Source organism: Amblyomma mixtum, chromosome 4, assembly GCF_055824585.1.
Source record: "Amblyomma mixtum isolate Tamu chromosome 4, ASM5582458v1, whole genome shotgun sequence".
NCBI classification, from domain to species: Eukaryota; Metazoa; Arthropoda; class Arachnida; order Ixodida; family Ixodidae; genus Amblyomma; species Amblyomma mixtum.
In genome coordinates, this window is record NC_143015.1 from 74128066 (window position 1) to 74191886 (window position 63821).

The 63821-nt window shown below is 47.2% G+C and overlaps 2 protein-coding genes and 2 pseudogenes across 2 annotated transcripts; 2 read left to right on the forward strand and 2 right to left on the reverse strand.

Annotated features, from left to right (window-relative positions):
• Positions 1 to 172, reverse strand: part of LOC149347030 (uncharacterized) — a 15441-nt pseudogene extending 15269 nt beyond the window's left edge.
• A 24747-nt stretch (positions 173 to 24919) lies between these two features.
• LOC149347031 (uncharacterized) lies at positions 24920 to 27616 on the forward strand. Its single transcript, XM_089541466.1, has 4 exons — positions 24920 to 25057; positions 25776 to 25941; positions 26177 to 26285; positions 27548 to 27616. The coding sequence occupies exons 1-4, from the start codon at positions 25012 to 25014 to the stop codon at positions 27614 to 27616; spliced, it is 390 nt and encodes a 129-aa protein (XP_089397592.1). The 5' UTR covers positions 24920 to 25011.
• A 477-nt stretch (positions 27617 to 28093) lies between these two features.
• On the forward strand, positions 28094 to 31813 carry LOC149347032 (uncharacterized; annotated as a pseudogene).
• Positions 31814 to 38623: 6810 nt separating this feature from the next.
• LOC149347033 (uncharacterized) lies at positions 38624 to 50065 on the reverse strand. Its single transcript, XM_089541467.1, has 4 exons — positions 49938 to 50065; positions 41888 to 41961; positions 39706 to 39789; positions 38624 to 38745 (listed from the first exon to the last, which is right to left on the reverse strand). Exons 1-4 carry the CDS (start codon positions 50063 to 50065, stop codon positions 38624 to 38626), a joined length of 408 nt encoding a protein of 135 aa, XP_089397593.1.
• Positions 50066 to 63821: the final 13756 nt, after the last annotated feature.

Here is a 63821-nt window from a genome sequence, read left to right on the forward strand (position 1 = left end):
ACAGCAACGTACGCACCTGAGACTCTTCAGTTCGTTCTTTAAGTCCTGAGGTGAATCGGTAGTCATCGAATTCTTGTATCCACCCAGGCCACTCGAACGTCTTGTCGAAGTTGAAGCTCGCTGGTGGCTGCACCAAAAAAGGCTGAGACGAAACCTTCGTTTCTTCCGACATTTTCTGGGCTGTTATCTGGCTGGTATACGATGCTGCTGGCGGGCGGCCACAGGCGGTAACCTTACGTCTGCCGTGGGTCCCGTATAACCTGGACAACCACTTCTGACACCATGTGGTGTTTCGCAGTACGACACATCGATGAATACTAGTGCGTGGCCCCCAGGCCCACGCCCAAAGGAAAAAGCCCCGTTTATTGCAACCTGACAAGTATATATACAGCCACTGAGTACGTCACGCATGCGCCGAGCATCACAAGAGTACACGTGCACTTGCTACGATAGATACTATCACACGAGGATAGATAACGCCACAGGGGGCGCTTCACTGTAAAATTAGGTTGTATCTGACCATACAGCTCGTATCGGTCTGACCGTGTCCTCCTCCTTTAAACCTCGTCTTCTCTCCGGAACTCTCTGCTCCTAAATGCAGTCTGCTCTGACTGGTCAATGCGCATGGAAAATAAGCGTAGCTCTACGATTTCTTGATTTGGTGAAGCTAAACTGTTTGGAATGAGAAGAATAATCTTTTTAACAGAAATGTAATTGAGTAATTTGCTGCCGCAGACTGCACGGCCCCTGGTTACATTGAAAATATGGGAGAAGCTTTTCTCCTACAGTTGGCCTAGACACAAATAATACGAACATGAGGTACCGTTGAAGCTGTTTGCCGTCCGGTGTTTTCTTTTCAATTTTATATTTCATATTATTCTCATTGGGGAGTATAAACTTCACATGTACAATGCTCAGCGGATCCGAACCCGAAGTCTCGTGAGACCCATGCAGATAAACATGATCGAGTGGGGCAGAAGACTGCGCGCTCGACGCAAGAGTTCTTGCACACTTCATGGAATCACACCTAAATAGAAGTAAAAGGACGCACTCCTCATACCGTAGGCCCGATTGCGAAAATAGCGCTGATATGCATTCAGAGCAGATATACTATTATACAGAATCAAACATAATACACTTTGATCAACAACGCCTACAACAAAACACACCAAACAATCTCCATGTGCTTTTGGGTAAGCCCGCCATGAGCTTTTAAAGATCTGCTCTTTGTGGCAAAAAAAAAAAAACCTTCCGGCAAGGAATTAAGTTCCATGGCAGGCGTCAGAGAACAGGAGAAGCGTGTTAACTAGTACGCTCGTTAACTAACTTCCAATACCAGGGTTACCTTCTATTACAATAGACACAATCATCATTAACCTGACTTCGGCCGCTTTAGTGCGAAAGCATCTACCATATGTCAATAATTAACGTTGTTCTGTGCCAATGCGCCCTTGATAGGGATGATGCTTCCCTAATTACCTCAATGGCCGCGGCTATGGTGGCTGCGTGATTTCTGAAGAGTTTGCGCTGCAAATCAATGATAACCCCCGACTACTGTCGTCACTTCCTCCGCTGGTCGCCGGGATGTACAAAATCGGGAATTATAAAAATGTAAATTTCTTTCTCGCTCATGAGGTCTCGCACGTGGCATGGATGCTCGGGGGCGTGAACCCTGCATAGTGCAAACGTTTTGTAACCAGGATCAAACACCCTTTCCATGGACCCTATAAGGACCATCGGTTATCGTGCCTTCCCGTTACATGCCCTGCCCAAGCCCATTTCTTCCTCTTGGTTTCGACCAGTATGCATTTAACTCGCGTTTGTTCCCTGGCCGACTCTGCCCGTATTCTGTATCTTAACTTGAAACCTATCATTTTCTTATTCATAGCTCGCTGGGTTGTCCATAACTCAAGTTTAACCCTTTTCGTTATCCCGCAAGTTTATGCCCGATGGGTTATTACCGACGAGATACAGCTGTTAGATACTTCTGCCTTTAGGGATAATGATGAACTGCCATTCATGGTCTGAGAGAACGTGTAAAGTACGCTGCACCACATTATTATCCTTATATTTATTTTACTCTTGTGGTCGAAATCTGTGGTCACTACGTGCCGTAGAATGACGTATTCCCTTGCCACTTCCAGCACCTCGCTACCAATTGAAAAGTGCTGTTCTCTTCCGAGACTTGCAAATTAATTTTTAGACCCACCATTCCGTTCTTCTTGTATAACTCACTGACCATGCTTTGCAGTTCTTCGCGTGACTCACTTAAGAAGGCGATGTCATCAGCACGTATCAGATTCTAAGGTATTCTCCTTTACCTTCGATCCCCAACAATTTGCAAACAACGCCTTTGAATATGTCGTGTAAACAAGAGTTTATAGCTTTTTCGAGATCATGTATCCCTGCCGGAGACCATTTCTTATTGGAAATTTACAGCCGGCTTTATGAAGGACTATGGTAGCCGTGTTGCCATTATAGATACCTTCAAGCATTTTTACATCTGCCTATTTTACAACCTGATTGCGCAATGCCTGCATGACAGCGGAGGTTTCGGATTAAGTAAATGCATTCTCGTAATTTATGAAGGTTATATATAGGACAGGTTTATATTCTGCCCATTTGTCTATCACATGACTGATAGTGTGAATATGGTCACTTGTCGAGTATCCTTTACGAAAGCGTGCCTGAATATATTGATACAGCTCAGAAGTGGACGAAGAAGAAGTGCTTCGCCATCTCGCTTGTGACGAGGAAGAAGAAGTGGTTCGTCTTCTTGCTGGTGACCGCTCGGCAGACTGCAGCAGTTCTTGTGTCTCTGTGTACTGTGTAATATTCGTGACAAATCTGGTGGAGGTGCTGGGTACGCTTCCAGCCCCGCGTAGGCTACCGACCAATACGGATCTCACCCCAGTTCACCAGCGCCGCGGCCGCCGCCTCCGTGGAGCGTCCCCTGAATTTGGACTCCTTCCGGCTGCAACCAGGGCGACGCAACCCCGGCCTTCGGAGGCACCAGCTGCCATGGCAACTGAGACCACGCTCCCGGCGCACATCCTCTGTCATCAGCCACGAACACCCCCGTCGTTTCATGGCGACGTGTTCGAGGACGCCGAGGATTGGCTCGAGATATTCGACCGGGTTGCCCGTTACAACGGCTGGAGTGACAACCGTAAGCTCCACAATGTCTATTTTGCACTTGAAGAGTCGGCTCGGACATGGTTCGAAAATCATGAAGCTTCGTTTACGTCCTGGGAAGCTTTCTGCCGCAATCTTAAAGCCACTTTTCCGAATGCAGACCGTCGAGAGCGAGCAGAAGCTGCGTTACACTCGCGCAACCAGCGCCACAACGAGAGTGTACGCATGTACTACGAGGACATGACTCGCCTTTTTTAAGCGCGCGGATCCCAACATGACAGAAGACAAGAAGCTTCGCCACCTCATGCGGGGTGTCAAGCAAGAGCTCTTCGCAGGACTCGTGCGCAGCCCACCAAGCACTGTGGCAGAGTTCCTCACCGAGGCGGCAACTATGGAGAAGACGCTGGAACAGCGAGCCCGCCAGTACAATCGCGACGTCAACACCTTCGGTCCTGATCCCATCTCCATGCCTCCCGGTATCGACGCGGCCTTTCTACGCGAGCTGGTCCGATCCGTCGTCAGAGAGGAACTGCAGGCCTTCCGTACGCCGTCCGAGACGCCATCTTTCACGCCACTGAGCGAAGTCATCCGGGACGAGGTGCGCCTGGCAGCACAACAGCACCAGATTTCTGAGGTTCCTCGCCAGCATGATGCAAGGCCCACTATGCGTCCGTCCTGCGCCAGGCCCCTGGGTACGACGTCACTGCCGCGACTCCAGCAGTGCTCTCGTCGAGCTCCCCTCGTGGTGACGCTCCGCCAGCCTACCAGCGGCCGCGAAAAAGTGAAGTGTGGCGTGCCCCGGATCGTCGGCCCCTCTGCTATCACTGTGGCGAGGCGGGTCACCTCTACAGGGCGTGCCCATACCGCCGCGTGGGCCTGCGTGGTTTCGCGCCGGACGACCCGTGCCCTCAGAACGGGGAACGACCGCAGGAGATAGCATTCCATCTGTCGTCGCGCCAGAACCACATCACTTCAGGCCACCAGGAGGCTCGATCACCGTCGCCGCGACGCTACCGTTCTCCAAGCCCCCGTCAAGCCGCAGGCTACTCCGGACGCCGTTCTCCCAGTCCACGCCGGGAAAACTGATTCCAGCGGCCTCTGGAGGCAAGGCCGCTGATGCCGGGACTTGTGAAGATCCTCCTGCGCCACTATCACGCGACGATGTTTCTCCGGGAGCGAGTAGCGACAGCATCCGACGCGCTACCTCCGATTTGTGCGTCAAAATTGACGGAATCGACGTGACCGCTTTCCTGGATACTGGTGCCGACTATTCTGTCATGTGCCTGGCCCTTGCCGTACAACTGAAGAAAGTATTGACGGGGTGGTCGGGGCCTAGCATTCGCACTGCTGGGGGTCACCTGATTATCCCTGCCGGCAGGTGCACAGCTCGTGTCGATATCCGTGGTTTTGTGTACGTCGGCGAGTTTGTAGTCCTCCGTGAGTGTTCGAGGGACTTGATCCTCGGTCTTGACTTTCTCCACACGAACGGTGCTGTCATTGACCTCCACGAATCACGGGTCACGTTCTCGACGAAACGGGCCGTGGCACGCACTGACACAGACGATTCACGCTTCACTGCTCTGCGACTTGTTGACGACGACGTAATGGTGCCACCCCGGTCCAGTGTGCTAGTTCTCGTGAGGAATGATTTATTCCACGACTACGAAGGTGTCGCTGATAGCCACGTACCCCTGCTGCTCGAGAAAGGAGTAGCCATCGCTCGCGGGCTCGTCCAACTACAAGACGGTTGTGCTAGTGTGCTCCTTACAAATTTTGCCAACGAGTTGCAGCACCTCGCCAAGGGCACGGCTGTCGCCTTCCTGCATGACTTCGCTGTGGTGCCTCAAGTGTGCGCCCTGGAGACAAGCCCTGAAGACCAGGCCCCACCATGCCCTGTCCTTCCGTCCGTCAGAATCAATCCCGATTTGGCGCCTGAGCAGAAGGCTCTTCTCTCGGCGCTTCTAACCGACTTCGCGGGTTGTTTTGCCACAAGCTCCAGGGTCGGTCGTACGCCTGTCGCAAAGCATCGCATTATCACCAACGAGACTACACCACCCGTATGCCAGCGCCCATACCGCGTTTCTTCGACGGAACGCGAAGCCATTAAAAGGCAAGTGGACGAAATGCTCGCCGACGATGTCATTCAACCGTCGACAAGTCCATGGGCGTCACCGGTAGTCCTCGTGAAAAAGAAAGACAACACCCTGAGATTTTGTGTCGATTACCGCAAACTGAACAACGTGACGAAAAAGGACGTTTACCCGCTCCCCAAGATTGACGATGCACTCGACAGACTACTTGATGCCAGGTTCTTTTCCTCCTTGGATCTCAAAAGCGGCTACTGGCAGATAGAGGTGGACGAGCGAGACCGCGAGAAAACTGCTTTTGTGACGCCTGATGGTCTATACGAATTTAAGGTGCTCCCGTTTGGACTATGCTCAGCGCCGGCCACTTTCCAACGCATGATGGACACTGTCTTGTCTGGGCTCAAGTGGCAGACGTGCCTCGTATACCTGGACGATGTCGTCATTTTCTCGCCCACCTTCGAGCAACACTTGGAGCGGCTGCGCACAGTGCTCCGGGCGCTCCAATGTGTGCAACTTACGATCAAGCCCGAGAAATGCTATTTCGGTTTTGAGGAGCTTCGTTTCCTCGGCCATGTTGTCAGCGCGCGCGGTGTTCTCCCAGATCCCGACAAGACCGCTGCTGTCTCCAGTTTCCCGCGTCCCACTGACAAAAAGACCCTTCGACGTTTTTTGGGACTGTGCTCTTACTATCGACGATTCGTCCAAGATTTTTCCAAAATAGCTGAACCCTTAACAGCGCTGACCAGAGACGACACACCCTTCTTGTGGGGAAGCGACCAAGAGGATGCTTTCGTGGAGCTCCGCCACCGCCTGCAACGTCCACCGATACTCGCCCATTTCGATGACGCCGCAGCAACTGACATACACACTGATGCTAGCAACGTAGGCCTTGGGGCGGTCCTGGTACAGTGGCAGGATGGCGCCGAACGAGTCATCGCATACGCAAGCCGTACACTTTCGCGCTCGGAATGCAACTATTCAACGACTGAGAAAGAATGTCTTGCGGTAGTCTGGGCCATCAGTAAGTTCCGCCCATACCTATACGGAAGACCATTTCGCGTTGTCAGTGATCACCACTCGTTATGCTGGCTGGCCAGCCTCAAAGATCCATCTGGGCGGTTGGCGAGGTGGAGCCTCCGTTTGCAGGAGTACGACGTAACGGTCGTGTACAAGTCGGGGCGGAAGCACCAAGATGCGGATTGTTTATCACGCGCGCCAGTGGACCTTGCTTCCCCGGAAATCACTGAAGACTTCTCTTTCCTTGGTGCTGTTAGCGCAACCGATATGGCGCAGCTTCAAAGGGAAGACCCAGAGTTAGCGCCGCTCATCGCGTACCTGGAAGGCTGCGACGGTCCCCGCATTCCTCGTGTTTTTCTTCGTGGACTCAAATCCTTCACTCTGCAGAACGGCGTCCTCTACAAGCGCAACTTTGAGAGCAACACTGCAACATTTCTGCTCGTAGTCCCGTCCGAGTTGCGACCTGATATCTTGAGCGCTTGCCACGACGAACCATCTGCCGGCCACCTGGGGGTCAGTCGTACCTTAGCGAGGATTCGGCAGAGGTACTACTGGCCAAGATTACTTCCATCAGTGCGGACATACGTCAAAACCTGTCGTGACTGCCAGCGCCGTAAGTCTCCTCCCTTCAAACCCGCAGGATTTCTTCATCCCATAGCGCCTCCGAAGACGCCTTTCCAACAAGTGGGAATGGACCTACTCGGCCCTTTCCCGAAGTCATCCACTGGAAAACGTTGGATTGCTGTCGCGACGGATTATTTGACGCGGTACGCTGAGACAACGGCGCTTGCAAACGGAACTGCTGTCGAAGTGGCTACGTTTTTTGTACACAACATCGTGCTGCGTCATGGCGCTCCTGCGGTTATAATTACTGACCGTGGAGCTGCTTTCACAGCCCGCTTGACTCAGGCAGTCCTAGATCTGACCCACACCAGCCATAGGCGTACAACAGCGTACCACCCACAGACAAATGGTTTGGTAGAGCGCCTTAACAGAACCCTGGCCGACATGCTCTCCATGTATGTGGATGTGGAGCATAAAACATGGGACCAAATTCTCCCATACGTAACGTTCGCTTACAATACGGCCCTGCAAGAGACAACGCGGCTCACGCCCTTCCAGCTTGTCTTCGGTCGTCCAGTTGTTACTTCTTTGGATGCCATGTTGCCCGTCGACCCTCAGTGTGACCTAGAGCCAGATCTTGACGTCGCCACTTTCGTTCAGCGGGCTGAAGAAGCACGTCAACTGGCCAGGCAGCGAATACACCGTCAACAGCACGCCGACGCTGACCGCTACAATCTCGGACGGCGATTTGTTACGTACGAACCAGGCGACCACGTGTGGGTTTGGACACCAGTTCGTCGCCGTGGGTTGTCTGAAAAATTACTGCGCCGATACTTCGGACCTTACCGAGTTCTCCGCCGCATTAGCGACGTGACGTACGAAGTTTCACCGGCAACCCCAGGCCGCCCTTCGCGCAGACCACCGCATCCGGATGTTGTGCACGTCGTTCGTATGAAGCCGTACCACGACCGTCCTGCTGATTGTACTTGACGCTGAGTGCCGCCGGGTGTGTGTCGTGATAGCTGTGTCTCACTTTCCGTGTCTCACCCATTTTCCCCTCTGTGAAAGCGGCCCGCATCGAGGCGATGCTGCAGGGGAGGGAGCAATGATACAGCTCAGAAGTGGACGAAGAAGAAGTGCTTCGCCATCTCGCTTGTGACGAGGAAGAAGAAGTGGTTCGTCTTCTTGCTGGTGACCGCTCGGCAGACTGCAGCAGTTCTTGTGTCTCTGTGTACTGTGTAATATTCGTGACAATATTACATTATATAATGTGCCTGCCTTATTATAGGCGCCACGGAATATATTTCACTGGTGGGCGTCTCTTTACGCGCCTCGCGACCAAGCGAATTTCGAATTACCCGAGAAATGGCCAAAATTTCTTGAGCTACATCCCCGAGGGTAACTAAGTTGAGGAAGGCAGCGAAAGAAGGCTTCGAAATGAATCTCTTTATTGGGCTGATCTCCGACCACAGTGAACTGACTCGGCGGCGGCGAAAGCAATAAGCGTGCTCGGCGGTCGTGGAACAGAATGCCTGCCGCCCTCAGCTGCACTGAACTTAAAGCTGATAGCTAACTTTCCAGATACGCGCGCAACGTTAGCACAACAGTCTGGAACAACCTAGAACGGGCTGAGGCTGGATCCGACCAGTCGAGATAAATTTGGTTGCGTCTTGCAACAAATAAAGCAATAAACCGGCTTCGCGGAAGCCGGTTTATTGACCACTGACCAAACAAAGACTAAGACTTGTCGCAATATTCTGAATGCCTGATTACAGGCGCCACGGAATGTCGTTCATCGGTGGGCGTCCGTTTGCGCGCATTACGACAACTCGACTTTCAAATTACCCGAGGAATCATCAAAACTTGTTGAGCCACATCCCCGAGGGGAACTACCTTTTTGAAATTTCAAAAACTGATATTGCCGTCATCACGTCATTTTTATTTATTTTTTAATTATTGACACTAATCCAAGGACGGCAATATCCGGAAGTGAGTTACAGAGTAGTAAATAAGTAATATATTCCGAGAACAAAACCAAGGCCCTAAATTACTAATAAAAAAATTAGGACACATAAAGTAACAAAATGACGGGATAAGAAATCAAACAATGACTAAGTGAAGTAATAGTAATCACAAAAAGCGTCAACTCAAAAAATCTGACTGAATTCGAAGCAAGGTATGAGTCAAGAACGCAATACGACAAAAGAGAAGTAATTAATGAGCACTGAGACTTCCGATCAATGGTGCCACAAATTGCTGTTGAACATCATTCATAGTAAGCCAATTCCAACTTCGCAGCAATTATTACCCTCCAGAAGAGTAGTGACGTTTACTTCTAGTGCAGCAATTTCTCCCTCCCAACGTCAAAGACTACGTCTACAACACCGACATTTCTGCAGAACGGGTGGATTAAAGCTACCACGTACCACCGCGCTACTTAGAATGCGCTCATTTTTAGTTCTGTTTTGGTTCATCATAGCCTGAAGTATGTGAATCAAAACAGGGAACAACGCAAAAGAACAAAAGTACAGTAGGCTCTAAAAATGGCAAACAGACTGGACACTACCTTCTGTTTTTAAACATTGATTCACCTACTTGTGGCTAGTGTAGAGTAACGTTTTATTTTTTTAGCAACTTTTGCCTTATATTCTATGTCCGCGAAGGTAGAGCGCTAACCTTTTATTCAAAATCAACTCGTATTACCAGAGACAATCACATTCTTCTTATAAGTCTACTACATTTTGAATATTATTTGATTTTTGCAAATATTCTATCTCATTTTTTCAAACTTCGTTTTAAAAAGCTTATCAACTTCATCATCAGCCTGACTACGCTCACTGCAGGGCAGAGGCTTCTCCCATGTCTCTCCAATTAACCCTGTCCTTTGCCAGTTGCGGCCACCATATCCCCGCAAACTTCTTAATCTCATCCCCCCCCCCCCCCAACTTTCTGCCGCCCCCTCCTACGCTTTCCTTCTCTTGGAATCCACTCCGTTACCCTTAAGGACCAGCGGTTAGCTTGCCTTCGCATTACATGCCCTGCCCAAGCCCACTTCTACCTCTTGATTTGGACTAGGATGTCATTAACCCTCGTTTGTTCCGTCACCCACTCCGCCCGCTCCCGGTTACCAGACACCAGAGGGGACAGGGTTAATTGGAGAGACATGGAATAGGCATTTGCCTTGCACTGTGCGTATGGAGGCTGATGATTTTTACGTTACCAGAATATGTCCTAGCTGCCATTGCCATACTGACTGCTGAGCCCTTCAGCACGAGTGCACTGAGCTACTATGGCCACCCTAGATGTGTCCACTACGCGGTCTGAAGTACTTGTTCAACGAATGTACAGCTGCACAAAGGGAAAAAGTTTTCCTTCTCGCAACCATAGCCGTAGAAGGTTTGCATTTCTATACTTCTTGAAAATGCGTTATGCAGATTCTGTAGTCTTCTCTTCTCCTAGCTACCCACAGTGCAAGGATACCCGAGAAGCGGTACATTCATAGCTGTCTAATGTGCTGTGTACATTCAACCAGACTAAGCGTACTGCTGAGAGCAGCTCGGCTTGGATGGGAGGTGGCGCAACCAATCCGCTACCGATGGTTGTGGCTAGCCCAGGTCGGCCATATATAGTATGGCAAATGTGCCATCGGTCGGGGCAGGGCTTCTTTACGAGCAACGTGCTGTTTCGACGCAAATCCCAGCAGGCTTAACATTTGGGTGTTACGTCACAGGATATGTGCCCCATCGCAAGATTTCCCATCGTGTGCCTCGATGCTATAAAAGTATCTCCGGGTAACTGTTGGTTGCCATGGGGCCCCTACGCGTGTGCTTAGGGGAGGAACAATACACGTTCTCCCTCCAGAAGGCCCAAAACGATTCTCTGGGTGGCAAGAAAGGCCCAAGGCCACACCAATAAAGTTTTGCCAGTGCATTTCTTTAATATCTCATGCAGCTACCGAACAACCGAGGAAAAGTAAAGAATATTTTATCTCGTACGGGCATATCATCGTTAAAATCATTGGTGAACTAACATAAACGTCATGGTATTTACGGTGAATATACCATAAAAAATGGCAAAAAATGTTTTTTTTAAACAACCATGGACGTCCAACTTTTGGGTGCACGTTTTCGTGTTTTTAATGATCATTATTATACGTGGATTATGAACTTCTATTCTACTACGGCTAAAAATCTATTGCCGAATTTCTCATGGTGTTTCGTTCTAGTTGCAGCGGCCTAATGAGGACTGTGACGCCAAAGATAGGTTTTATGTTGTACCACCACCGTTTCAGCACGCGCAAGGAAGACGAAGCAGTGAGCATGCGCGGGAGAGAACGCTCTGGACCTCGGCCTCTGTCGGACGCTCCCGCCGCCGCTCTGAAGCTATCATCTCTTCGGCAGCCTTCGGATAAACGTGTCCGCCGGCGCCTCCTGGGCGTCCTCTAAACCTTTTTGTGAGGCATGAAAAATCTGCAAAATAATTGCTTTTTCCTCAGTCTTTACCATGCTGGCTCATGAGGAAGGCTGCCTTCAGCACTGTTGTGAATTAAAACGATAAAGCAGCGTTTATATCGTCTTTTTGCATGCCTCACGTGACATAGAATCCCCAGAACCTGCCAATAACCAGAGCGCAAATCTAGTGACGAAAGGAGCTTCTCGCCTTGTAGACAGTCCAGAGCGTCATCAATACGGGGCAAAACGGTGGACGCCTTTGCGGTCGTCTGAATAGTGCGGCGGTAATCGGCGCAAAATCGAACGGAGCCATCCTTCTTGACGAGGAGAACCGGGGAGGTCCATGGGCTGATGGAAGCATGGATAACGCCGCTTTTCAGCATGGTGTCCGCCTGTTCAATAATTCGTCGTTCAGTGGCGGAATAGGCACCGGTGTCAATGCGGTGCTCGACAGTCGACATACGCCCCAAAACGCGTTGTTGGGAATCGAAGCAGGAGCGAATTTCCTTAAGAAACTCAAGAAGCTAGGTTTACTGAGTTGGAGGAAGAGCGGCATCATTAGAGCGAAGGAATAACGTAGGTGGACAACGGGGAGGGCGCAGGAGCAGGTGAGCTGAGGGCGTCGATGGCGACCAGCGGCGATTCTGCGGCGGCGTCGTGGTGGTGGTCGAGAACGGAAGTGCTGCACGGTGCCAACGTATACCATACGGCGAAAATCGAATGGGCTTAACAACGGGCTAAAGACCAACGATGCGGTGTGGCCGGCAGATATAGTGTGCAGTGCATAAGGCATCGACAGACCATGGCGGCGCAGAAAAGTAGGAGACGGCGTGAAGAAGACACTGGCATCGCGACCATAGTCACAGGAGAGATGCAGATTCTCGGAAGAGCACGCAGGAATATCAGTATTGCCGGCGACAAAAGCTTTGGCAGAAACAGACACACCACAAATTTCAGCTTCTGGCACGCGATTCGGCACCTTAGACAGCGCTACTTAAGCCCGAGCGCAGTCGATGACAGCGTTGAGGAGCGATAGGAAATTCAAGCCCAAGTGAATCGAATGCGAACATGACAGCAGAACGAAGATTTCGATCAAATATAAAATGCCTTGAATGACTACACGAGCAGTGCAACGGCTGTAGGAGCTGCGCGCTTGGAGTTCGTAACGACAGACCAGAAAGGAGCGTCTGCACTTTCCTCAAAGAGCCGCAAAGCGCTGCATCCATGACAGAAACCGCAGCACGCCGTCCCATCGGAGGGATGCTGCGCCGACGTGGCGAAGGCGAACGTTGTGCGGAGAAGGCGGTGCGCTCAGGATACAGAGAAAGGCTTAGGGGCGGCTCAGCAGGAGGTGAGTGCTGACGCTGGAGCGAGTAACCGGAAGCTTCAGGACGTGGTCGTGAAGCGTTCATGCGTCGACAGCAAAGCCGCGCCACAAGACCGGGCAAGCCGCAGAAGTTGCAGATCGGGCGGTTGTCAGGCGTGTTCCAGGAGTTTACCATTTCAGCAGGCGGTCGAATATTGTCAGATGTGCCCCAGTAGTTTCGGAGATGAGCAGGCGGTAGACAAACATGCGGGCTGTAGAACGGGATCAGTAGGCGGAGCATAGGTAGGTGGTCGAGGTCGTGCAACAAGGTCCGCATATGTCAGCGGGGCACGAGAGGCCGGGGCTAAGGGGCTTGCGGGGGAACCTCATTGACCTCTTCTTGAATGCTGTGCCGCAGATTCGGAGTTGTGTGGCGATGGTTCTTGATGGCGTGAAGTAAGTGAGAGCTGACGAGCAACATCTTCACCGATGAAGCTCTTAGGAACGATGACTGGTTTCTTGGATCGCCCAGCCCAGCGAACGATTCAACGTTCGAGGTGTGTTCGCGATTGAGAACCTTCTCCGTGCGTAGTTGGTCGAAGCTCTGACATAGGGTGACGATTTCTGCGTCGGTGCTCCGGTCTCGTACAAACATCTTAAATGCGTCGTTATCTAAGCCCTTCAGAATATTCACGACCGTATCGGTTTCGGACATCTGTGCTTTCTCCCTCTGCCACTGGTCAACGACATCCTCGATGTAACTCGTGAAGTTCTCGCCTACCTGCTGCGACCGCTCAAGCAAGCGTTATATGGCGCGGAGTTTTCTATCTGCCGGACGGCGGAATACTTCTGTTGAAACTGGACCAAGGTGTATTTTCCGACTCGTGCCGATACTACAGATTCGCCACGCCCGTCAGATAGAAAATCACATTGTTCAGTTTGGTTTCTTGTCCCATTTGTTGTGTGCGCTCGCCTGCTCATAGGATGTGAGCCAATGCCCAGCATCGTCGTGGTCGGTGCCACTGAAGATCACTGAAGGCAGCAGCAGGTAGCAAGCACCAAGCAGCAGCAGCAGCAGCAGCAGCAGCAGCAGCAGCAGCGTCTTCGTTGCTGTCGGCTGTGATTTCTAAGGAGAAGAAACATTTGCCTTCGACTACTCTTCCAGCCTACCGGAGGACATCCTTAAGGCTCCTGTATCTAAGCATTTTAACTCCCCGGGGAGAGAGACAAAAAACTTTATACACTGCCCATAGCGTCTTGGGAGTCTTCACGGGTAGAGTGCCTAGACCAGGACTCCTGGGGCGGCTGTGGCAGCTTGGGCCCGTTCGACCAGTGAAAGCTGGTCGCCGGGTTCCCAGCTGGACGTCGCTGTCTTCCACTGTTCCGGCGTGGCATTCAGTATGATTGGGACTGCAGGGTTATGCTGGAATCTTCATGTGGTGTTGTATAGTGTGGCTGTCTCTCCCCACCATGACCATGCGGGTCTGTATGTAGTGGGGTGCACCTTGTTTAAAGTAAGATAAGCATGGAAATGTGTTTGTTTGGAGCTGTCTCCAACTTACAGTCTGCTCTTTAGTGAGTTGGCTATGGGGCGAGGATAGATGCTGCTTAGAACCCTAAGGTGCTCCAGTATGTCGCCGTACGTCTGGGCAACTGGCTGCAGTCGCACCCCATCAGCCGTCACTCGGTTAGAATGTCCTCGAGCGATGGCGTCCGCTCAGTGGTTCCCGGCCTTGCCGGCGTGTCCCGGTGCCCAATGATGGAGTATTTTTCTTCGCTTGAGGCGCGTGGACTTAGAACGCGTGGACACTTATGCCAATTCTGCATCGCTGGAATCTCTGACAAGCAATATGCGAGTCCGAGATGATTACCAGGGATTGGCCTCTTGTCTTGCTTTCGGTGACTGCGAGAGCAATCGCAGTCTCCTCCCCTTCATAGAGGTACGACGCTTTATGGTGATGTTGGCTAGCTCCTTGTGAGCGTAGTCAATTGCCGCAGCCACCATGGCTCTGTGTCTTGTGTAGCTGGCTGCTCTACAAATGCGGATTCTTTTTTGCCAGCGATGTTCCGCTCTTTTCCCTGAGCCCTTACTTCCCTCCTGCCTTTGCGTAATTGTGGCGGCATGTGTTAAGAGATGGGTAGGTCTGTATAGGTCGATTTGATGTCGTCTGGAATGTCCTCCATCTCTTGATTTGTATTGTGGCTGTCAGAGTAGCCTAGTCGTCTCAGCGAGGTTTTGCCCATGGTCGTATGTAGAAGTCCTTTTTCAGCGAAGAGAAGTACATCCTGGTTCTGTAGGTATCTCTTCGAGACTCCGAGGCCCATTAATTTATGCGCCGATACTCTAAGAGATCGACCGAGCTCCGTCTTGTATGCCTTCCGAAGCATAGCCTCTACCTGCTCGACCTCTTAGGATGGTAGGGCTTGTACGGTAGGCTGCAGGTGGCTCCACTACAGAAAATGGCAATTGTTAACACTGGACCACGGTCCGTGGCGTCCTGTATCACTCCGATAGCCAGCCACAAAAGTGAACGAAGTCAGCTTTTTAGCGTTCGATTTCATTTAACAAGCTGGTGTCAAAATTCTAGAGCTTCTAAATTTTTTCTTGTGTTTCGCTTCTTGTTCAGCTTACAAGATAAGTTTTAACCACGGGCTACCTTCTCTCTAGGAGGAATTCTGTCTTCCGTTCCTGAATGTGGGCGGTGTGGTGTTTCGCAGGACGAAACATCGATGAAGACTAGTGCGTGGCCCCCAGGCCCACGCCCAAAGGAAAAAATTACCGACGATTACGTTACTTCCTAATGCGAAATTTGAGCGCAGCAAATAAGCTGTTTCACCTTTTCGATAGATTGAGGCAAAGAAATCGAGCAACACATGTATGCGCTATCACAGAATTTTTTTTTATTTTTCACACGTATTCCTTTAACAAAGACTCCACTAACAACACGATAAAGGGAGGAGGGAAGAGATAGCAGCGACTGACTGATGCCGCTGACGCCGATAGTGAGTCAACCCCAGCTGCGGAGTTGGTTTCAGGGACAACGCCGCCGATGCCGACACAAACAATATGATACCCTCGCTTCCGCAGCGCTAAGAACCAGGTCTAGCCGTGGGAAGGTGGTCACGTATTCGTCGACGTGCCGGGGCCTACGTGAAATAACCGGCGCGTCGGCAACTGAAGAGCACCCTATCCGCCACACAAGAACAGGGGGGGGGGGACCCTTTCCTCCTCTTTCTGCATGGCGGCGACGGTGTTCTATGCAGTCACGTTATCTTGACTCTCTAGCGGCGTCAGCGGCATCCAGCGGTATCAGTCGGTCGCTGCTAGCGCTGGGGGGATGAAAGGGGGGCGGAGCTGGTTACGAGGCCGACGACAACGCCGACGACGACGCGAAACCCAGGAACGGACGCCAAAGAGCTGCGCTTTAAGCCCCACTTATTGCAACCTTACAAGTATATATACAGCCACTGAGTACGTCACGCATGCGCCGAGCATCACAAGAGTACACGTGCACTTGCTACGATAGATACTGTCACACGAGGATCGATAACGCCACATCTTCCCTTTCCCTTTGAGAAAACTAAAGCAGCAACTTGCAAAACAAAATACAACAACTATTCAATGGAAGCGGTTCCATGAGTGGCATTCACAAATACCGTACCGTTCCGGCTTTCTTACTTTTCGACCAAAGCGTGTGACATGTTCACCCTGTACCGCAGGCGAAAAGGTTTCCGGCGGCGGCTGCAACGGATCACTTGGGAGAGCTTCCGTTCCGTTCTCCTCGGGACCGTCTGGGACAGTTTGTGCAATAGAATCAGAGTTTCCGTTCTCCTCTGTACCGTCTAAGCTAGACAGAAGTTCATACTCCCTGTCCTTGGAATCCGAGCCTCTGTTTGGCGCCTGCTTGATTAGCGCTCGCCGGTTTCGTTCAATCTGGCACGGCGGCAAGTGGGCACGGCGGAGGCGTTGGAACCATGCGGCTAACAAATCCGTTCCTGTTTTTTGTCCAGGCCGTGTTTTTCGTGAACGTGGAACCCGCATCACAGGGGGCGTACCACGACAGCACTGGAAATTGGACCGACCATCGTGTTTCCGGCATGATTTCTTCATCGGAATGCATCGCGAAGACCAAACTGATAGGACTGCGCAACTGGACACCACTACTGCATGCACATCGCACGCCACCATCGACTACGTCACCAGTCACAGCACATAAAAGAGAAGCTTCTGCCCGGTTCGCGACCAGTGGGCACGGTGGAGGCGTTGGAACCATGCGGCTAACAAATCCGTTCCTGTTTTTTGTCCAGGTAAGAGACAAACAGCCTGTTTACTCTTACCGCAGTGACAATGTGTGCCTGCTGCTTCTGCCGTGCCCACGACCGTTAGTTACGCTCCTTAAAGCAATGTATCATTGTTTTGTTGACGTGCTTGCTATGAGTGGTGGCGTAGAACCAAGCCCAGGTCCTTCGACACAAGAAATGCTGCAAACAATAATGGAAGATCTTAAACAGCTGAAACAAAATACAAGCTCTACTAACACGAGACTGTCTGTTATCGAAAAGAAGCTAGACGATATTTCCTCAACGGTTACTGACTACACCTCTAAAGTAGAATCACTGGAAAAAACTGTCGACAGTCTACTTATGAAAGTAGACGACCTAGAGAATAGAAGCAGGCGGAACAACCTAATTGTGTTTGGCGTTAAGGAAACCGAGGACGAAACGCCCCAAGACCTTGAGAACACGGTCTGCAAGGATGTTCTTCTGGACCGGTTGAAAATTTCGGATGTGGCTATTGAGCGTATCCACAGAATAGGGAAGCCAGCTAAGGACAAATGCAGACCAGTTATCTTTAGTAGTAGTAGTAGTAAAGACTTTTAATGGGCCAGCTCATTGCCGTCAATCCCTGAATGCTCAGGGACCCAGCGGAGGAAAACGATGGAAGGCTGCAGTGCGAGAAGAGAAGGAGAGAAGGGGTCAAGGAGAAGAAGGGGGAAGAGTTGGAGAGAAGGGGTCAGGGTGCGTTTCTGTATGTGGTGTATAGCGGCTTGTGAGTCCGAATAGACTGTGTACTCTTGGATAGAGGGAAGGAGGGAAAATGACTGGAGGGCATGCGCAATGGCGAGCACCTCGAGGGACAATGCGTCTGGAGGGTGTAGATACGGCCCGCTGGTGTGGGTTTCAGGAGCAGGGAGGTGTGGATGGTACAGGGCGTAGCCGCAGGAACCTCGAGGAGCCACGAAGGAGGCATCCGTGTAAGCTAAACCCTGGGTATAAAAGAGAGGGGAATGGTGCTGTGCGGCCGCATGACGACGTCCGGCGTGCAGGACGGGGGACATGTTGGTCGGGAGGGGAAGGATACGAAGATTGGGGGCGGGGGTGGGAATAGGGGAGGTAAACGGGGAGATTGGAATGGGCGAGATACCCGCTTGAGTCAATAACCACTGACCCTGACGGGTAAGGGAAAGCCGGGCAAGCTGCGAGTCATGATGGAAACTGAGAAGAGAACGAAGAGGATGGAAGAGGCCTGTGGCAAAGAGCTTAGTGGTAGAGGTAGTGATAGGGAGGTTGAGAGCTGCCTTGTAGAGGCCCACAAGGGCAGTCTCGAGAGCGTTAAGTTGAGTCTGAGTGAAGGAAGCGTAGGGTGCAAAGTACAAGACCTTGTTGAGGGCCAGCGCGTGGGCAACTCGGCACGCGTGAGCCTCGTGGAGACCTGAGCGTCGAGTGACCACGCGCCGCAGGAGGTGAGTTACAGAGTGGCAGGTGGTGACAGCGCGGTGAAGGGATTGCACATTCTTAGCCGCATGCAAAGGGAAGCCAAGAACTTTGCACTGTGTGCCGACAGGAATGGGAGAGCCAGAAAGGTGGAGAGCGACGAAGTGGTTGTGTGAGCGCTGGTAGGAGGAGTGGTTGAGAAGGAGAAGCTCGGATTTCTCAGGAGCAGGAGAGAGGCCAGCGGTGGTGAGAAAGGAGTCGATGAGATCTAGGCCACGTTGCAGGGTGTCCTGTACGTGACCGGGAGAGCCAGATGAACACCAGAGAGTGATGTCATCGGCGTAAAATATATGATGCAGGTCGGGAATTTCAGCTAGCTGGGAGGCGAGAGGGGCCATAGCGAGATTGAAAAGGGTAGGAGAGAGAACAGCACCTTGAGGAGTGCCACGGGTGAGGTGGTGTGGGTTAGACAAGTGGGTATCTACTCGAAAGCGAGCCACACGTTTAGAGAGGAATGAGCGGATATAGGAGTACATGCGGGAGCCACAATCCAAAGAGGCGAGTTGAGAAAGGATGTGATCGTGGCAAACACCGTCAAAGGCCTTGCGAACATCGACGGTCACAAGTGCGTAAATTTGAGTAGGTGTAGGGGACAGGAACGTTTGCTGGAGAATCAGAAACATGTCCTGTGCACAGACGCGGCGTCGGAAGCCAATGAGAGAATGGGGGAAGAACTCCCGTGCCTCAAGAAAATCAGAGAGGCGAGTCAGAGCCATGCGCTCAAGGGTCTTACCAACGCACGACGTCAGGGAGATTGGGCGGAGGTTAGAGAGAGAGGGAGGTTTGCCCGGTTTTGGAATCATAGAAATAAGGGAGGATGTCCAGGAGCTCGGCAAGCAGCCGCTCTCCCAGGCATCATTGTGGGTTTGGAGGAGGAATTCTTTGGCGCAGTCAGGAAGGTTGCGAAGTGTGGTGTATGTAATGGCATCCTCACCGGGAGCCGAGCGTGTAGAATTAGCAGCCAGAGCAGATTCGAGCTCCCGGAGAGTGAAGCATTGGTCCAGATCGGGGTTAGGTCCACCCGAGTACACCGGGTAGGAGGGTGCCAGAGGGGGCGGGAGGTAGAGAGAGGCGAGTTGATCAAAAACTTCGGAGGGAGTCCCTTGAGTGAGGGCTTTAGCTAGAGTGGGAGCAAGGGCAGGCTTAGTGCCAAGGAGGGATTTAAAGAGAGACCATGCGGATCGCGAGTGCAATGCAGAATCAAGGCCATCACAAAGAGCACTCCAACGAGAGTGCTCGAGGGAGGCGCAGTGGGCGACGATCTCAGCCCGCAAAGCAGTGATCCGGGAGGAAAGTTGGGCATTGTGTGGTTGGGAGCGAAAGGAGCGTTGAAGACGTTTACGGCGACGCCATAAACGGAGAAGGTGAGGATCTGGGTCTTGGATTGGGTAACGAGAGCGAACGCGACGGCTACTGGACGTGAGCGCTGCAGAGATGCGCGACGTCCAGTCATCGTAGGATTGAAAGGAGTCGGAGGCGAGATTAGTGCGAAAAGCATGCCAGTCAGTGTGAATAATCGGATGACAGCGAGGGATGTGGGAGAGAGAGGTGGTGATATGGATGAGAAAGTGCTCACTTAGAAGAGTTTCGGCTGTCACCTGCCAGTGAAAGGAAAGTGAACCCCGAGAGAAAGTGAGGTCGGGTGTCGTAGGGCGTTGTGAGGCAGTGCCCGCTCGAGTAGGAGAGCCAGGAGTATTAAGAAGTGTGAGGTGGCGTTCCTGGGCCAGACAATGGACGAGGCGGCCGGGTTTGAGGGTTTGTGGGTAGCCCCAGAGTGTGTGAGGGGCATTAAAGTCACCACCAAAGAGGAGATGGGAGGTAGAAGAAAGAGAGTGAAGGAATTTGCCCACAGCAGAGAATAAAGAGGAAGTGACAGGGGGGTTGTAAAAAGACAAAAGGACGAGTGAGATGCGGGAAGAAGGGTGGTAATAAACCACACCAACTAAATATTTAAGGAGGGTAGAGGGGATGTCAATTTGCTCTACGAGCACGTCACTGCGTACATAAATAGACGCAAGTGGTGTGGCCGTAGTGGCATGGTAGGCGCGGTAGCCTGGGACACTGCGGGCCGTCCGGGTCTCCTGGAGAAGGAGAAAATGAGGTAGGGAGGGGCGGGTGAGTAGATACTGGTGGAGGGGGGTCTTATTGTGGCAAAGATTTCGGCAGTTCCACTGCACAATCTCGAGGTCCTCGCCAAATGCCATTATGATAGTGGAGAGGAACGCGATGGTACGCGTTCCTTCTTTTTTGCCGGAGGCAGTGACTCATGGACGGATTAAAGCATAGATGCGAAGGATTCCAATTGCTTTGATTGTGCTTGGAGGGTGGTAAGGATCTGGAGAACCGAAGTTTCCAGCTGAACCAAGCGAGTGTGATGTGCCTGTGTGGTGGGTTCTACAAGGTCAGCCAAAGGGGCGACCTGGGCGCTGGATGAAGGAGTGGTGAACGTGGCAAGGTGCTCATTTAGCTTGCTAAGCTGTGAGGTAAGAGAGGAGGTGGTTGTCTGGAGGGTTTGAGTCAAGGCATGTATCTGCTGTTGTAGATCGTGGGAAATGCGCTGCTGCTCTCGCTGCTGGCGTTCCAGCATTGCGAGCCGGAGGTCGGAGGGGCGGCTCTCGTCAGTCAAGGATGGAGAGGGTGGTGTAGTGGAAGAGAGGGACGCTGGCACCGAGGATCCTTTAACTATGGCTGCGTAGGAGCCTGGTGGTGACGTGATCGGAGATGATGGAGATTCATGATTAGAGGAGGAGGAGGAGGAGGCGGGGGAGGAGGAAGGGGTGGTGTGTTGAGTGGTCCGGCGCACAGCTAGGCGTCGGAGGTATACAGCTTTAGCACACTCGCGTTGCTTAGCAAGGATGAAGGGGCAAGTGGGGTCGAGGGAGGGGTGGGTGTTCACCTGGCAATGAACGCACCAGGGCTGGGCACACACATGAGCGGAAGGGTCAGCGGGTAGAGGAGCAGCACAGCGACGGCACTTGGCCGGAACGCTGTGCTGGGGGCATTGGTGGGCGCGATGGCCTAGAGTGAGACAACGGGTGCAGGTGGGAGGCTTAGGTTTATGAGGTGTAAAAAAGCATGATGATTGGTGATCAGCACGTGGGATGGGGGAGAAGCCAGTGCTAGGTTTATGAGGACGGCACCGGAAGGCAACGGCACCGGAAGGCAACGCGTTTGAAATAAACAAAGTGGGGGATGATGGTACCAGCGAACGTTATGAGCACTGATTGAGTGGATCCCATCATGCGAGCAGCGAGAATATCTGTTTTGAAAGATTCCAGGTCATGCATGAGGTCATCAGGAGTGAAGTGGCCCCCGACGTTATGGATGACGCCGAGGCATGAGATGGGAGGATGGGGGGTGTAAGTTTTGATGGTGACAGGCTTACCATGAAGCTGAAGATGCGTGACAGAGAGTAGGAGGTGGGCGGTGAGAGGAGAATGAGTCTTTAGAAACACAAGGCTTTGGGCTGGCCTGGCCTGAAGGGTGATGTCGGCACTGGTCTTCGAGGAAAGTTGTGCAGCGGAGGCGTCCGCGGCGAGTACGTCGTAGAGAGGTAGCTGGGGGGTGAGGGTTCCAGGGGGAAGCTGGATGGCAACTGTGATGAGCTCGGCGCGGGGTCGGGCTGCGGTGGCAGGCTTACGGTTGGCACCAATGGTGGTCCAGCCGATTTCCTGGGAAGGAGTGTCGTCTGCCGGGGACGTCGTAAGGTCCATGTTTGAGTCCTCAGCCGGAGTCTCAATGTGCGACGCGGGTGCCGGGCTGGAGGTCTTGGTGTCAGTGGGACCTTTGGCTGGAGTAGGTGCAACGGCTCCAGCGGCGGCGACGAACGCAGCCGGCTGCGACGGGTCTATGGCCCCGAAGCTCTTGGCGTCCCTTAGAGCGTGGAGTTGGCTAGGTGTGGACGCTGCGCCGACGACGAACGCTGCCGGCTGCGCCGCGGCCGTCGATCCGGTGCTCCCAGCGTCGCTCAAGGCGTGAAGTGCGGCAGGAATGTGCTCGGTTGCGTGGGCGGCGTTGAACGTACCCGTTTGAGAGACGGCTGTCGACGTGGTTGGAACAGGCCCCGCGGTGGCGGCATCGGTGGGCCTGGGCTGCAGGGGCTTGGTCAGACGCTGCATTGCGGCGGTGGAGGCGCGGCGCGTTAGGTTTAGCGAGGCGCCGCGCCGCTTCACAGTTTTGGAGACGCTTGGAGGGCCAGTTCGGCAGCGGACCGTGATGCCGATGGTTTCCACGTGCTTCGGGAGCCTTCCTGAAGCGGTGGAGTGTAAATCCAGGGGCGGGCGAGGCCCTGGACCAGGCCAGGGGCAGGTTAAAGCAGAGCGCGGTAGGCAGCCAGCTAACCAGGGCGGCGCCACCTAGCGGATCCAGTTATCTTTAAAGGGGTGGAGACACCAAATTTTGAGGCTATAAAAAGCCTGTTATTGGATTCCTCTGTACACAAGGGCACTCACAGCCAGATATTGGACACAACAAACGTTTAAAAGATATTTTAATTCGGTTCCAAAGATTACTTAAATGCTCACTCTCACAATCTATGCCCATCGCTAGCGCAATCAACGCTGACGTCACAACAGGGGAAATATAACAGAAGTTTTAGTGACGTCACATCAATATACTGTGACGTAGATGAGCGGGACACAGCTAGCACAGCCGCAGCCATGAGGCACGAGTGACGAGCCGCGTGAGCGCAGCTGACGCACCAGCGAGCTTCATTTGCTGCGAGCCGCCATTCGTTCGGTTATTTTTCTGAACTTATTCCCGAACTAGCCAGGCTTACTGGAATTTCGCAAAGTGCTTCGCATCCTCACGCGAACCCGCGAAGGCGATATTAGCGTGCGATCGTGCTCGTGTTGGGACAACCGGACGATTGCTCGCGCAACGACCGTCATGCCTTTGAATTACTGTGCGGTGGACTTCTGCTCCAGCAAATCCGGAGACCCTGTGAGTTTTCACAAGTTCCCCCGGGACGATGCGGAAAGAAACGCCTGGATAGACTTTGTTCGGGCTACTGGGCGGCACTATTGGACGCCGGGGAGATCGAGCCTGCTTTGCTCTCTGCACTTCTGCTCGGACTCGTACGAGCACAAGTATGCGGCCAATTTCGGAATTCCGAAGAAGCGTTGTCTCATGCCCGGTGCCGTGCCGATGGTGTATCCCACTGCTGCGCAACGTCTCCTACCGCCTGTAAGCGGAGCAACAGCGCCAAAGCGTCAGGTTTGTATTACATCCGATTGTCTGCGGGCACCTTCATTGAGAGCGGCGGTAATGCTGGCGTATTGATGTTTTGCGCAGTGTGTAGCTGAGGTTGGCAGCGATGATGGTGGTCTCTGCGAGGAAGCGGCCATGGAAGAGCAATCTTCGAGCGCAGGTATTACTTTTCCGCAGATCAGTTTCGTTGTAAGCGTCAATCGCACTGTTATGTTCACTGTCGAAAAATGGAACTCAAAATCATAGAGAAGGTCGTTGTTAACAAGTACGATTACCGATTCACCTACGTCGGCTAGACCACTTACAGAATAGTGCTGTGTCATTAATCTTAAAACTTATTGGCATGTTCAATGTGGCTCATGTGTGATTTGGTGGGAAATATGGATGGAATTATCTGTACTAATGGAAATGAGTGAACAGTGCGCCTGATGGACCAATCACTAACGTGATAGTTGGAGGCATGTCACATACGGTGTGTGCTTTGTGTGTAAAACTTGCCTTCAAGACTTTTCTGATAATCATATTTTGGTCCAGCACTTGGTCATCATCTGGACATATTGATACAGCTCAGAAGTGGACGAAGAAGAAGTGCTTCGCCATCTCGCTGGTGACGAGGAAGAAGAAGTGGTTCGTCTTCTGTCATGTTGGGATCCGCGCGCTTAAAAAGGCGAGTCATGTCCTCGTAGTACATGCGTACACTCTCGTTGTGGCGCTGGTTGCGCGAGTGTAACGCAGCTTCTGCTCGCTCTCGGCGGTCTGCATTCGAAAAAGTGGCTTTAAGATTGCGGCAGAAAGCTTCCCAGGACGTAAACGAAGCTTCATGATTTTCGAACCATGTCCGAGCCGACTCTTCAAGTGCAAAATAGACATTGTGGAGCTTACGGTTGTCACTCCAGCCGTTGTAACGGGCAACCCGTTAGAATATCTCGAGCCAATCCTCGGCGTCCTCGAACACGTCGCCATGAAACGACGGGGGTGTTCGTGGCTGATGACAGAGGATGTGCGCCGGGAGCGTGGTCTCAGTTGCCATGGCAGCTGGTGCCTCCGAAGGCCGGGGTTGCGTCGCCCTGGTTGCAGCCGGAAGGAGTCCAAATTCAGGGGACGCTCCACGGAGGCGGCGGCCGCGGCGCTGGTGAACTGGGGTGAGATCCGTATTGGTCGGTAGCCTACGCGGGTCTGGAAGCGTACCCCGCACCTCCACCAGATTTGTCACGAATATTACACAGCACACAGAGACACAAGAACTGCTCCAGTCTGCCGAGCGGTCACCAGCAAGAAGACGAACCACTTCTTCTTCCTCGTCACCAGCGAGATGGCGAAGCACTTCTTCTTCGTCCACTTCTGAGCTGTATCAATATCACCACCACGCGGAGCCACAGCGGGCATTGAGTGCAGTACACGCGATGCCCAGACTGAGTGCACTGTGCAAGTGTCAGTGAAGGCGACACAAGCTACAGTGCGTCCAGAAATGAAAAGTATTGGTGTGCAGACAGACAGTGCAACCCGGACTGTGGGTGAGTATGAAATCTCTCCGGGAAAATCTGGCGGTGGCTGTGTGTTGTATACTACTTTTGCTCCTGACAGTACACATCTTCTTGTTTCTACTTTAATTCCATAATGTGTGCAAGAGAAGTATCAAGGGATGTGGACAATTTATTTCTGAATAGCTTTGGCCAGGGAGTGTGATTTAGTCGATTGTTTGAACAATCTGTGAACTGATGACTTTGATGGTAGGTTTTTTTATTGTAATGTGACCATAGAGAGTACTGTTTTAGTGTGCAGTTCTCTCAAGCAACAGGCTTAGTGCAGATGTTTCTTTTCGCTGTGGAAAACTTTTTTTATAAGCAAGTGTTAAACAAGTAGCACCACAACTGTAAAGTCATAAAATTTATTACCGTGAACTCTCCAGTATGTGGCAAGTAGCCTTGAGAGCTACTTGTGGCGATATGCGACGGCTGCTTTCTGCAACTTGGTGGAAAGGGTAATGCCGCCTCGCCTGCTTCTGGCGAGCTGTGAGACACACCTCCCTTTCCACTCTGTTTATGAAAGCGGCTGCCACATATCACCACAAGTAGGGTTCGAGGCTATCTGTCACGCACTCCCATGTTCACGCTCATAAATTTCATGACTGTACTTGTTGCAAAATGCACGCTTTTCACAGAGCTGTTGTGCTCCTGCATTCTTCAGTATCAACATGTGCACATCCATAGCCCGCCTAACCTTCGATTCCAGAATGTGAAACCGAGTGTGATTTTGCGGACATTGTGCTCTCGGAGGACCAGCAGCCGAGGTGCTCAACCCCACAGCCACCAACACCAGAGCCACCGGAGTTGTCACTGACTTTTGAGGATGACCCAATGGACATTACGTATGAGCCATCTTTGGAGAATTCGGCAGCGTAAGTGTGCCTCATGGCTCGAAGCTGATTTTTCTTTCCATGCATGGCTTACAGAATGCAAAATGTTTGGTCAAAATAGGTAGTTTAACTGTAAAAGTTTCTCGAGATATTCACTTCAGAAAGTTAATTTTCAAGTAGTACCTCTTAAAAACCTTGACATCTGAAGGAAAGGTGTGAAAGATGCTGCATGGAAACAAAGCAATTGTGTTAAATGGAACATACATTTGCTTTACAGTTCTCTTGTTGAACCACGTCCTCGCAAAATCATTGTGTTCGAGGAAAGCCTCCTGGACCTTGTGAAGTTTTGCAGGAAATGCCACCTTCCTGCACAGTCATCAGTAGAGGTATGGAAATACTTTTTGTCTTTTAGAGCAAACAGCAAGCTTTTCTGGAATGGACCTTTTTTGAGGGATGTCCTGTGTATGCGGCACACCTCTTCTCCCATTCATCATTGTTGTCACCGATGCCGTCCGTAAATGGGAAAGAGTTATGAAGCAAAATCTTCACTACGGGACTTCGTGCTTCGATCACTAGGTGCCCAGTTTTGACCTTCACCTGAGTTAGACGTCAGACTATGAAAAAGCGAGTGTTCATGAAAGCTGAGCGCGCATTTCTCTCAGACATCAGAGCTGGTCGGGTGTAAGAGTGTCGGTGCTCGCGACAAACTCTTGCTGCTCAGGAAGGCATTGACTAACGAGGGGGACTCTAGAACAAGCACGCTTCAGGGCACGTAGCAGACAAGCACTTCCTCAGACTTGAAGACTTTTTGTATTGTGATTATTGGCAGGACGTTCTTGGCCGAGTAATCACACTTTGCAAAAAGTACAGTCATGTCCTCAGCGTTAGCGAGTAGTGTTCGCACCTTCTCGAACTTTTCACCTTTAGCTGTGGTCTCCGCGAATTGTTCGATTACTTTCCAGTAAGCAAGAACATCAGTGAGTGCTTGAAAAAATAGTACCTGCGCATGGGAATCACTGTGGCCAGTTGCTGAACTGGCAATCCAAGGGACGTGCAGGCAACATGAAATTCACGGCATGCCCCCCTGGAGCCTGTAAGCATTGCTGGTACATGAACAGCCAGTTCTCTCACAGCACTGAAAGATGGCATCTTCATAGACTCCATCACAACAACGTTCAAAAGATGACAAATTTCTCTTATGGGCACCGCGACCAATTCTCATCATGACTCGTTAAGTTCGGCAGTCATTTCCTGCATATACAATGCAGAGTCGAAGACTATCGCTGAAGCACTGCTACTTTGGATTTTTAACTGTAATTATGGTAAAGGTACTGGAAGGGAATTCGGTGTAGGGAATATGGTTTCTGCAGAAAGGAATGACCCCAAGGACAGTTCAGTGGGGCTGTGTTCCAGGTTGAGAAAAAAAGTAGTGTAGAACATTTCTTCATGTGAAAATGCCATTTTGTTTTTCAAGGTCAGTTAAAATTTGGGGTTTTTCTGTTTTCCACTTCAAACGAAAATGCCTCGAGGCTCATATTTTATGGTTTATCAGTAAATACCAAAAGTATGGAATCCTACTGCTTTTCCCCCTAATGCAGTAGACACTCCAGTCACGCCGTATCACCTCACGTCTTTGCCTGCTCTTCAGCTTTTTCTGCCATCCGACGTCAAGGCATCCCCTGATGAAACCCCTGATCAGAATTTCCAGTCACCTTAGCCGCAGCCACCCCATAGCCAGCATCAAGAGCGTTCTTTAGCGATGAAAGTTTTTTTCCCAATGCAATAACCCTCTGGAATGCCTCACGCAACGACACAGTTCTTTTATGCAATGATTACAAACCATTTTGTCGCCCTCACTATGAATCATTCAACGACTTTCACTTGTGCAAACTGCTGCACATGCATTTTTTTTCAGTATTTTGCCCGTCCTTTATCTGTCATTCCGTGGTCCTCTTCATGTTATTTTTTTAGTGCTTACAGTTTGCAGTGTTGTGTTCATTGTGCGTGTGTTTTTCTTATGCATGTATTTACACCAGTTGTACCCCTTACTTATATAATGCTGTGGGGCCTTTATGGATAAAATAAATGAAATGAAACAGGAGGTGCAGCCCTTAAATTTTGGCACATATAGGGTACTGTATAGGTCCGTTTTCTTTCTTGCGCAGGTTTCTGGTTCCCTCGCTGTGGTCACGTCCACATGCCAAGATGGCCATGTTTTGAGATGGCACAGCCAGCCAAAGAGGAGGCGCTTTGCCATGGGGAACCTTGCTCTGGCCGCTGCAATTTTATTCACAGGCGCAAGCCCAACACAAGTACTGCGGCTCTTCAAGAGTGCTGGAATTGCATGCTTTAGTAAGCGCACATACGATCGCCTGCAAAGGGACATTTTGATTCCTGCTGTGCACAAGGTGAGCATGGTTTTTCTGGAAATGTTTCTGTGTCGACCAATACATCCTAAAAACTAAGATCGGCATGTGACTAATTATGAAAATAAATTTCTGAAGTGAGTCAACGCCCAGTCCTGAGAAAATGGACAATCCTACGTAGTACTACCATACCGATTAGTGCATTTGTATTGTTAAATGCATTGCTTCAACATTCTCGCTTCGTTTCCTTTTTTTTTGCCTTACTTCTGGGCCTGCAACACTCTCTATATATTTATTATATATATAATTTTATTTCAGCTGTGGGAACGTGAACAGCAGTCTTTGGTGAACTGTGTGAGCAGGACTGGAGCCCAGTTGGCAGGTGACAGCCGCGCAGATTCCCCTGGCTACAGTGCTAAATACGGCACATACTCACTGCTGGACACTTCATTGAATCGTATAATTGACATGCAACTTGTACAGGTAAGAGCTCTTTTTGGTTTTCACACGTACAGTATGTTGGCTCCGATCAGATTAATTTTTTCTTTCCCTCGACTTCCCGTTGCAGTCCAATGAAGTCTCCAGCAGTGGTGCCATGGAATTAGAAGGCCTCAAGAGCGCACTGAAGGGCCTTGATGACAACAATGTCCGTGTGCTCGAGATAGTCACCGACAGGCACACTCAGGTGCGCAGCCACATGCGACAGCACCGGCCAGATATTCCCCACTACATTGATGCTTAGCATGTTGCTAAAGGTTAGCAGGGCTTTTTTCTTCTTCTCAGCGCTGGAAAATTGTTCGTGCCATATTTAGGCATAGCTAATGTTGCTCACAAAACCTCTCATCAGTATTTTTCATCCCTGTTTTTTCGAACGAGTTGCTTTGCTGCCACCATGAACCATATCAAGCCAGCCAGCAGATGAGAGAGAGGTTGTTATATTAGCAGAGTAGGGAGCTTTTACAGGCATAAGTGCTCCTACCTTATTGTTCTATCTACAACCACTGTCTTGTAAACTGCAAAATGGGCAGCCCTACAGCTACAAAAGAGTACAGAGGTGAGCACACTTGTCTAGAGGGAAGCTTGAGCCGAGCTCTGCACCAGAAAGAAATGGAAATTTTAAAGTATAAACTGAGTTTTAGAAATAACCCTTGTACTTGAAGCACAGCCAGAGAGATAAAAACCGTTCAGTCACATGCCCTTATTGTCTAGCCAAACAGATGAAATAAAATCTTTGTTCGTTTGCTCCACTGTACGCTGCTCGAACGCTCCAGACAAGTGTGCTTACCTCTATGCATCTACAATTTCTGATCGCTGCAGACTTAGCCCTGCTGTTCAGTGCATGTAGAGTGGTCATATTGTGCATACATATTGTATGCGTATATCGTATGTTCATTTTCAGGTCTGTACTGTTCTAGCGCTAAAATCCCTGGTCCCATATTTCGCCAGTGTTAGTCTATGGCATCTGGCAGGCTAAAGGCAGCCTGCTTGCAAGCCAGCCAGCCAGACAGTATGCTATCTAAGATATCGCCGACGTTTGTCTGAAACCTCTGGCAGACTGGTGGCAGGAAGGCAGGCTGCCTTGGGTGGGTTTTGGTTCGTAACCAGGAAAAGCAGTGCTAGCGCACCTAATTGACATTTGGTCACCTATGTAGATTGGCTGCCATTTTTTGTCCGTGCACGGTGCTATTGACTGCATTATTTTTTAGAGTATAAATTAAAGTAGTGTACTCATCATTTCACAAGACTACCTCGCAATTGCATGATGGCTTTTTCAGTGATGGGCAGAATAGTTGCCTAGTTTCCTAATTTCTTCTTTTTTTTACTCCAGGGCTGAAAAAGAAGCTGCACGCTGTCTCCCGGGCACGAGGCTGTGGTGTGATAGAAGAGTGGCTGACTTCTATCATCAATCACCTCTATTTTTCCGTGAAGATTGCTGCTAGGAGACAACAGACTGGTGCAGAAAGGGGCGAGCTCGCGGTAGCCATCTGGCGGTCACTCCTCAACCACGTGCAGAACAAGCACTGTGGCCACAGTGAGGAGTATGCCAACTGCGAGCATGGAGACCTCTTACCCAGGAAGTGGATTTTTTCAGGTACTTCTATCGAACCTGTTAACTTGCCATTTGTATCAAAGGGATATCTTTCAGTGTTATTACGCAGGACGAATAACTCTTATCAGTCACTAATGACACTTTCAAACTTGATGATAGTTCGGTTGATGCATTGAAAGCAAGAAGAGTGCATGCCTGCTCATTGCTCTACTCTTCATTATTTATTGTTACACTAACCCTTTAGAAGGTTTCTTCTTGCATTTATGTTGTATCCTTGAATTTTATGCCGCCAGGTACTGATGCCTTTGAGAAGCTGCGTGGCGTGGTTGAAAACCATCGCCTGCTTGCGGATATCAAGCAGGTGTCACCAGCTTGCCAAACTTCAAGTCTGGAGTCATTCCATTCCCTACTGAATCGGTTTGCTCCAAAGAGCTACACATTTTCCTTTCATGGAATGCTCGCAAGGTATGAAGATATCAGTTTCTTCATATACGCCTCAACAGTACATTGGTGCAATTGTGTGCTAAATATCATAAACCGCCAGACTTGTGTGTTCAGTGCACCTGCATTGCTGTACAAGTCAACACTTTGTTGTTCATGCATAGAGCTATCACTATCTATTTACCAAAGTTAGGGCGGACAGTATACACAAGATTTCTCATTGTGAAATTTGCAATCGTGGAAGTTGGTGTAGCTGTATATGAAATTAGTGCAACTCCATGTGACCGCAAGTTGGAAAATGCGACTAGGTATTCTGTACTGCACTTTTTCTTGGGTTTGCTACTGTGCCGATAACCCCCTTGCTTCATAGAATTCTTTTGGCTTCCCCTTTAACAATAAAGGACTTTGAATTTCATTGAATTCTGGAATAACATTCTCGCATGAATACCTGCAGTGACAGTCATGTCTGTTATAAAGACGTCATAGAGATACTGCTTTACAGCACTACGAGGGTGATGAAAGAGTGAGCAGTGATTACTGAGAAACATGTTTTGTTCAAGATGCACCGATGCTGCAATAAGTTTATGGTCATGTGCAGCAGTAAAGCAACATACAAAAGAAAAAATTGGCTGGGATTTAGGACAGAAATGCACCGGGCTGAGGCACACAGCTCCGGGCTCTCCACAATGTATGACAAAGCATTTCATCGTGTTTTCCAAAAAAAGTGTTCAAAGGTTTGCTCTCCTTACAGCGTGCATGTAGGCATGCTTTTTGCAAAACTGGGTGTAAAGTATCTTCTCCTTAGCAGTTGTGTAGGTTGTGGTGTGCACTTTTGATATTCGGCATCTCTTTGCACAGGTCAGAACTGGCTGCTCTGCACTACAACGAGAATGCGGACAGGGTGCAACGCAGGACTGCCATGGGAAGGCGTCAGTGGGCAGTGAAACACCCCAAAGCCAGGAAAGGCAACCCAGTGGCATGCCCAGTCAAAGAGCCTGCAACTTTTGGTGCGTATACAACTGCAGGAGGAAGGCAAAACTTGAATGCCGACGGTTAATACAGCATATCTAGCCCACTTTTTGCTGCAGATGCGTGCACCAAAGATTATACGAAAAATGATATTGCTTGCACTAGTAGCCTTGAAGCAGTTGTGGCATGCACAAGCTGCTTCCAGCAATACTGTACACCAGGAGGGACCACGCAGGTTGACACCAGCACGGGCTGTCGTATACCATTTTTTTGTTGAACTTACTGCTGTGTATAAGTTGCACCCATGTGTAAATGACAGCTTCGCAAAAAAATACGCACATTATCGCACTAGTGTACAGGACACACCTGTTCGCACATTCAGTAAGCACTGTAAAGACGCATTGGGAGAACTTTTTCCAAGAGTTTGCAATAAAAATATATGCTTCTGGCAGCTGCAGTATGCAGACATTCCTCAAACTGTGGCCCGCATGCCTGCAGTCACCCTTTTTCGTAAGCTTCATTGAGCGCATAATGTTGACATTTCATGGATGACATTTTTAAAAACTTTTCTTTCCGATCATGGTTACTGGCCGTGGTAAAAAATGTTGCTCAGTGTGGCGCCCACACTGAGCAACATTTTTTTCTTTTTTCGTCATTGTTTCCATCCGATTATTAGAGTATTCTTGCAGGTTAACGTCATGACTCTACTTACGAACTTAGTAGTTCCTTCCAATTTCACTGAACGCCCCTGTTTACCAGGCTTTATGCAGGAAGTTTATGCCTCCGTGCGTTTTTTGACAGTTCGGTTTTCAAATGAGTACTTATATTCTGTTTCGCGCACAAACGACGCTCTTCCCGCCCCCACTGTATCGTTCTGTCTACTTTGGGCTCATGGGTCATGATGTTTTAAAGCGAGTGCGTAAAATGCGATTTTCTCCTTGCACGAAAATATTTTTCTACAAAATTACACACCGAAACTACCTGTCAACAAGTAACTCGATAGGAAAAACATTTTTGTGTCTTCTGTAAACTGCCGCTTGTGCAATGTGCCTGAAACAATTGAACATTGCTTTATATACTGCAAAGACGCGATTTGTTTTGGGATGTGCTGCAGAGGACGCTGCAGAAAGATTTTCTCCTAAATTCCTACAGTGTTTGCTACCTTCTTGTTTCCCAACCTTCATTCCTTCATCATTCAGAATTTATTTAAGACAACGAAGAGGTTGTCTTCCCTGACTCGAAACGCTATTATATGATTCTTCTGATTGGTCCTTTGGAAAACGCGCATGCAAGACCGCAACGTTGAACTTCTTGTTTCGCCCAGAATTCATTTTAGCCGAATGCTGCTGCAGGTAACGGACATTCACGAAGTATTAGACTTTTTCCCGGATTGGTTTTCCCCCCTGATGAGCTCTATATCCTTGCCAGTCTTTTAGTTCTGTTATGTTTTCTATCAGGTTTGTGCCACGTAGCGGCTACCTAGGTGCTCTGTAAATAGTTTTTTGTGTGTATACACACAAAAGCACACACAGACACACATATACATCCTTTTATGTACATATTTACGCAGAATAAATACCATGAAAGAAAAAAAAGATCCCCTAGTAGTCTCGCTCACCGTCCTCTGAAGCTGATATGTTCACGCCGCCACGTGTTCGGCTTCCAGTACTAGATGTAATTATTTTTTCTGCGTCTTTTTTTTTGTCTAGGCACAATTTGACCTTGGCTAGGCTGAAGGGCAAATTGAGACAGCGGACAGGTCAAGTAGTGTTAACTGGGGCGGCATCGAGTAGAGCTATCGCTTTCAAAGAAGTATAAATGTCAAATCTGCGGTGTGAAATCTACGAACGAATTGAAATAGTGAAGTAATGTTGATGCCTGTGTCTATTGAATTCTTCCATAAATAAATGACTTGTTTGCTGCGTAACGAACACCAGTGCGGCCGAAAAAAATACTGGCATCTATTATTACTGAGAACAGCAAATAACCTTCTTTGGGTTCAGTTCTCATTTAAGTGACGAAGGAGTGTCGTGTCTATTGAGGTCGGTGAAAAAGAGGTAAACGAATTATATTCCAACACACAGGTCTCACTGCAGAAATTTAGGAATTGGAAAAATAGGCCCATTTTTGCGACTAATACGCAAATGGTCTATTTAAACCAAATAACGAAGAGAGATAACCAAGAGAGAGCATCCAAGTCACCTGCACAACTCATGAAAATTGAGCATCATGAATGTGGCTTGATGGGCTCTGCCAATACTATACCTTACGCCCAGTTGTTTCCAACATACACTGCTTCGATTAGGGCGGGTGTCACATCGTAACCGCCTATCCCAGGAAAGATAATGCATTTTTTACCACCTGCGCAATATTGTTGATACTTCTAGTTTCTGTACATTTGTGCGGTGTCTCTTGGATTGGCACCAACAAATTCGAGAAATAAATTTCGCCATGGTCAATTGGATTGAAGGCGAGGAATTGAGACGGCTTTTTCCTCAAACTCGCGAAGCTATTCTGATTCTAGTCTTATTCCATTTCTATTCCGAACTGCATCTTTTACTCATTCCTAGCCCGACGCCACCTTCTTCCCCCCTGCGAGTGGATGCCGGCTGATGACATGCCGCCATTCAAAACGTTCTGGCACATCTCATTTTCTTTGCTTTGGACCTGCCACTAAATTAATCAGTTGTCTTGTGTATTGCCTAATCAGTTGTCTATTGTCTTACTTTTAAAAAACAATTACACTAGCAGAACGAGAAGTTGGGCATATAGAGTCGCGAAGCATTCATGAAGCAGAGCACACAGAAACCGCGACGGGCCCAACTCGCGATTTTTCGAGCTGTAACCGGCGCACGATCCGCCCCCTGTGGGACACGCTTGCTTGTTTCCTTTCATATTCTTTACACCTAGTAGGCCGCGAACTTTCCAAAGCATATTATCAACACGGAGCCTTCAAAGATTAGGAATAAATCAGAAATGCAATAAAAAGCCTCTCAAGAGCTGTGCATATTTTATTCATTGAAGGCAGCATTCGTTTTAACAAAGCTCTTTTGTGTCAAGTTTATTGCGTTACTTTCAAGAACTATCAGTGAAGTCCCCGTTTGTTTAGATGTCAGCGCACTTTAATTTTCTTTGTTATGGTAAACACCAATATCCTCGTTATGTTCACAGAAGCGGCTCCCTCTAAGTGCGCCGGAAAGGGGTACTGAAATGATTGTAGCCGCCAATACCAAGCGCCTTTGGGCCATGTTCGCTGTTGCGGTGCTTTCATTCGTCACGAGTTATACTACAAGCTATTCTTCTTCTCTATAACGGCCATCGAGGCCGCCTGTAGCCTCATGACCTTGCATTCCTTCCCGCCAGTGCACTAACACGTGCTAACGTGAACCAGGCCGCATTCATGCCGTTGACGCACAGGACTCTCTTCTGATGACGGGGCTGAGAATGAAAAATGAATTTCTCTTCTTCTGTTTTTGCCGTGGATATCCGCCCAAAACTGTATGCGCTGCTCCACATCGTCGCTTTTCATACATGTGCTATGCACCGTGCACCAGCGGCAAGGAGCAGAGCGACCAACGGGTGAAGGTCAGCTGAATTTATGGATTGTCATGGCGCACTGTCTACACGGACGTTTCTTTGTTTTCTTTTAGTACAGTGACAGCATTTCCTGTTAATATTTTGCAGGTGGTTTCAGCAAAGAACCTCACGAAAAACAGATATCAATTTTCATCTCTTTTCTAGGTTTTTATGCGCTATAATATGGCATGTGCACTTTAATGGCGCTGAACTATATAAAATATTCCTTGTGTTGTAGCGCTGAAATTCATCTCCAAACCGTCAAAACAGAAAATATACATTTCTCTTTTTCTCAAGAACGTTTAATGCTGCGGTGGTCCTTAGATAATAGATCTAGATGAGCAATAACTCATCAGCGTTTGAAAATACGATTTTTTTTTTGTAACTTATTCACCTCGATAGCTCAGTGTACTTAGGCCAAATTTGCTGGCCCAAATTTATCAAGCAGAACAAAGAAGAATATATGGCATTTCTTCAAACCAGGTCGACACTGTTTTCAAACGACTTCGTTTCAAAATGGTCTTTTTAAAAAAAAAAAACGTTTGAATAGGCTGGGTATTTCAGCTGTTGGAGCCCATATTGACTAAAGACTGCTGTAGCTTTTGGTAAGAAGAAGCGTATTTATGCTCACCACGTACATAATTAGAAAAAAAAATTGCAGTCTATCCCATGTTCAAAGCAATACGACAATGCTATTTCGAAAAATGTTAAGTGGTCTTGATGAGTGTCCACTGCCCCACTGTCAGAAAATGGTACCAAGAATACCGTGCTTTTTATTCGCCCAGGAAAATTCCAACATCAAAAGCGGCGATCATGGAGAGTACAGCACGAATTTATCTTAAACCATGACAATGCTTTACGTGCAGAACAGAAATAAGAATTGATGTCATAGTGTCCAGAAAAACTGAAGTGGAAAATAATATTTGAAGCAATCGTACCGTTGTTCTGAATGCATTTTTGTCTTTGGTACAATGAAAAGTTTCATACTGTTTACCTTATGCCACCAAAATTGCGAAGCTCAGTGGGACCTATGCAGTCGCTGCCGCCCGTTTCTCGTGCATTAGCTTACGACATTCAAGTTGCTCTGCCGTCGGCGGGACATGTGTGTTGGCTGCCATTTAGAATAGTCTGGCTCCGCAGCTCACAGTGCTGGAAACGTGCAAGCCCTTCACGTGGCCTCCTGGATCCGTGCATGCTGGATCACCGAGCCTTGAGGCCTTGTTTCGGCCATGCTTTGAGGCGCCGAAGTGCTGTTGCAAACTAAAATACCCTCTTTACTCATCTTCCAGAATGACATACCCTCTCTCGAGTAAACGCTAACGCAGTGCATCATCATTACGCACCAGTGCAAAGATTTTTGTGAGAAAACAACTCGGTACAGAACCCACGCCACCTTATACTCTCCTCGAGCGCCACTAACGCCATCCCACGGGCCCGCCGTAAAGTCAGAGCCTTACCCACCGTGGCACCTGGAATTTATTACAAGCTCCTGTTCTGTTCGCGGCGGGAGGCGTCGCAGTGATAGCTACCGCTGTAAATGGCAATGGCTGCCAAAGGCTCTCAAGCTCAATTGGGCTGCTCGCTGCTGAGAGATCGAGCTAAGCAAACTTGAAAAAGGAGCATAAAGAATGCCTTAAGAAAGATTCTCAAAAGAGTAGAGTGGAGAGTAAGTCAAGGTGAGCATGTTGAGGAAATACCACCGAAAAATTTTCGCTAATACTAGTTCTGGCGAGTCTCAAAATTTTGAAATGTTCTCAAGAGAAGGAGAAGCCAGAACCAGAGAAGAAGCCAGAACAGTTTAGGAGTTGTGTCGGGTAAAATTCTCACGTCGTAGTAATTCTGCGTATATGTCGTTTGATTCGTTCACGATCGATATGAGTATTTCTATAAGCTACTTCTCCTCGTACCTAGTGCTAAAGACAGAAATATAAGACAATGAATGAGTCTACCATGTCTTTAGCATTGAAAGCAAAATTGCAACGAACTGGACGAATCTGACTGTTCATTGGCGATGTTAGCAGAACGTCCCATGAGAAGTGCCGTTAGTGCTTGTGAGCAAAATGCTTAAAGGCTCATCTATAAGAATGATGATGACATTGGTTCTCGCTTGAAACAAGTACGATAGACACCACCGCCTGTTTATTCATGCAGTTAGCACCAGCAGCATAAGACAGCGCCATCTGCCATCATTCACGGCAGTTGTTGCATTTAAATACTGTTTAAACGCACTAAGCGCCCCAGACGCTAACCGTAGCTTAATGCCTGTGGCCCTGGGCTTCTGAGTCTACGTTCATCGGATGAAATTCCTGCCGCCGTGGCCGCATTTCCATGGAGACGATATGTAGGAAGGGCCATGTGCTGAGTGATGTCAGTGTAAGCTAAAGTACCCAAGGTGAATGTTTAGCATACACTAACAAACATTAATCAGACGTTTTCCGGTACGGCGTCTCTCATAGCCCCATGGGCAGCTTTGCGAAATTAAACTCCACATTTCGAATAGAATAATCATTATCGCCGTCTCCACAACACGTAGCAATGGCGGGTGGTCTAAGGCGGCATTCAACTATGCTGCTATCTATGCGCCCGCTTTGGTTCGAATTCCCGTCAGCGCAACCTTTATTGTCTGGTATATAAAACCACACAGAGGGCAATGCACGTTTCGCTGTTTGGATTAATACGCAGTTTAGGCGTAAGCATCGATTGGGTTTCACAACAAAGCTTAGCTTAGATTGCCCAGAAGAAGAGCTTAAAAAGTTTCATGGCTGAAGCTGGTGGATTGCTGCAGACACTGTCTCAATACAGCCTTTTACTTTATAATTAAAGAGCCGGAAATCATTTCTGCTTGTTAGGGAACCCTCCATATATGATCCCAATAAAAGGTCCTGCCACCTGAAGATGCATGATGTACCTGATTGGTCAAAAGTTCACAAGTGCATAGGGTCAGCCCTTGAACCGTGTAGAAGGATATATACGATATCCGGGAAGCTCGCATTTTAAAGACACTGATAAGCAGTGTTTTTCTCACCTTTTTGGGCATTAATTAGTTTATATGAGCCATAACTGCATGACTATACTGCTCAAAATCACACCTTGTGGCGGGAGAACGTTCGATTCACATTTCACGTCCAATGAGAAAATGACAATGCATAATCATGTTTTAATCTTTTTTGTACCAATAAATTTTGCAGCTCGTTAAACCTGATTAAACCTGATTAATGTCGTGATTTAATTGCATGTTTTATTCATTTCAGCCAGCCTTCTGCAATTTAGTGCGGCTACCCAATTCAGATGCGCGTCTTCGAGGTGTCGCTCAGTTATTGGCCTAGCAGTTGTCGTAGACCTTGTATTTGGTCGAGGTGCCGCAGACCAAATCAAACACGAAGTCACAGCACGAATCCTTTTCACCAATGACACTCTTTGGCTGCCAAAGGCTGCATCCTTTTCCTGCAGATAAAACAAGTATTGAGTTGCAAAACGCGTAGAAGCACTGCGCGCTCTCTGTATCGCGTGCAGCACCAGCCTTGGATGAACGAGAAAGTTTGAATGAAGGCAATACCGCAATGTGCGAATTTTGCTGGAGAAAAAAATGCAAAAACCCTCGTGTGCTGGCGCTTTACTGAAAGAGCACAAAATCCTCGATCGACCAAATCAGGAGACCTCCATTATGGACGCGGAAATGACTGATTGGACTGGGAACATGGGTGGTTCAATCACTTATTGGTTACCGGTATGGCAGATTCGGAGTTCTAATACTCTCTTTCATGAAGCCCACTGTACGCAGTCGCAGTGGCCGGGGTACTCAATTTTACTTTCCTTTTCTGCTTCGCACCGCAGTATTTAACTAGTTTCTAAACTGCAAAAGGAAATTATGTTTCTGGGTATTAATACGTGTATTTCCCTGTTTCTGCAGTATTTATCTCAAAGCTTTCGTCACTGGACAGCTTTTAATTTTGCAACCGTTTAATGCTCCAATACTACCGCATTTCGTTGCACGTTAACGCGTAGAAAATTTTACAACTTTTCACTACAAAAAAAAGGTGTATAAAGGAATGTTTTAATTTAACCCCAAGAATCTCATTTAAATCCCGGTACCCAAACGGCAATGTCTGCATTTATGTGACATTGGACTGCAAAACTTATTTTCTTGATCTCACTTTATTATGACCCACTAGCAAATTATCCTGATCGAACACGTGACCTCCACCCGCTTCAGTCGAAACGTTCTGATCGCACGTTGTTCTTCTCGTTTCAATGTAATAAGATTTCCTCGTAGCGAGGCCTATATGCGACAGCAGTGCTCTCAATCAGATGGAACAAAAAATAAAAGCGAACATTACCGCTTAATTTCGGCTATGTAGATTGTGCGCGCAAGGTGAAATGAAAATACCGCTTGCTTTACATTACCTCCGTCTGCGTAGCTGTGCCGCAGTACTTTGCATCGGCTGCAGTCTGTGTAGACAGAGGTGATATTAAACCGTGCTCCACGATCTGAAAAAAAAACGACGTCTGGTAGTTATTAGCAAATAAGGCACTAAATCCAGGAAACAACCACGAAGGTCATTCCTTCAGCACAGTGCACACAGTTTTCCAATGCCCTCTATAGTTTTCTTTCTGTTCTACTGCCATGTAATTGTGCACCACTTCGTGAACTTGCCTTACCAGCCCTTCTCAGAGTAGATTTCTTTATTTCAATATTGTTTTAAGCGTGCCGTCTTACATGAGTATGCTTCTTCTTGCATTTAACTCCAATTTCTCCTCGCAATGCTTGAGGAACTTCATTTTAATTAGACCACACTGACATGTGCTGTCTTGCAACGCTAATTGGATTTAGACGCTGGTTAATTGCAAAGATAAACGGTTACTGCCTGAAACCCATGGTTTTAGAGGCATCAATTCGCTTATGTGTCGTGTGAGTGAAACGTTGCATTTAAAACAGTATTCTAAAGCTGCTTGACTGCAGGGCGCGCCATAATCATGGCGATTACAGCAACGATGATATGCAAGATCTCGAAAGACACTATCCTGTCCAACGTTACAGATACAACCAGTGTTGCATGCGTAGGACGTGTAACCACTTTTGCGCATGACAAATGGCAAATAACAGTCACCAGGTTAGCTTTGGGTGGATATAGTAGCGAATGTAATTAACAGCTCAAGAACTCGGATTTGCAACCGAAGACCAATATTACATTTCACTACAATGATATTTATTGAGGAAAATGTAGACGTGAGCCAAGTTAGAATGTTCGAATCGTTAAATCGCACGGTTTTCGACACCATATGGGTTATGAAAACTTTGATGCAGATGTCAAAGAGGGCAGCGACAGAGCCTAAGCGGGTGAAATTATGGAAGAGCTTCCGAAAGTATCAAATTCTCAAAATAGGAGTGCGGCTGAAATCGACAACAGGATTGGTACCGACACCAGCGAGAGCGACAAGGAACGCAGAAGCTTCCCGAAGGAACACCAAATCGTAATCACTTTGAGATGACGTCATAACGAGGAACACTCCATCAGGTTAGGATCCATAAGAAACTCTTCGCTTAATCGAGGAGCACAAGAACAAATAATCTTTTCATCCATACGTACACCAAAGTCGTCGCACTTGCCTCCAAAGCGGTCGTCGCAACCTGTTGTGAACGGGCGCCCGACTGCCAACTGATTTATTACCCTGACAAAAACACTTGTAACCATGAAGGCGTACGAACAGCCTCAGAAATGCTACAATACGGTCTGCTGCTGTGTGTACCCGTGCGTGTTTGTAAGAGGGTTTTAGAAATAATAAATGTAAGCAGTTCGGCGCCCGTCCTGTCTACAGTGTGTTGTCGTCCCTCGCGTCTGCATTCTATCAGCTATGTGTCTTGACATATTAGCTCAAAAAAAGTTTTGCTGGGAACTTGCTAATGATCGACTTTGCTGGCGACTTACATTAGGCATTGAAACCGTAAATGTAGTCGATGACTGGACTAGAGGAGTAGGCGAAGCACCGACCACTGAAGAAATGGTCCTCACGTTTCGGACTACGACAAGTTTTGCTGGAACCAGGATAGCACTATCTGAACTACGCTTCTGCTCGCCCAGATTGACCTCTAAAAGTGCTGCTCGAATTTGAATTTGGTAACATGTCGAACTTTCTCCGGTCTTGCCACAGGGTATAATTATTAGCATATTGTATTCTACAATGCCACTCAAGCAATACAGTAAAAATGCAACAAGGCTTTTATTTCGTAAATTTATAAAATTACACACATTGTCTTCGGAAATATTCTCATGCAGGTCTCTTCTGGTTGGACCTCCTCAATTCACGTCAAGATTGATTTGTCTCTCAGATTTTAAATATGCTAGAGAGCTGTAAATTATATTTACAACTTCTTAACAACACCTGCTCAACGGAGGCGCTTAAATCAAATGTATATATACGTGTTTTAGTGATTCCATCTTTGAGCACGGCTCTTGCTAACTGGATTCATGCTGCGATGATTGCAGTGAGTCTGGTGAAGAAACATTCGACCAAGTTGCTTCTCTGAAGCTTGCGCCTGCCTGCGGTCGAGGGGCCAAAGACGGTGCAAGCAAGTCGGCGAGCTTACCTTTAAGCAGCTCCACTTGAACCACGTTCTTCACTTTGTATCCGGCAGAAGCAACTGGAGTTCCCCTTACTCTCCTGGAAAAGGCGTAAGAGTGTTCCACATCACGACCTCACGTCTTCTGCGCGTACCTTGTACCCCTACGTGGTTTTACATACTAGACGTAGTTTCTGTACAGCGGAAGTTCAGACCACTTGGCTAGCCATAACAAATATTACGTAGTTTAGAAACCAAATGCGTATACAGTTTTGCGGGCCCTGGCTGCGTTTCATGAGTTAAGCTTAGAAGTTGCGAAAAGGCAAAAAATTTATTTATTCTAACCACTTCAATGTGAAGGTCAGTAGCACCGTCGACTTATAATGTAACCTAACTACTTAGGCGACGCTCACTTAGCTATTTTTGGGGTGATTATACTACAATAGCAAGGTACACATCAAGAACAGAGCCGCAAACCGCACGCAAAGGACGCCTTTGAGGAAGTAGTGTGAGCCGGTTGTCGTGACGACGGGGTCAGTCTTCCTGTATCTGTCAGCAACCTGCGATTAAATACTAGAAGGTGTAATCGGATAAACGGTGAGGTCATTAAATATGTACACGCCATTGGAGGAAGGTGATTCTTTGAACGGAGTTTGCTGCAGCGTTCTTGATCCGTACACGACTATAAGTATTATCAAGCCCGCAGCCAAGAAAAGGATCAAAAGAAAGAAAAGCCACGCAGAGTGCATTTAAAAACCCAACGACTGATAGTGAAGTTGAGGTAACCGTGGAGCTTGTCTGAGACACTGCTTTCTGGTTTCAGTGCTCCGTTTTGTGAAGAATGGCAAAATACCAGGCAGCAGTTCAATCAGCCATCAAGCAGCATTCTCTTTAAAAATTCGACCTCGAACTCCTTAACGGGCGCTTTTTTTGTAATTGTATCAAATTTGTCATTTAGTACCCGTGCTGCCATCTGTCGGCAAGCAAAGAAAGCTTATGACTAGCCTTGCTAGTCCAAGTCTGCTAGTTAGTTAAAATATAAAAATCCTTAGTAATAGCATGCGTGCGTTCATATCGCTGTTAGGATGCGGCTAGTGCAACACTATGGAGCCTTTTATCTCTGGATTACCTAACGGTACTTAGAATTAGCCAGCATTTTCTGTGTTCTGAGTGGTACAAACCGTTCTCTTCATTTTCTAACTATAGTCTCAATCTGTGCGATATCGCGAGTTAAAAATGTGGTCAGATAAACTCCGTGTTTTCGCTTTCTTTTTCCTAGTAAGAACAACGAGAACAGCAAACATCTTCGTAGTGATATCTAGAACATTGATGTTCTAGTAGCCGCGGTGCGAACACCGTTGTTTTCATATTAGGTGATGCAATGTGTTCTGAAAATGTGCTTTGAACATACGCGACCATTCTTACGCCAGCAGTGCCTGAGGCTGCGGTACTTGTTTCTTTCTAATTGCGCGTTCCTTTATGTGGAGTAAAAATGAACTTCGTTACAAATCCAGCAAAGAAGGCGGAAAATCCTTCAAAAATAAGGGATCAAGCTAAACCCTTGCACGCGCTCCGCCCGTTTTTTTTTTGTGTAAAAAGAGAGTTCCTTGGGACTAAATTGCTTTCCAGGGCTTCTGAAAGCATTAAAGCTAGTTTTCCAAGGATGCACAAAAACGTTTTTCTGCCGACGTGTAAAACATATTTTTTGAGGTTGCGATAATGGCCACGTATTTTAACTTAGAAACACCGGGATTTGCCAAATAAGCACGCGAGGAAAGTTAGGCAAGAATTTTCTCATTGCAGATGCACTCGAAGCTAGGAACCTGGAATAAAATGTCATTACGTGTTCAGTTCAATTCAATTCAATTCGTTTATTTCACCATATACATGGTAGGAACTCTTGGGTAAAAAGCTGCTCGAGGCAGCTTGACTGGGCCCAAGAGACCACAACAAGGCAGGCCAGCGTGGCGATACAAACATCAAGGGAGAAAAAGCAAATATAAAATCGAAGCTGACATGTTCATACATGCGGACACGCAATACAAATCAAGTAGGTAGAAAAGCAGTTAGTATTGCCATAGTGCAGTCAGTCATCAATGAGCGTTTTAAATTAGATGTTCAGTGTAGTACATTATAGCCACTCGGCCACTCAGGACAAGAACTGCAAAGCATAAACAATCAGTTAGACAGGCAGAGCAGAACGGTGGGGCTAAGAATTAACATGCAGAAAACCAAAGTAATGTACAACAGTCTAGCAAGGGAACAGCAGTTCGCAATTGGTAGCGAGGTGCTGGAAGTAGTAAGACCATATATCTACTTAGGGCAGGTAGTGACCGCAGATCCGGATCATGTGAGGGAAATAACTAGAAGAATAAGAATGGGGTGGAGCGCATATGGCAGGTTCTCTCACATCATGAAGGGTAGCTTACCAATATCCCTGAAGATAAAAGTATACAACAGCTGTATCCTACCGGTACTCACCTATGGGGCAGAAACGTGGAGGCTAACAAAGAGGGTTCAGCTTAAGTCAAGAACAACGCAGCGAGCTATGGAAAGGAAAATGATAGGTGTGGGTGAGGGAACAAACGCGGGTTAATGACATCTTAGTTGAAATCAGGAGGAAGAAATGGGCTTGGGCAGGGCATGTAATGCGAAGGTAAGATAACCGCTGGTCCTTAAGAGTAACGGGGTGGATTCCAAGAGAAATCAAACGTAGCAGGGGACGGCAGAAATTTAGGTGGGCGGATGAGATTAAGAAGTTTGCGGGGATACAGTGGCGGCAACTGACAAAGGACAGGCTTAATTGGAGAGACATGGGAGAGGCCTTTTCCCTGCAGTGGGTGTAGTCAGGCTGATGATTATGATGATGATGTACATTCTAGATGCAGGAGAGACAACATTTGAAAGTTCAATATTATACCAATTTCAATGCGAAGTCAGACATTTTCTAATGTGGCACACATAGGAAAACATACTGCATGTATAAGTGTAAATAATAAGAAAAAGAAAAACCAGCTCAGACATCTTTCATTTCAAAAGCAGCAACTACATCAGACATAACAAAACCAACATTTTTGAAGTGAGAAACATTCAAGGTAGCGTTTAAAACTTTGTCATAATGTGTTAAGAAATTGCTGCCTCAACTGGTTTATCGTAGGCTTAGTATGAAATATGTACTTGTTTAGAACCGAAGGGAGATTATGTTTTAGTGACTGATGTTTATAATTAGTTCGAAAGCGCGGAATATACCAGTTATCAATGCTTCTGGTAGAAAGAATATGTTCGTGGCGCTGTAGTGAGGCGGTTGCAATTACAAAGTCATGAAATGGGCCGTTTAAAGAATAAAACGTGCGCAAAATTCTGAAGTCGTACAAAGACGTCACGGGGATTATTTTATAGGTTGAGAACAAGCGACCAGTGTGCGAGAGGTATGGGTGATTTCCGATGTATTGCATGATCCTTTTTTGTAGTGTAGGAATTTTATGCTTATTGGCACCTGTAGTGGTGCCCCAGACAAAATTGCAGTAGTGGATGTGGGATGCAAATAATGCATGATAGAGCTGGCTCTTTATCTGCGTAGGCAGGAATGTTCGACACCGTGAGATCGCCCCGGCTGCTGTGGAATTTTTTTGCATATGTTCTCAACATATGCAAAACATATGGTATCCTAAATAAATTTCGCACAATACTGCCTCGAAAATTCAAACTACAAATTTATTTCTCTCTAGTCTTTTCGCATGTACAATATTGTTTGTTGATCTGGGGAACGACTACCTCAACCAATCTTGTGAAAGTACTTACTTTACAAAAAAGAGCTGTAGGAGCGATTGATAATTTATATTACAGTGAGAGCACAGGTCCTTCCTTCCTCAACCATAGACTGCTAACCATCACGGCGGCTTACCACAAGAAGCTTGCTGTTTATATCAGAAACCTTATGAAAGGAAACTGACAGACTTTCGAGAGCACATATTTAATTGCCCAAACAGCATACAGTCTTAGGCACCCTCAATACCATGCATCAAAATCCCGTACAAACTATGGGTTCCAAAAACTAACTCACATAATTCCTCATACAGTAAACACCTATCCATATTTAACAGAATTGTCACTACAAAATATGTCCGAGGTCAGATTTAGGAAAACTGTTCATGAATATTTTTGTTATAGCTAGTTGTGGTGTGTTTCTACATAATCAGTTTTTGTCTTTGTTATGTTTTGATCTTAGTTTGTTGTGCTTAGCTCTATGCATGCCTTATCTCTGTTTCGTTGTCAATATATCCGCTGCTTTTCTAGTTTCTGTTACTTATGGAAACTGTACCATTGCCAAGTGCCACTTTGTTTTGTTTTTTTTACATGGGGAGGGCAGGCCTCTGTCAGGCGCTACTAGGCGCCTTTAGCTTGCTCTCCCTTGTTTGCAGTCTCTGTACTGGCCAAACAAAACCAATAAATGAAATGAAATGAAACATGCAAGTCCCAGTTCAAGTTGCTACTAAACGTGACTCGAAGTATTTTGTGGGATTCTACAATTTCAATATTATCGGCTTCATGATTTATTGGGTGATTAACCTGAAATCTTTTATTTTTCTCTCTGAAAACAATAATTTCGGTTTTGGATGGACTCAGTTTCAGTCCATTGGATTGTGTCCATAAGGATAATTTTAAAATAAATCTTCGCATTGCTTTACCAACATACCTACATCTGGCCCCCGCATAAGTATTGAACAGTCATCGGCGTATATGACAAACTTCACTGATCTGTCAGTGAGGACAATGTCGTTCATAAAACGGAGTGTCTATCGTTCCGTCCAGACGGAACATTTGCTGCTGCTGCAGTTCCGTCCAGACGGAATATTTACTGCAGCTATAGAGTTCCGTCCATACAATAGACAGTTTTAATTTCACGTACGTAGAAGCTTCACGTAAGTAGAGCGCTTACGGGTCACCAGTGCGCATGCGGAGAACGTGAAGTGTCTGCGTAGGTCGCATAGACGTACGTGAGATTGGGACCTTTGCATTGCGGTCTTCACGTTGCTTGCGTACATGGCGTCGGCAAGATGGCGGCGCCCTGCCCGCCCGCTTCACAACGATAACAGCTTCGTCGCTAATCCCTCGACGTGGTATCGTGCTGTAAACTCCTGTATTTGCCTTCAGTAGGTCCATTCTTGCTCTCGCACGAAGTTTTAGGTGAGAACTAGCTTTTGTTTTCCAGATAGAAATGCGTTTCAGCAGCTCCTAAGCCTGACGGAGAAGCGTTTGTGGACGTTATAGCAAAGAGTGTGCCGACGGTCTCGCGAGACCACGCGAAGCTCAAAACCTCGCGGGATATCGCGAGACCCTCGGCACAGTCAGCGGGAAAAGCAAAATGGTGCACGTTTTGGCTCCTTACGCACTCGTCGTCAACATGAGTGGGACACAAGCGCGCCTTCGCTTCTCGAAAAGCGATTTAAATATGCTGCGGGACGTGAAGGAATGCAATCCCTTTGAAGATAACATGCAACATACAGTTCGGGGAAATGAAATCGCTCAACGTTTGTCAGAAGAAAGGGGGAAAGTATTTACCCCCACACTGTGGCTTGGCCTGGCTCCGCTCCAACCAGCTCGCCTAAACAAAATTAGTTTTCTTTATCTGTACTAGATGGCACGGCACAACATGCTAGCGCATTTTTTTTAGGTTCTATGGTAGATCTACACAGTTTGTGTTCCGTACGTGTAGCTAAAACTGCACGAAGCGACACGAGCGTACGCTACGTAGACTGCTCACGTTCACGTGCGTGAAGGTTTTACGTATGTAAAACTAAAACTGTCTAATGTCCGTACTGTCCATACTATAAAAAAGGGGTGATTTCTACCCACATAAAGCATTTCTTTGCCTCTGGAATACCCAGTTGACACAGATTTATCCGTGCATGCATGCATGAGCGGGAAAATGACACTGCTAGAAGCAGAGCGCAGAAACTCTTCGCGAAGTGATGTGAAGCCTTGTTGCTATTTGTGCTGCAAAATGACGTAGCGCGAAAAAGACTAAGACGTACAGAAACAGTCAACAAGCATTATGCAAACGCACCAACAAACCCAAGCCAAAACTCGTTCTATTGCCATTTCTCACTGACTGCTTGAAAAATAAAATGATGCAGCAGAATAGCCTGTTACACATTACGCGGAACAGACTGCCAGTTTTTTAAATGCACATGCAAAAGTCGGCAAGCAAACTGGTTTCCCAATCCCTAACGCCAGCTTTGATTCCGTCTTGACATAACTCTTGTGGCAGGTAATGCTGGACGGAACTGTATGGTGTCAGATACAGTTCCGTCTGGACGGAACTTTAGCGCAAATTGTAGTTCTGTCTAGACGGAACTCTAGCGCAAATTGTAGTTCCGTCCGGGCGGAATTCTAGCGCAAATTGTAGTTCCGTCTGGACGGAACTCTAGCGCAAATTGTAGTTCTGTCTAGACCATGGTCTAGACGGAACTCTAGCGCAAACTGTAGCTCCGTCCGGACGGAACTCTAGCGCAAATTGTAGTTCCGCCTGGACGGAACTCTAGCCACAGCCTTCATAAAAACATTAAACAGGAGACGCCCTAAGAGGCTTCCTAGTGGGACGCCTTTATTAATGGGTAGAAAACTGGATCGGTGATTTCCCAGGCATACCATCTGTGTTCTGCTGCTTAAGTACGATTTAATCAATTCTAAAGGAATACCACGAACTCCATACCGGGAGTGTTTATCTATGAGGATTTTATGACTCAAACAACCGAAAGCCTTCGTGAAATCCACAAAAAGACTTAAAGTAAAGCAGTTCTGATCGATGTTATGTAGTGCATACTCTTTCAGTGTTACGAGAGCAGTTTCGGTTGATCTCCCGACTCTGAAGCCATGCAAGTCTTCACTGAAGACATTTTTTACCGAAAAACATTTCATAAGACGAGAAAACATGATTTTTTCCAGTCCTTTGGAGAAGATTGGAATAATGCTTATTGGACTATAATTTGCCACCGTGTTTTTGTCACCACCTTTGTAGATGACGGAAACTCTGGAACGCTTCATTTCACTTGGAAATACGCCAGTTTCAAAGATCAGGTTGTATACGTGCACTAGCACGGGAAGAAGAAAATCTAACGCATGTTTTATCGGCTTAATCTGCGAGTTATCGCAGTCCAATGCAGCACTATTCTTTAGGTTATTGAAAGTTCTGTGCACTTCTGTTTGGTCTGTTAGTTCAATAAAAAAACTATTTGTGGGGCTAAACTCTACATGTTGTCCTGGTTCTTGGTCTGGCGGCACCGTCTGTATCGTTGCAGCAATGGTGACGAAATGCCTGTTGAAATATTCAGCAAGGGACTTGCCGGTGAATTCGTGGCCGTCCACAGTGATCTTATCAGGGTGAAAGTCTGAGCGGTTGCCGCCCAAGACTTTGTTTAATATTTTCCAGGCTACGCCTAGCTGTTTGCCTGAAGCATTAGCAAATAACTGGTGATAATATGCCAGCTTAGCTCGTTTTAGTTCGACATTAAATTTATTCCGGGTCTTTTTACGCGTTCAGTTTACAGTGCAACCCTCACTGCTCTTGGAAGCATTTCTTATTGCGTTCGCTAGCTAGAATTGAACCCCCTCTCAGTGCCATCAGAAGGGATTAATCCTTTTGAAGCAAGCAGGCACTGCTAACTCTACCACACTTCCAAGAATCACTGGCTGCTCACTGTGCACACGTTTATGTACTATTGTGGACAAAGGTGATATAGCCCACGCGGCGGGATCCGGAACAACGGAAAACTGCGTTGCAACGCTATTTACAAGCGGCATCTGGGATCGAGACAGACAGTTCGTGATCTTTATTATCAGCAGGCATGTCGCCTGGCGCAATTCAATGTTTCGTACTTTAGCTCGCCAAAATGGCCCAGTTTTCAATGGGTCCGGCTCCCGCCAAGTGGAGTACACCATTTTTGGCCCCGATTGTACGTGGAACAAATAGGAATTCGCTAAACGTTTTTGCTCCAGAATTCCTATTGGGTTGAAAGCGTAGTAGCCGGAGTTCACTCTGCCCTCAGACGAGCAACAGCTCATTCTTATTACTTACTTAACTTGGTTTCCACCGTATTCCACCTTGAATAAGCCAGTCTCACTGCCAAAACCACTTGTCTGGGTGATCACCATGCACTTTGCATCACCTCCAAAGTACGGGTCCTCTTCAAAATTGCGGTACATTATGTACCAGACATCTTACAACGGGAAGCACTGCAAAGGACGCAGTGTACTACAGTTATTGAGCATTGAAGTTACACTACCTTTGGGCGCTTCATGTATCTTTATTTACCATAATAGTTTCTGAAAAAATCCACACTGAGAACAAAGCAAAATACAAGCTATTTGGCAACACATACCTTGAAATGGAAAAAAAAAAACTTAAGATGTTATTTTTTTATGCGACATCCCGCCAGTAATCTGCAGAAGCGGGGGGGGGGGGGGGGGTGTCTCTTATTTTTCTGTGCCAACATTTAGCCTTGCTGACAAGATATCGAAGAAGGTGTCTTCGCTATTGTAAAGCAATACTTGCATCCCGGCCACCTCTCAAAAATGCTCACGCCGGAACGGTGGGCGCGATGGGATTCCGCTAGACTAGACGTAGTCCCTTAACATATCGCCGAGCGAACTTAAGATGCCTAGCTGCCATTTATAACGTCATCTTCCATACCGTTTTGCAAGCTCACACGTTAGTTTATTTTGCCGCGTTTGCGTTCACGTGCTCATGGTCTTTGCCAAAAATAACTTGGCTCCTCAAATGGCGCAGCAAGTGGGCTTATGGTGTAGCGGTGTCGTTGCGGCCGCCAGCGCTGCTCATTTGGTAGAATAACCTGCACGTTGCGAACCTGCACCACTGCTGCCCTCTTTTCGATTAGAACATGCTCGAGAATCTAGACCCTTGTCCTACGTTCTTGCGCTTACGCATACAAGCGCAATTGGCGATAAAGTCGAGCGCTGGACTTTACATACATATTTTGTATGTGTTTGTTTGACCTCTTATTTTTTATTAAATTTTGTTCGGCGTATTTTTTTACATGTGCTTGCGGTTGAATGTTTGGAGAAGTTGCTGCTGATGTAAATGGTGATATTGTCTATAGTCGTATACATCGTAAGTCTGCAGTGAAGCTCCGCCCACATTCAGCATCCGCGCACAGAATTCCTCCACGACGAAAAAGTAGTCCGCTGGTTTAATGCTTCTTGTAACGTAAAAAGCTTACCACAAGAAAAAGAATTACGAGCTCTAGAATTTTGATACATGGATTGTTTGATGTAGTGAAACATTAAAAGCTGATTTCGTTTACAGTTGCGATTAGCCAGCGGAGTAATACAAGACGCCGCGGACCACGGCCCAGTGTTAGCAACTGCTGTTTTTTTAAGTTGTATCCTACTATAGGCACACTGCCTTTAACCTTTTCACCCAGTACGAGCTTGTAAATTTTGTCCCAAAATATACTCTCCTACTAATGCTTCTCTGCTTGCCTCTAGTCTACGGCCGCATATGTTATCATTGTACCAGTCTAGTCTCTAAGAAGTAGAACGGCCGCGTGCTTATGCTGCGTACATGGTACTTCCCTGCGCAAACACTTGCGCGCTGAGATGAAAGAGCGTCTGAGGTGATTGAGGTGTCTGGCCACCAAATCGCTCGGCTTCGACTTGGGTTCCCATGCCGCTCAGCGAAAATTTTTCATGCACTAACATATTTCTCGCGCAAATATCGGTATCGGTCTTAGCATTCGTTTCCACGCAAAGTTCTCCGTGATTTCACGGCGGTGTTCTTTAAAGTTAATTGGAGCCAATAGCGCTCTGTGCAGACAATTAATGATTCCCTTGAAATTGAGTTGTTGGATTTATCACGTACAACAAGACCATGGTACCAGGCCTGTTGAATTTTCTAAGCGCTTACAGCAGGTCTTGCTGCGAAAAACAGCGCTTGCACCAAAAGTAGAAAGAGGACGCAACGCTAAGAACAGCATTTTATTGCGCCTTTCTCCGTTATGCATTCCGCCTTCATGTAGGAAAGAGAAGATATAAAAAACAAACAAAAACGCAAAAAGTAACAAATGGTAAAAATATGCCATATCACACAGGCATTCATTTTTTGTGTCATGAAGTGCGATTGGCGGTATACTGACCGATGTGCCACTCTCTAACCTTACCTTAAATCGCACTTCTTGGTACAGAAATTCAATGTCTGTCTGATACGGCATAATCTTTTATCACTTGCGACATTTGCAGTGCTTTTCTGTTTCTGCATATCAGCCCTTTCCCTTACGAAGGAGAAATACATAGCTAACGAACATGCAATCCAATATTTGTGAGTCGGCGTCGAACCCACACTCTCCTCTGTCTCGAGTAAGCGATTTTTTTTCCCACAAGCTCATGCACCAATAGCACCACTAACAGCTTGTTACGATGGGCATCGTCAAAAGGTTTGTTGATTCAGCTTTGAACGCAGGAATATGCTGCTCGCCAGTTGCACTGCATGCGAATTAAAGCACTTTCTACGTAGTGTGTGAATGAAGTGGTTATGAAGTACCATGAAGAAAGTATAAACACGTTCTGGAAGTCAGCACACTCACATTTCCCTCATCCTGGTAGACACCAAGCGCCGGATTGTTTTCGATGAATTTCTGGCTGCTACCAAGGGAGCCAGGCAAGAGGACCGCCACAAGCACCGCGGACAGGATCAACTGTTTTGCTGCCATTGTCACCCCCGCGCGCTACTCTGCTCACGAATCGGGTCGCCTACTTGTGAGCTTTTATGCTGTTCACCGCATCCGATCCGCCACTTTCTCCCCTAGCTCGCTGTCGTATATCAATGCCGGAAAGAAGAATAAATAACCTCAGTTTTCTGCGGCATCAGTGATTTATGCTTCCTTCGCGCATATCTGAACTCAGACATATGTCGAGATCTGCGGCGTCATGGCGAAAATGGGAAGGGGGCGAAGTCCTGTTGACGCGGAAGGAGCGTTATTTTCTAGCAAGATTTTTGAATTTATAGCATTTAGCTGGTAGTCTTGCAAAAACCACTGGATTTCTCCATAACGAAACTCCTTGACTGGTCAGGAGTGTTGTGGCGTCATAATCACAATCAAATTTGAGAATCTGAGGACCATAATATTTGAGTACCTTCCATTAAATTGCCATATTAGATTATACTAACGCAACCCCCTATTCCACTTTAATCCACTCACTAATCAGCACTAAACCACCTTAAACACCCACTAATTCCAAGTAATCCACTTTATTCTCCCTAATGATCACCACTAATCTGCCTTGATCCACAATCTAATGTCCACTGGTACAACTTAGTGTATTATCTAATTTATAAATTTGGGTATACTTAGGAATATTTGGGGCTGAGACAACTTTCAAACGCTATCGCATTTTATTCTTTACGAATGTAATTAAGAAGGCCTCAATATTTTTCTTTTGACTGCAACTTAAAGTATTCACTTCTTTGTCAGAGTTGGAATTAAAATTGACGAAAAATGAGTTCAACGAAATGAGCATATTAGAGCAAGCAATATGCATTTACATAATCACAAACATAAACTAAGAAAGTGTTACCGATTGCGCTGACATGCATGGTTTTCCGAAATGCATTCTGTTGGTACAGATGTTAGAAGCAACATTCACTAAGAAAATCCGAGCTTCAGTATCTGACCTTTGCCTCGTTCTATTTGGCCACACGTGCACAATAAATTAGTGCGCGAAGGTTCGTGACCGCGCTGCGGTGTGTGACAGTGACTGCAACCAATAAAGTACTCAGTGTAAAAAAAACTCTTTGTTAAATTTTGGCGACGTCTGCACGCGATAAATTTGCCTCAAGGAAATGTCATCTCAGCGGTAAGTGATGTGTCCAACCACCCAAGTTTTATTTTTAATGTAAGGCGGCGAAAGCGAGATTGTAAAGGCTAGGTATTATTCAAAAAGGAAGCAGATGCCAAAAAGCGGTGCCAAAACTTCTCTTCCAAAGTATTTTTAAGGTGATGTATGATTTACTTTCTGATGTCAAAGCTTCTTTAATAAACCGACGATTAGGATCATTTGTATAGCATTTTCCAATAGAAGCGCTAGTATTTGCCGGAAAGACCTGTGACACAGAGGCAAAAAACAGAACGAGAACTTCCATTCTATTGTTTTAGTTTTCAGACGGGAAAAGCTTTTGTAGGAATCGGGAAGGGTGGGCACAGACAGCTATGGCTCTTATGCCAGAGGAATAATTGAAGCTTTTACGACGATGACAATGAAAGGAGAAGACTATGTGAGGAGCCCACCGATCAAACTCACAAAGAAAAAACGCGCCTATCTCAAATAAAAGCAGCCATAAAGGCGTGTGTCCACTTTCCCTCAGTCGCACAAAATCTTACAAAGAATAAGAACAATTGGAAGTAACTTCTCGTTCTGTTCATAGTTGTGTCCCTCGTCTTGGTGTCCCAGGTCACTGTGTCAAAATTCTCGCTGCCATTGCGAAAATTAAAAAAAAAAGTCAAAGCTACGCAATGATAAACATGGGGAAAATGTTGCTTGCATCTTTTCTCCTGCCGACAATTCCTACTGCGGACTGAAGATGTATTCCTATCTACGGAATTTATATGGAAGCACATTATCAACTTTTTTTATCTTTTGAGACCAAAGTTGCAGCACACATTTACGTGTCTTAGAGATTACATTGCAGGCAAAAAATTCTCTTGTTGCCATGATTGAGTTGAAAGGATTCCTTTCATTTCACTGCACTTTATGTCAAGCCGAACTAAAGTTTTTTTCTACCCAGACATTCGAAAGCAGAAAACTTACAAAACTGTAAAGTTTTTATTTGTCTCTCTGCTTTTTCAAATGCAGAAGTAATAGAAAGAAAAACTGCAGCGGTTCTTTGCTTTTCAGAAACATAGTGATGATGAAATGTAGTGAGCTGACATCTTGCACGAAGTTGCGAGACGCTTCTTTTTCCCGAGTCTTGTTTGATGGAACGTTTTCTATGGGGAACTTCATTTCTGTACTTTGCTTTCTTTGCATATTTTAGCACCACCCGACATTTCGCATAGGACAGATGCAACCCCCAACCACTGGGAATACTAAAATCCAAAGAATTTTCGCCGCACTGATAAGGCGTAACGAGTTTCATATCGTCCTCCATTCCTTCACCCACAGCGCGCACAAGGGGTCCGCCATAAGTAAGACAGTTATTGCGCCTTTCCTTTTCATAAAACTCCGCCCGCTTTCTGGGGTGCACTGCGGCCATAGAAGCTGATTTATTGTGTTTAAATTACACTGAACCCTCTCGAGAAGCCAAAATAAATGAAATCACAGTATTAAGCTCACAGCCTTCGCAGATGCAATGAAGAAGCCCGAAGCCCTAGAACGGCACATCCGGCACGTAATCTTTCTCTTGCTTGGGCCATTCCTCAGCTCTGGTATTTACCATTTCGGCAGGTGCTAACACTAACAGGGAGAAGAGCATGTCGGCACACAGGCAATCACCCTGGAGAGCAGGATTGCTCGTATAGGTTAAAACGTACTAGAAACAAAGTAAACGGACCCACGACCGCCTTTCTGCACGGGTCAATCCGGCACCTCCCTAGAGCACATTCAGTTACGGCCCCTTGCGCTTGCCACGCTTAGGGCATTACGGTACGCCGGAAAGGTCACTGTCTCCAATCTATATTTGAGGGAAGGTAGGGATGGGGGGTGTTTTTTGTTGCGCCTCGTAGCAACTTCCCCTGTCTGCCATTTTGCACTCTTCCCGAAACTTACAGGCCGGCGACTTTTGACCGACGGCACAATGAGGAGAAAAGGATTCTTGGTTCTTTGCGCAAAAGACACGACACAAAAGAAACGAGGTAGACAGGACAAGCGCTTACTAACAACTCAGGTGTTTATTGACGGAACATTTGCTTAACTACAGCAGCTGCTCTTATCAAACAAGAAGAGGGAAAGAAGAGTCTCTTCTTTAGCAGTGAGGCATTGTCGTCGAAATTTCAAATGTCTGCTGTCTTCGCCTGCATGCTGCTGTGCGTCGTCTGAGACCGCCAGACAGTGCTTAAGCCTGCTTGACCACGAAAACGGAACCTTGGAATCTAAACGGACGTGCTAGCGCACCTAATCAGCATTTGGCCTAATCACGCTAAATCGTTCGCCATTTTTTTTGTTGCGTAATCGGTACTAGAGTCATGATCGAAAATGGCGGTCGCCGTATGTGGGCTAGGAGAGTGAAGCCTGCACCCTGCAAAAGCACCCTCCAAGAACCACCCTCAAGTGGCCCCCTTCACTAGTGGCTGCCCAGCCGCCAACAGTCACAATCAATCCACCACCCCAACCCACTCCTTCAATCTTCATACCCCAGAAACACCACCCTCCCAACTATACCCTCCTGTAGCTCCTCCCATCAGCAATTACCTACCTTCACATTCCGTTAGGCCTCCTCGCCCCTAGAAGTACACGCAGCAGCGGAACGAAAAAGCAACAGAGAAGGTGAATTCAAAGACGCAGGAGAGGAGCAAGCTTCGCTCTAGAAGCATCACTCGTCAGCCACTTCTCCATCCGATCTCAACCTTCCAGAAGCGGCAGCTACCACCAACGTCGGTCCACCCTGGGGAAAAACTCTTCAGAGTGTATAAAGCCTCGGCTTAGAGTGCGACGGACGATAGCATCCGTGGTCCTGCTGATGATCAATGCGAACTGTTTAAGTTTTTATCTTTCGCATTTCCGCTGAGTTTTAGCTAGCTTAGTGAATTTGTAATGTTGTTTGTCTCTCCTACCTCCGCCCTCGGTTTTTTGACGCCTGCGCGCCCTAACCTCTCGCTCGAGCTTCGGCACAAGCTCAAACTTCAGCACGCAGTTTTTCTGCCTTGACTGTTGTACTGCGACTAGCGCAGCTAGTAGCAGTACCATAGCAGTACTCATAACATTTTTTCAGCCAGCCATCAAGCCTAAAACATACTTTTTTTATTGAAAGGAAAGTAGGAATTTCATGCGCACCTCAAATCTCGTAGAACAACTCTCACATTTCTCATTTCATTTTTGGCGTTAAATGACTTCATAAGCCATCACTCTCCTGCATTCCATTTGTGATTCCATCACTGCTGTGCATTTATCGGGGTTGCCATTCAAGAAATAAAGGCACACCAACGCAGGTGCTCTCAAAGACCCACTTAATTAACTTCCAAGCAGAGGTCGTAGATCTGATATCTGGGAGATGTGCCGCCGACGAGATCGAACACATAGCTGCTGGATGAGTTTTCTTCAACAAGGAAGAAGGAGGTGCCAAATGTAGACGAACTCTTCAAGTTGTGCCCTGTGTTTACACGTCTTATGCGTATATGTTTATGATGCGAAGCATTAGGCAGAAATAATGCCACAGCATCTCAGAGAGCACAGTTCTCATAGAGACACAGAGAAAAAACTTCTATTTGGAAGAGATTAATTCGCAGGGTTAGGGTAGTCGGGTCCCCTAGTCCAGGGCTCCGCTGGCGGCGGCTGACTTGGGGGCTAGCTGGATGACCCAGGCTTGCTGGTCCGGGTTGTCGCTGGTCAGGGCTCCCTCCCACTGCTCGTGTGTCGGGTACGGCAACTATTAACACTGTGTCCGCTTTGTCCTGGCATTCCCAAGATGTATGGCAGAGCGTGGGGCTTGCTCCACACCAAGGACAGTAACTTGGGTATTGCGTGGGTCTGACCTTGTGTAAAATGTGAACACTTGGACATGTGTTTGCTTGTACTCGGCAGTAAGCGGCATCCGAGGACGACAGTTGTTTGTGTGGCGGTGGGAAATGTCTTCTTTCTAGCTTAAGGTGTTCTATCCTGTTCTTGTCTTTAATTAAGGGGCTTTTCTGAACACTGTCACTATACGGTCCTTCCCCCCATCCTAGGACCTTATGGTGACAGGGCTCAGAAAATCCATACGAGTTCCTTAGTTAAAAATAAAAACAGTGCAGTAACAATTCATCTAAGCAGCGCAGTTTGCCCTTTGTAGGAGTTTTTACTTCTGACTGAAACCGATACCTACGTTCGATTTGCGTATCGATGATAAAAAAGCAGGGAAATATTTGTTTCTGCGAATGTTTGGAAGACATTCGTGCGTGACGAAAGCCCCACTGCTGCATCCTTAGGTATCTCTGGAATGTCCACTGGCCTGGTGAAGAGCTTTACCTGTTGAATACTGCGTAATTATCATTAGCGGTTACTTGTCCACATGCAGTAAAACACGCAGCGTGCTGTCTTTGCCAAAGTGACCGAGCTACCGTGAATGCGGAGAAATCAGAAATGTGGTGAAGCGGTGATGCTGCCGTCGCCAGCGCCCGTCAACTACATTGAAGACATTTGCTATTCAGCCTCCAAGTTCTCCGTCATGTAGGTCATATCCGGCTATTGCAAGGAGCATCAGGAGTCTGTCCGAGCGACAGAACATGCATTCTGAGCCTCCACTGTCTCAGGTAAGTATCGTAAAAACGGTAGCCTTTTGGCGTTACAACGCTGAGTCTGTTATGAGTTTCTACGGAGCTTATGACCTAATAGTTCATTTATGTCCCACTTCCTGCGTCATAACTAGATATGTGCGCTGTCAACCCCGTGGAAGATGCTCTCCACCTAAAATGCGAAAATCGTAGTGAACCCATCCATACCTACCTGAAGTGGGCACTGCACTTAACAAACTGAACCATTTAGGGTTTAAAATGAAAGCATTAGCGTCGCCGACATTGCTAACATAACTTCGCGCGAGCAACTGCAGATACAAGGGACGTTCATAGAGTTCGTATTATCAGTGCCATTAATTCAGAACAGACGTACACGCTACGCATAAAAATGAATGCAGGACTTCCTAGTTTTAGCGAAATAAAAAATTGTGCTCTGTATAGTACCACGCAGCACCGCTGTGGGACCAAACAAACACGTCAGCATCCATCGAAAAACTCATGCAAAAACTCGAAGCACGTGTAGTCATCCGCTTTTTGTATTCGAAGGCACACGCTACCAAGAAGAATCATGATAAGCGGGTGGAGGCGTAATCGTAGTACGCACTCTGCTTTTGTGTGATGCAATTCATAAAACTACCCTGAAATGAAAGATATTGAATTGGATTGAATTTTATTTCGGATTGTCAAAAATCCTGGAGCCCGGAGTTAAAGGCAGACAAATTCTGCCTGACGGGGCCCCGGGCCCCAAGCAAAAAAACATAAGTACAGATATACATTTACAGCAGCAATACTGTGTGGCAATGTTTGAAGAGATACTTACATCAACACAAAATAGGAAATGAATGCATCGACTGAAACATGAGACACGACACGCATTGCATCAAACGCTACACTGCGGACAAGGCCTTAAACATAACGTATCGAGCAAATAGGCAATAAGAAAACCGCGTTAAATACAAACAGTTGAAAGAAGGTAAAGTTTAATAAAGCTTTTAAATGAACGAGCAGTTTTAAATCCCGAACCAAGGTGTAAATGAATGGGAGTTTATTAACTGAGACCGAAACATCGTACGAGGTCATCTGCATACCGTAATTAGTTCTAATGCGAGGAGTGACGTATCGTGTATATCTGAGGAAGTGTGGATCATGTTGAATGAATGTTATATTGAAAGAATTCAGATTCAGTTTTATGTCTCAGTAAACATACACAGCATTTGGAAGTAAAATAATGTCTTCTAAACGAAGTATTTTGGATTTAAGAAAGTAAGGCAATGTATGGTCTTGTGCTCCTAAACAATAAATGGCACGAATTGCCTTTTTTTGTACACTGAATAATGAAGCAACATATTGTTTTGAGGTGCTACACCAGACTATCAAACAATACTTTAGGAAAGATTCTATTAGGGAATAATACAGCAATGTTTTATGCCAGACGGGTAAAAGATTTATATATTTGTTGATGATGCCTAGGGACCTTGAAAGACTTGTTTTTAAATTTGCTACGTGGGCATTCCAGCATAGATGCTCGTGGAAAATGACGCCCAGAAATTTTTGTGATTCTTCTCTTTCCAAGGAATAGCCTACAAAGCTAAGGCTGAAACTATGCTGAATTGGTTTGTTTCGCCTGCGAAACAATACATACTAACTTTTTAACACATTTAGTTGTAGCTGATTAGTGTTTAACCATTGCCCCAGTTCTACTAGCCAGTTATTGCATTTTGTTTCTAGGTTTCAGTAATGTTATCGAAAGCGTGAGTCCACTTCCATTAACCATCCACTAATCTCGACATGTCGTCGAAGAACAATTTAGGTCTTTGTTCAGGACAGCTATGGCGCAATGCGATTGTGGTGTTCGTGTCAGGGGCGGAAGTCAGATGCTCTTAAGGTCAGCTTACGTGGTTTAACGTCCCAAAGGAACTCAGGCTATGAGGGACACCGTAGTGAACGGCTCTGGAAATTTCGACCACCTGGGGTTCTGTAACGTGCACTGACATAGCACAGTACTCGGGCCTCTAGAATTTGTCTCCATCGAAATTCGACCGCCATGACCGCGATCGAACCCGCGTATGTCGGGTCAGCAGCCGAGCACCATAACCACTGAGCCACCGCGGCGAATGCGTGCCCTTCGGAGGTTCCTTTATTTTGAGGAACAGCAAGTATTTGCTTTCGGGTTATTCGTTTATTTCGACTCATACCTTATCATCACCGGCCCAGCATTTCCGCGTCGGTGCAGTATTCGTCTCCTGTGGAGCACTTCAAGAGGGCACACAGCAATTGAATGACGAATTTGGATAGAAACTCTCCCTTTCTCAATATATTTTCAGCGTAATCCTCAGGTCTTCATCCACGTTTTTATCCAAGAAACGACGTTTTTATTATTTCTGGTAGTCAAAAAAAGTGGAGAGTTTTACCGCAGTTCGATCATTAGGCATGCGGAATCACGTTGTCATCCTTCGCCTCTTTTTTCTGGCCTCTGCATCTGCACGCAACCGCGTTTCTCGCTCTCCATCGTCACACCCCTTGTCTCCATTCGACGGCAGCTGACGCTACGCCCACCTCCAGCCGCCTATAGTTGGCGTCATACGTATTTTTGTTCAGACACATTTAGCCTGTTGTAATAACATACTCGAACGTAATGGTCGGATCTCAAATGTAATGGGCACTTTTGAAACAGAAATTACGTACACGATCTTTCAAATGTTTTGTTCTTAGATAGCACAATTTCGATGTTGCTGTTTTCTCAATTAAGACCACGGTGTAAGAAATATTTCAGGTGATCCAGCTCACCGCGCCGTCCACACGGCGGCCGGAGAAGAAATTGAGTACCCATTTCCCTCCCACGCCACCAGATGGCGTTAGGGCCGAGGGGGCTTACGCCTTACGCTGTGTTCGTAGCGTGCTGCTTTTGCGCTTGCTTTTCACGTTTGTCTCTTGCTTTGTTCGTGATGATTTCACTTGTGTGGTGGTGTTTGGTTGCCAAGGATTATCTCCTTCATGCGTGTAGTCAAGTCGTCTCTTTGAAGGCAAGAGAAATGGGGAAAAAGTGCTTTGTGTTAGCCCGTGTTTTCTGGTCACACTATGACACGCTATACGTTGCCGACACTAAGCATGAAGGCAAATTGAGGGTTTGTCCTAAACTCTCATACTCACATCTAAACCCAACAAATACTGAAAAGATGCGGGTGAAACTAGCAACACTGCTGTTCAGCCTCAGCGTTTCCAATGGGCTAGAGTTCTATTACAAAAGAGGTACGCCAGGTCTAGATAATGTCAAGGGCACTGTTGATTTTACTGTGAAAATGAGCAATTTATTCGATGCATTGAATCGGAAACATCAAAAGGGAGGGTTAACTGCACAGTCAAGATTTTGTTGTTCTGGAATCTTTTCTGATTTGGCTCAATGAATGGGAAAAAAACGTGAAGGCAGAAATGTTCTGTCAAATTCAACTGCCGAGGGCTTAAGAGTGACTATTCTCTCAAGCATGCAACTTTCCAAGTACCTGTTGGAGAAATGCAATTTCAAGTATGTTTTATCTGCGAAGTTTAACCAAGATGTGCTCGAAAAATTATTCGGTATTATCCGCCAAGCAGGTGGGCAAAATGAGCACCCGTGTCTACCAGCTTTCTTGCAGCTGTACAGCATGCTTTCTGTGTACAGCTTGTTGAAACCTCCAAGATATGGTAACTGCCAGGTACCGTCTCTGTCAAAATTAACCAGGCTGCATGGTTTGCTTCTAGCTCGTACAGTGGAACCCTTACAGCTTCCCTGAAGGTCAAATGGCTGTTAAAAGGAAGGACTGGGGGTCTTCTTACCTTTAAACAACTTTTGGTCTTTAGGAAAGACACAAGGGCTCAACTATACAAGCTAGACGCAAACCATAAAGCCTGGTTACTTTTGACAAAGACTGTGCATGACGATGAAGACTCGCGTCTGATAAACCTGCCCGACATGATGCTAGCCTTCAAAGAACCTTACGAGCCACGTATAAATGAGCTGAAGGCCAAACTTGACGGTCTTGTAGAGAGAGAATGAATGTGAGGACTTTATTCACAACGAACCCGACTCAGGTAGTGTAACCGATTGTATAATTTATTATGTGACGGGGTTTCTATGCAGGAAACTGCTGAAATGCACCGATATCTCAGCGTGCAAGGCTGGGCTAACGGCTTCTGCAAAAGTGACCAGGCCTGAAGTAGCCTTAGTTTTGCAGAAAACACGAGGCGGGCTGCTACATGCAAATGTTGCCATATTTTCTCTTAAACGAAATAGAAAAACAGTTTCAGAAGCATGCTTCTGATAAGAATGTCTACGACATAACTGTCGACTACATTCTAGAGAATCATAAGATGTCATTTCCATGCGGTGAGCATAAAGTCGACATATTGGCACAAGTCGTGCATTATTACGTAGCACTACGTATGCGTCAGTATTGCAAGCAGCTGAAATAGAATGCTGAAAACAAAACACAAAAGCTGCGCAAGCTATCGAAGCTAGTTTAAAACTGTTTTATCCTCGTTGAAATTTTTAAGTACTCTCTTTTCGTTGCATTGTCACAGAGTAAAGTATCGCCCACGGGGCCTGTTCGTTGTCGTCATAACTGCGTAATAAATTGGTTCATTTCATTGCTTGTGTTTTCAGAGAATAAATTGAAGTGCGTTCTATGTGCCTTTTAAATTCTTGCAGCCGCCGCGGTGGCTCAGTGGTTATGGTGCTCGGCTGCTGACCCAAAAGACGCGGGTTCGATCCCGGCCGCGGCGGCTGGAATTTCTTTGGAGGAGAAATTCTAGAGGCCCGTGTACTGTGCGATGTCAGTGCACGTTAAAGAACCCCAGGTGGTCGAAATTTCAGGAGCCCTCCACTACGGCGTCTCTCATAGCCTTAGTCGCTTTGGGACGTTAAACCCCATAAACCAAACCTAAATTCTTGCAGCTGCTTCCCTCTTTTTAACCCGAGCTCTACAAACACCTACCTGTAGTGAAAAGCCGTTTGTGTGCCACGAGAAAAAAATATACACACATACTACTTTTCAGTACTTTTGTGGGCTTCAGTATTGCATCCAATAGCTCTGGTTCTAAATTCCGTAGGAATGATGACCTGTTACCGAGCTATGTACACCAGTGTCTAGCTGTTCTATACACACATGGAAAGCAAAAGTGGCGATCAAAATAGCGGACGTTGGTAGACATGGCTAGCTGTGATATAATTGTTGCAGCTCGACTGTGCTTTTTATCTACACAATAACAGGCCATGTTAGGCGTTCGTTGCATGAGGAAAAGCGGACCACACGCCAAAAATTATCGCGGTTTCAGATGCCATCGCATCTTTAAAGTAACATCAGGTCATAACCTGGAAATCTAGCTGACCAGTTTCGCAGAAAAGTACTATTAAAATCAAGTAAGTTCATTTCGCACAGGTGACGCATCACCGACAACGCTAGAATTGCTGATAGCACGCGTCAATATTTCTTACACCGTGGCACGCGTCGCGGCGCACATTGGAAAGCCTCCTGTACAGTAGCGCC

Bases quoted from the DNA above. Each gene is read 5' to 3' on its own strand.
- LOC149347031 (XM_089541466.1), top strand. From the start codon at position 25,012: ATGAAAAGTATTGGTGTGCAGACAGACAGTGCAACCCGGACTGTGG. The intron at 25,942-26,176 runs GTAAGTGTGCCT...TTTGCTTTACAG, and splicing joins TCTTTGGAGAATTCGGCAGC to TTCTCTTGTTGAACCACGTC. The intron at 26,286-27,547 runs GTATGGAAATAC...CCTGCTCTTCAG, and splicing joins CTGCACAGTCATCAGTAGAG to CTTTTTCTGCCATCCGACGT.
- LOC149347033 (XM_089541467.1), bottom strand. From the start codon at position 50,065: ATGTACCGCAATTTTGAAGAGGACCCGTACTTTGGAGGTGATGCAAAG. The intron at 39,790-41,887 runs GTAAGCTCGCCG...TTTTTTTTTCAG, and splicing joins TCAAGTGGAGCTGCTTAAAG to ATCGTGGAGCACGGTTTAAT. The intron at 38,746-39,705 runs GTAATGTAAAGC...TTTTATCTGCAG, and splicing joins GCACAGCTACGCAGACGGAG to GAAAAGGATGCAGCCTTTGG.